Here is a 70,941-nt window from a genome sequence, read left to right as displayed (position 1 = left end):
CATGGAGGTGTCATAATCATAACAAGTCCACCAAGGAGGATTTTTGGTCAATCCCAGCTCAGTCAGTACTCAGCGAATATGGACTGATCCCTCAGGGGACTGTGTGATTCAGAATGTGGCACCCCAGCGATGGCATCCTAACATACTGATTACATTAAACACCTTTGGGGACCAGAAGATGCTGGAAGAGGCTTCTCTTTATCTACTTACAGACAATGCCACCGTGTCATTCAGCTTTTCATTGCTGTGACCAAAATACCTGACAAGAACAACTTAGAGGAGAAAAACTTACCTGGGGCTCACAGTTGCAGGGATTTGAGTCCACGGTCATCTGAATCTGCAGCTCTGGCTCTGAGATGACGCAGAACATTGTGGTAGAAAGGTGTGGTGCAGGACAGCTATCAGCTCATGGCAGCAGGACAGCAGGGAGGAAAAGAAAGAATCCCCAAGGACAGCACCACCCTCCAGTGAACTGCTTCCTCCAGCCACACCACTCAGTAGTCCATTCATATCATCAATCCATGAAATGGATTAGTGAAATGGATTAATCCACTGATGAGGTCGTAGCTCTCATAATCCAATCTTTCCACCTCTGAACATTGGTACATTACCTAACACATAAGCTCTTTGGAGGACACTTTTAAATCAAGCCATTATACCCACCAAAGGAGAACGGTGGGTGTTATGATCTTCAGCCTTCTTACTTAAATATTAACCAAGGAATGTCATTGAATTTATATTATAGAGGAAGAGATTGAAAAATGACAGTATTTCCAGATTCCAGAGAAGTTGGTCCAAGATCCTTTATGTTCTTCAGGGCCCATTCATCGCCCCTAAAATTCCTTTACTTACCTTTTAGTCACCTATATCCCCCATTTCTCTCTGTGCTGTGAGAAAGGGTAGCTAAGTTTCTGAATCTCGTGTGTTATTAGGGTGGAAGGTGAGTACCTCCCCTTAATGTGATGCTCTATGGAGATAAATAAATTTGTTTTTTATATTGTTAATCTATCTATTGCCAATTTATTTCAGCAAACTCAAATACTCAAAGGCTCAGGGGGTGGGGAATGGGAAACTCCCATTATCCCAGGAGTAACAATGAGGGAAATATGAGTTGACTGCACAGGAAGGTTACCTCCCAGCCGGGTGATAATGAGTGCAGAACTCACATCAGATGACTGGTTAAACCTAACTGTGAGATCAGGAAGGGCTCAAGGGAAGAGCCTGAGAAAACCTCACAGGCAAGTGAGCACTTGACTCACACCTTAAGCTGGGTCAGGATTCCAAAAGGCCACTCACTGCGGTAGTCAGCTATTTGTTGCTGTTACAAAATACCTGAGAGGGGCTATCTTTATAAAGGTTTGTTTAGCTCTCAGTTTGGGAAAGTTCAAGGGCAGGGCATGGCACTGGCTTGGTTCTGGTGAGACCCCTCTCAGCTGAGCACCTCTTGTCAGAGGAAATGATTAGAACACATGTGGGAGCAAGTGATCACATGGTCACATCTCACAGGAAGCCAGAGAGAGCCACTCAGGTCAGGCATGGGACTGTATAGCACCTCACTCTGAGGAGATCTCACTCCAGGAGGCCAGTGTTCCCTTCTGAGGGCAGCACCCCAATGTCCTAAGGCCCTCCCACAGTGGATACCACCTCAACACCACCACCTTAAGACCAAGTCTGCAATACATGGACCCTGGGGACAAACCACTATTAATTGTAAGAAATAACTGAAGACATCCTAGAGGACAGGGACTATGGGAAACAAAGAGGTAAGGAGACAATTTCTTTCTGCAAACATCTGCTTGGATTTCAGTCACTATGTTACATGATCTTTGCCACCAGGGTTTTCTGCCAGAGAGTACATGAGCACACGGCAGCCTTTTTCCTGATGCCACTAATTTTCTGAAAAGTAAAATAATAAATGTTGGATTAGGTTTTAAATGGACGCTATGTGTTGGACATTCCTGTTAGGCGCTGATCCTATATTGTTTTATTTTATTTAGTCCTCATAGAGCTTGATGAAGTCTCTGCCATTGGCTCATGAACAGTCAGTGGTACAATGAGGTTGTGTGAGTTGTCTGAGGTCACAGGGCAGGGGGAGGAACCCAGGCTTCCAATCCCAGCAGTCAGGTGCTTAGCTGTGAGTGTCAAAGGTGAGAGCCAAGCAGGAAGTGCCCTCCAGGGTCTAATCCCCTGCCCTGCAGCAGCTCAGGCTGTCTCCACACTGCCCCAGGGTGACCACCCTACTTTTCAGAACAGGAAACCAGCTCAGGAGGCTGAGTACGTGAGGGGGAAAGGAGATACAGACATAGCTGGGGGGAATGGGCTTGCTGTTGACTTGGGCCACTTCTCAGTCCTTTAAAGCAGGCTCCACAAAGTCGGCAACTGAAAATCCTCTCCAGGGACAGATGTTGTCTCTGGTCCCAGGAAGATGCCTGTCTCCCCTCTCAGCTCCCCTGGGCAATCCACCTCCACGTCTTAGAATCTGTCTGCAGGGCAGCAGGGGAGGAGGCTCTCCCTCTCTCCTCTGAGAACCATCAGCTTCAGTTTCAGAACATGGACACTCAGTCCTCAAGTGTCCCCATGTAACCGAAAGCTCGGTCCCTGTCCCCAATGCCAATCAATGCCAATTTAATAACGAGGACACAGTTTTGAGAAAAAGGAAAAAGAAGGTTTATTGCTTTGCTAGCAAAGGAGAGACACAGGGGACTCCTGTCCCAAAGTCTGCCACTCTCCAAATCAGAAGGAACAGGATTTTAAAGGAACTTCAAGGGTTACATTCCAGGTGTGCTCTGGTAGGGGACCCCAGGGTGCCCTGATGGCTGTTAGGATTCACTTTTTAATTTTTCAGCAGGCATCTCCTTCCAGTAGTGGGTGTGTTCAAGGGCAATTAACTAGGGGAAGAAAAGGTAACACTGTCTCCCAATCTTGTTAGGAAGGGGAGAAGGGAGAAGAGAGAGAAAAAAACTTTTTTAAAAAAAATAAGCCTTAGAGCAATGAGGAAGGTGAAGGCACATCCAGAAGGTGAAGGTACCACTGTTCCACCCAACTTCCCAGTGGCTCTGCTCCTAGGCTTGTATTACTTCTCAGGGGATCCAAATTTCAGACCCAAATAATTCTCTTTTTAATCAAGAACTTAGATCGCCTACACCGGGTTCCCAGCCTAAGCTTCTCCTCTGGGCTTATGTTGCCCTGGGGCTTGGGTCTCAATCACTGTGGGTACATCTGACCTGCCGCCCCAGTTATCCACCTGCCATCCTTCCCAGGTTCTCTGGCTTTACCCACTCTCATCATCCCCTATGGGCACACCTGGAGCCAGAGAAAGAGAATCCTGCGCTCCTGGGGTGCCACCTGCTGGCCGCTCCTGCCCACTATCGCCACCTCGTGGCTGAAGACCAAACTGTCGGTAGGGATTTCCTGACTGTCCTCCATCAGGGCCACCAACTCCAAACTGTCATGGGCCCAGACTGCTTGCCGATGCCTGTGCAGCACAGTGACAGAAGCAGAAATCCCATGGGTGCCTGGTGTGAGCGCTACTCTACAGGAGACAATTGCCTCCGGAGAGCAGCCCCCGTGAAACCTAAATAAGGCAGGAGGGAGTCCTGGAGGAGGAGGCAGGGGGCTGCAGAGGGCAGGAGCAGAACCATCAGGAGGTGAGGGGGCTGCAGGGAAGGGAAGGGAAGGGAGTAGCTGGGAGCCCTGAGGCCAGGTCTCTGCCCCTGACAGAGATTGTAGCAGAGGGGGCTAGAGGAGGCTGAGCCTCCCCTGACCCCCAGTATCCTGAGGAGGTGGAAGGCTGGCCAGGACAATGACCTTGAAATTGATAAAGAGAAAAAAGGCAAATATGAGCTCCTTCTTGCTTTAAAAAAATGCCAGCTGCATGCCCATCTGATGGGAAGGACAAAGAGGAAGTCACTGAGCCCGTGGCCTGCCTGGCACGTCATAGGTCCATCTTCACACAACCCCAGGGAGTCACACAAGGCTGGGGTCTCAGCACAGGAGATGGAAGCAAGCAGAGATGCTGAGGGACCAATCAACTCCCTCCACAGGCCCTCCCAGGTTTGCTTCAGCATCCACAGGGCTGATGGGAGCTGGGGGGACGGGCCTCCCCACCAGGAGCTGAGGGGACGGGGCTTGGCAGCAAGGCCTGATGGAAGCAGCAGTGTCCACCCAGGGCAGACCCAGCTAGGAGGAGGGTGAGCAAGAGGGAGGAGAGCCCAGGCCGCAGGGCACCGAGCTACAGCCAAGCAGCCCGCGGGGATGGCCAGCGGGGGCAGGATGGGACGGAGGCCCAGGTCACAGGCCAGGTCAGCACGATGAAGACAGAAGAGCCAGGACGAACCCCTTCCCCCTCCCCTCAAGGACTCGGGGTCCAGACCAGGCTGCAGGGGTCTGAGGCCTGTCCAGGGAACGAAACCCTGAGGCCAAGGCTTCCCACTGGCCCTTCAGGTGGTGGGGGCCAAACACACTCATGCAGAGTGTGGGGACGATTCAGCCCCCGAAAACCTGTGGGGGGGAAGAAGAGGACTGAGACGAGTGTCCTCTAGAGAAGAAGCTCCCGAGAGGGGACCAGCCCTGGGCAGGCAGGGGACTCCTGCAGCAGCGCTCACTGCAGATGGAAGGCCCAGGCTCTGGTAGCTCTTTTGAGGAGATTCCGGGCTGCAGTCCATGCGCAGAGCTCCGTCTGCTTAGAACATCTGCTCCTCTGTCTTCTAGCTGCTGCTCACAGAGGCCCACCTCTGCCCAGCCTGAGCCTTACAGAGGAGGCGCCCCACCAGCCCAGCCTGACCCCCCAGCACCTGACCCCTGCCCCATCACACTGAGACCAAGACACGAGTCCAGGCTCAGGTCTGGACAGGGGCCATGGGCCAGGGCCGTGGAGTCTCTCTCAAACCCGAGGCCACAGACTCACCCAAAACTCAGTGAACAGGCTCCCCATCTCCCAGGCCTCCAGGGGAGCCAGGAGCAGAACTGGGCACAGATGGCACTGGAGCTCAGTCTGGTTCCCCAGCACAGTCCAACTGGTGCTGGAGTCCTTCTTCCTCCTGGGAGAGTTTGCTCCCCTGGGGCCATCACCTCTATCCTCTGTGCCAGAAGACTGACAGGTGCCCCAAGGCCCCAGGTGCCTGGTGCTGGGCATTTGCCTCTCCCAGAGGCCTCATAAACTGCTGGCACCCAACCTGGACACTTGAGGCCAATGATCTGCCTGGTCCCTCATCGTCCAGCCTTGTCCTACAAGAAGGAGAAAGACCTGGGCAGAGGGTCCCTTCTCTGTCCACAGCCCACGCCATGAGTGTTCAGTGAACCATGCCAGCCCAGCCCTGCCTGTCCAGGGGTGATGAGGGCCTGATCACCGTCCTCTCCTCTTCCTGTCCATCTCTCCTGCTAAGCTTCCCTACTGAAGCCTGTTCCTGAGCCCTTAAGAATTTTTAGGACCATTCTTGTGACTTTGGACACAATGTGACTGTTACAAAAAGACCCACTTGCAAAATGGCACAAGACACTGCAACTAAGGACTGGGGACACAAAGGTGACTTTTGAAAGGACAGAGCATAGAAGAGAAGGGGGTTAAGTCACCCAGGCTGTTTCTCCAGGCCTCACCCTGTCCACCTCCTGGCCCCGGACAGCTCACCTGGCTCCACTTTCCAAATTTCATTCTCTCACCTCAACTTCTTCGAAAAAATGCTCAGAAAACCTTGAGTGTTCCTTTTTCTCTGAAATGCTGACTGAAGACGGCTGGGTATTTTAATGCAGGTCACAGACACCCCCTGACTGCTCTTCACAGCCAGGACCTCTTGAAGGCTGGGGAGGTAGGGGGGTGGCGGAGGGGGCTCAGCCTGGGACAGCTCAGGGCTCCTCCCAGGAGCAGGGCCACCGTGTGGACAGGAGACGTTGAAATGCCTACACTCTGTCCTCAGGACCCAGGGCACCCATGCTGTTGGCATGAAGCGCAGGGAGCAGGAAGGGAAGCTGGTGGGTGCTGGGACGGGAGTGGGGAGAATCCTCCAATCCCAGGAATGGAGCTGGGTCCACCCACAGAGGGAGGGCAAAGACGAGACCTGAGCTAGTGCCCGCCTCGGCTGCACCCAGTGCTGGGGCTTATACTCGTGTCTAGTGCAATCCTGTGACTCAGCCACTCTGCCCCACCTGCCTCAGCCACAGAGACGCACCTGGGCACGGCACCCCTGGACCAGGCTGCTGTAATGTTGAGTGAAAGAAGCCAGAGACAGCGACACCAATCTGGGACCAGGGATGCCGCTCAGGGGGAGAGCACTAGCCCAGCAAGCTCAAGGCCCTGGGTCCGATCCCCAGCCCCACAAAAAATAATAAATAACACACACCAATCGCACATGTGTGAGTCCCAGACTCTGACAAACCCACACCTTCATGCTTGTGGATGCCACGCTGAGGGGTCAAACTGTGGGAAAACGAGGAAGTGGTTATCTCAGAGGGGAGGGGGAGGCGCTTGTTTGCTGGGGACACAGATTCTCAGAGTGATGGTGCTGTTCCATCTTGTGTCATGTGGTACTTTGGTTGATTTTGCTTTATAATAATTCCTTTGGCCTGTACATTTATTTTAAAGTATTTTTCTGTTGTGTTATTTTCACAATTAAAAATGCTTTAAAAATACTGTTGAGGACTTTTATTTATTTATGTTTCAAGATGTGGTTTCTTTAAATTGCCCAGGTTGGCCTTGAACTTGCCATCCTCTGCCTCAGCCTCTCTTGTAGATGGGATTACAGGTGCATACCACCACAACCAGCTGTGTTGGTAACTTTTGAGCATAAGTGTTTCTAAGATTTTTGTTTTCTTCCTCAGGACTTATCACAGATGTGGGTAACTAGGCACACAGTATGAATATTTTACAGTTCTTGAGACACATTATACACAATATTGTATCTCACCATTCAGTTTGCATTTCAGTGACTGCTAGTAAGTTAGAACATTTTCCCAGGTGTCTGTTATTTTCTACTTTCTACCATTGGATAGCCAGTCATGTCAGTAAGGTGACTCCTCAGCATTTTGAAGGAGCAGAAAGATGCACGCAAAGGAAGATGTTAAAAATATCCAGGAAGGCCGGATGTGGTGGCACACACCTGTAATCCCAGAGACCAGGGAGGCTGAGGCAGGAGGATTGTAAATTCAAGGTCAGCCTTAGCAATTCAGCGAAGCCCTAAGCAACTCAGTGAGACCTTGTCTGTAAATAAAATATAAAAGGCTGGGATGTGTCTCAGTGGTTAAGCATCCTTGGGTTCAGTCCCCCATACCAATAAAACAAAACAAAATAAAAAAGAATATAAAACCCAACAAACCAAGGAGGGCCAGGGGTAAGAGAAGGAGGCCGCCAGGCCCGGCTTCTGGAACCTGGGATCTGACCAGCTGGCATCCCTTCCCCCTCTGCAGCCACAGGGCTGTGCCCGTCTTTTCTGCTGGGCTCCCTTCATCCTGGGTCAGCTGGAGCAGCAGGAGGGGCAGGCTGGAGAGGCAGAGTGAGCTGACTTCACCCCTGCTGCGGGGAGCTGGTCCAGGACCTGCAGACACAGGGAGCTGGTCCAGGACCTGCACTCAGGCCGGGCTGGGGAGGGGGCCTTCAGCTGGAGCAGAAAGGAGGTTGGGGAAGGGGGGCGAGGCGTGCAGAGTGAAGGAAACTGAGCAGAAGGGAATTGCAGGGGATGGAGGAAACACTGGGCAGGTCTGAAACTATCCTGGAGGGACTGGAAGAGACCAGAAGGGCCTTGAACAGCCAGGAGCTGAGCCTTATCTTCAAAGTCAGCGTTTCCCAAATCTGTGCTGATTCAGAACACTAATTTAGCAGGACCTCGGTGGAGCTTAGGGGTAAAAGGGAAAAGGGACATGGGGCCTCATGGTCATGTGTTGTGAAACACCAGAGCAGAATTCAAGCTGGTGTCCTGCTGCATGAGGGACTCTGAGAAACTCAGAAGGAATCTGGTCTGAAGCGTTTCCCAGATATATCTGACTTTTCCCCTGTCCTCCATTTTCTTCTTTTGGCACCAGGGACTGAACCCAGGGGTGCTTAACCCTGAAACACATCCTCAGCCCTTTTTATGTTTTATTTTGAAACAGGGTCTCACTAAATTGCTTAGGGCCTCCCTAAATTGCAGAGGGTGGCTTTGAACTTGCTGCCTCCCTGCTTCCGTCTCCAGAGCCCCGTCCTCCTTTTTTAAGAAGTATCTCCCAGAACTGATGATCTATGGATTTTGCTGGAAGTTTCTCATGTAGGTAAACTGGATGGCAGTTTGTTGACATGGTGGGTGACAGGAGCTGAGCTATGCCCTACTCTCCCTTGAGAGCCCTTGCCTTTTCATCTCTCTTCCCCTGTGATTTCGGATTAATAATGTGGTCTCATTCAATGAGACCTATTTCAGTCCCAAGCGCTCAGCCACATCTCCATGGGAAATGTGAGCTCCTAGGGTGAAACTCCCTGCCCCCAGCCCAGACCCTGGCCAGTGGTTCACACACACACACACACACACACACACACACACACACACACAGTTAATCAACTCCTGACTGGGTGCCAGCCAGGGGCAGGTGTTCCAGTGCTCCAGGTCCTGGGACACATCCACAAAGGCAGCCACCAACCTCCCTGTCCCCGTCGTTCTACAGTGATGAAGGCACCTCACAGTGACCACAGTGCAGAAGGAATGGTGTGGCATTTTAGGAGACAAGGGCTCTTGGAAAGGAGCAGGGAATGCAGTAGGAGGACCAGAATTGGGGGGCTTCAGTTTTATGCTGGGGGATCAGAACTGGCTCCGAGGAGAAGGAGAACTTGAAGAGAAGAAAGGGGGTGAATGAGTGGCCACGCAGACATCCAGGGAACAGCTTTTCAGGTGGAGGATCCCGCCTGGCTGATGGCCCTCAGTGGGGACGTACCCGGTATGTCCAGGAAGAGGAGGATAGTGTGATTGGAACAGATGTGAGCCCAGGAAGAGGGAAGGAAATTCTGAGGTCAGAGAGGAAATGGGAGCCAGATCAGCTCCATCGTGACCTAGAACCTGGGGTTGCCAGAGGAACAAAGTATATATGAAAATGGATTTTACGTTTGGGTGATTTTATGTAAACCACACGTTAGAGAGACCAGACAGGACTTTTTTTTTCTCTGTTGTCTTGTTAAAGTTATATACAAATAAAAGGCAAATCTCTAATCTTTAGAGGTTTAAATTTGACAGCGACTATCTATTTAGCTTTGACTTTGTCTCATTTCTTTAAACGTAATAACTGAGTCCCATCTCAATAAATATTTAAAAATTCTTAATTATTAAAGCAAGTTTCCTAGGTGCACTGACAGGCTATATAAAAACTTTACCCCACTAATATCATCAACACTAAGGTTACTGCAATCAAGTTCATTTTATAAGCATTGATTAAATTTGCCATCACAATACCACTTTATTACAATGACAGAGAATGAGTCGTTTCACTTCTAGATAGAAAAATGACACTGGAATTTTCTTTGGAAAATTTTAGTAGTGGGATGAAATTTCTAAACATTGAAAAATGTATCCTTAAACAGAACAAAATATCCAGGATGCAATATAAATAAAAATGATAAGAATGTATCAGTAAACAAGGTACCACCTTGGTGTATGAGTGATATTCTCCACATCAATTTTTAAGTTTCAAAATACCACTAAGAGGACACTGGTTGAAGTTTATCTCTGACCTATTTCTAAAAAGCCTGGCAGTACGCTTATTCTTAAAATTGATTTAAGGTACTTGTGTTTTCAGTAGCATTTAGAACAATTTAGCACTTGGTAGCAATACTCCGATTGGCACACTGCACTGAAACATAATTGTGTAACATTTTGTAAACTCGCTGCAATTTTTAGTAACTATGTTCACACACCATGCAACAGAATTATAATGTTCTCCTAATCCATAAGCATGTCTCATAAGCACAAGTATTAATGGTTGTTTGGAATATTCTTTGCCATCTACAATAGCAGGAGAATCTGCCTGCATTATCTCTATTGGTGTTTGTAAAATGTGAGACGGAGCTCTTAGCTCACATTGGTCTCCCCACGCAGCTGTGTTTACAATATCATCACAGTACTTTTCAAACTCTTCTGGAGTATGCGTATTTCCTGAATTAGGATTCGTTAAAAATGGCAAAAAGTCTCCCACGTGGCTTCCCATATATTCAGCCGTTTGACTTCTTAAGGCAGCCACAGTCCTGTTCTTTCAGTTGATCCTCTTACTCTGTGTTTCATTTCACTTGTCTTCCCAGAGTTTTCTGTAAATTCAACAACTCAGTTTGCAGAGTTTTAGTCATTCTTTAACAATGTTTAAAAATTTAGTTTGTACATTACATTTTGTAAGGGAATTGATGTCAGAAGGAATATTAAGACGTCATATTAGGAAAAGAGGTCCACAAGGAGAGCTTTGGTTATTAGGTTTGGGCTACTTTTATTCATGAAATAATCTTCTGTATTTGTGTAAGATTTGATGCATGACGTTAGCTGTATGAATGTTTAACAGACTGAAAACATTTTGCATTCTTTTTGTGACCTAACTTACAAATATTCAAAGTTGTTTTGAAATTCTACTTTGCTACTTAAAAACAGCTGCTATAGAAAGACAAATGAACAAGCGACTGATCATTTTGTCAAAAGACAAGTTGCAAAGTAGCACATAAAAAGTGCTTAATCCCATTAATCATTAGAGAAATGCCAAATTAAAATCATAGTGACATACCGTTATACCATCTCAGAATGACTAACATAAGGAGACTGAAAACATCAAATGTTGGGAGAGGACTTGGAGGAACAGGAATTTTTGTGCACTGCTGGAGATAATGTAAAATGAAACAGTTATTTTGGGAAGATGTTTGACAGTTTCTTGTAATTTTAAGCCTACATTTGCCACATGGTTTGGCAGTCCCAATCTTAGATATTGACTCAATAATCCCATTCCTAAAGAAATGAAAACCAGGGCTGGGCTTAGGTGAGGCAAGAGAACTACCCAGAGTGCAAAATTTAAGGAGGCATTCAGTCCAGGGCTGCACTTGCACAACCCTTAGAATAATCACTCATTTAAATTTCTATTCTAGATGCTGACCTGAGAAAACATGGCTACACAAAAACATGCATATTCATAGCTGTCTTTCTTTGCAGTTTCCAAAATGCCTATGAACTGGTAAAAGAATGATCCTATGATGGTACATCCATGCAACAGAATAGTACTCAGCCAACAAAAGAGAATGAACTGACAATATACTTATTAGCATGAAGGACTCAAAGGAATTATGCTAAGTAAAAAAAGTCAGAGAATACATAAGTCAAAAAAATACATACTTCGTGATTCACTTGTATGGATTTCTACAAAAGGCAAAACACTAGTGTCAGAAAGCAGATCAATATTGCCTGAATTCAGGGGGATTCAAAGGGAAAGGGATTAATTACAAAGGGATACAAGGGAATTTTTTTTTAGTGAAGGAAATGTATATATATCTAGATCATGTGGTTTTTGAATGATGTAGAAAAGAATATATCCTTCAAAGGCAAACAGAATTTGTCAAATTCCTGAGACAGACTAGAGACCCCAGTGGTTCAGAACAATATAGATTCTGATGGGAACAGACTCTGGATGCCAGGGTCTTCTTAGGGAGTCCCTCTGTTTTGTGAAATCTAAAGATTGGGTGGGGGGTAACAGTTTCTGTCCTGTGCTCAGCTAAGACAACCGTTTTCATGGAACATACTTTTAAAGAGAGAAGCACATGTAAAGAAACATGATCCTTAACTGCAAATAATAAATGCCTCAAAAGCAAGTCAATTGCTGGAGACCAGATCTAGAAGGAAGCAGCTGGGAGTCGGGAGGTGATGGACATGACAGTCCAGGCAGAAGGAGTGACCTGTGAAAAGCTCTGAGGGACGAGGGAACAAGAGCCAGGATTCAGGGACAGATTGTTTTTTAAATTGAGTTCTAATTTACATGGAGAACAACTCAACATTTTGAAGTATACAAGGATTTTCTTGCACTTTTCAGAGAATTTTTAAAATTTTTCTACAGCTCTGTATTAGATTCATGTTGTTTTGTTACTTCTTATGTTGAAATGGGGACAATCAATTCTGTCATTTATATTTATTTATGTATTTGTGGTGCTGGGGATCGAACCCAGGGCCTTGTGCATGTGAGGCAAGCACTCTACCAAGTGAGCTATATTCCCCATATTATGAGTAAAACCACGTTTTCCCTTTTCTGTTTGCATCTTCTGCTTAGCTACTCAGATGCTGAGACAAGTTTAGAGACTGGACTGTGGGTAGCTGCATTCTGGCAGAGTAGTCATTTGGTTTTCCTCTGGATTGTTGGAAACCTTTACGCCTCAGGCCCATGCCCTGTTTTTTTGCTCTGATCATGTTCCCCAGTGACAGCAGTGCCCCTTTTGACTTGGGGGGGGGCAGTGTGCATTTTTAGTTCTGCAAAGCCCAACGCATCCTGGGAACCATTATCACTGCTATTGTTATTTCTAGGAGCAGAGACTGGAGAACACCCCAGACTGGAAAATACCACTCACTTCAAACCTCCTGGGAGGAATTCCTGGGTGAGGATGAAGAGCTCTGAAGAGGTTACAAAGATCTGTTTAACTGGAACAAAAGGCAGAGCAGGGTATCCTGACTGTTGTGAGCCTGAGATTCGAGTTCACTAGGGATTAAGCAATTCTTGGCTCTTGAGACACACAATGCCTCCAACTGCTCTTGCAGAACATTGAAGGGAATATTGGGATTATGGCTGGATACTTTAAAAAAAAAAACTCAACAGATGCTTAACCACATCCTAGTGCTTCTTGTCACGTACAGCAGCACCACAGGAAAGGCCTGGTGGTAGCATGGGTGAGTTGACAGGACTCCTACACTTTAATTTTCAGAAGCAAAGGATGGGTGGAGCCCTGGAGTGGACATCCAAATTTCTAGTTGTATTCCCAGCATGTGTTGCTCCTTTGCTTAAGACCCCTTCTGGTCCTACATCCTGGGGTCCAGAGCTGAGCTGAGCTGAGCTGGGTTGAGCTGAGCTGGGAGGGGAACCTGAATATTTGGCCTCATAGATAAGATCAAGCCTCAGCAGCTCACGGGTCTGGGGTAAGTCTTTTCTGATGCAAGAGCTGGTGAAGGCAGCTATGTTGGGGCCTCAGGAGAGAGAGGAGGACCTCCAGGGCAGGGTTGAAGTAGCTGCACATCTTGGTGCAGTTTGTACCTGGGGGCAGGGGCAGGAAGAATGGAGCAGATCTGATAGCCCTGGATCTGACTGGCTTTCACTGGCTGAAGAGCACAGGATACCTATAATGTAATTCCTGTAATGGCTTGTACTTGTATATGACTCATTAGGGAAATATTTCAAAGGCAATCAACATTATAATAAGCATTATAATAAATTAATAATGCAAGTGGTTTTGAAAAATGTGATAAGAGTGAATTTATGGGGTTGAATTCTTCAGTTTATTGGCTCATCAAAAGGATGGGGGGATAGTTGAAAAATTATTGCTAAAACAGGAATTTTAAGATATGACTCAAAGGTCAGTCTGTTGTATATCTAGTAAATAGATTTAAGTCCTAAACCAGTGGGCCAAAAAATCTGAATGCACATTAGTCCTGCTAAATTCTAAATCACTAATTTAGCCCCAGAATAACTGTTCACATTAATGTTTATAACAACTTTTAATACTTTGTCTCTACTTTATGCCTTTTGATTTTATTGTTTTGAGATAAGCATAAGGCATATAGATTTTTGTGTTTGTATATCTTTGACTAATGTGATCATAAAGCAACTTAAATCATAATTGAAATTCAAAGTGTGCGCGTGATCTAAAAGGGAACTCATAGCTCTTAGGCAAATACCATCTGCTACGCATAGTGTCAGCACCACCTAGTGGCTAGATGCAGAACTGCAATACCACTGCATGGTGAATTTCCATGAAAAACACGACCTTAGTAAAATTACAATTATCTTATATTAGACAAAGGAGCCAAAAACATGCATTGAAGAAAAGATAGCCTCTTCAACAAATGGTGCTGGGAAAACTGGAAATCCATATGCAACAAAATGAAATTAACCCCTATCTCTCGCCATGCATAAAACTCACCTCAAAATGGATCAAGGAATAAGACCCCAACTTCCTTAATAAGACTCACAAGAATTCAAATCAAGCATCAATAAAACTAAAAAGTTTCTTCTCAGCAAAAGAAACAATCTGTAAGGTGAATAGAGAGCCTACATCTTGGGAGTAAATCTTTACCGTTCACACATCAGATAGAACACTAATCTCTATGGATTAAAAAATCTCAAAAAGCCAAGCACCAAAAATCCAAATACCCCAATCAATAAATGGGCCAGGGACCTGAACAGACACTTCTCATAAGTTGATATGCAATCAATCAACAAATACATGAAAAAATGTTCATCATTGCTAGCAAATAGATAAATCCAAATCAAAACCACTCTAAGATTTCATCTCACTCCAGTCAGAATGGCAGCTATTATAAAGACAGACAGCAATAAGTGTTGGTGAGGATGTGGGGAAAAAGGTACACTCATACACTGCTGGTGGGACTGCAAATTGGTGCAACCAATATGGAAAGGTGTATGGAGATTTCTTGGAAAATTGGGAATGGAACCACCATTTGACCTAGCTATCCCTCTCCTCAGTCTATAACCAAAGGACTTAAAAACAGCATACTACGGGGACATAGCCACATCAATGTTTATATTTATAGCAGGACAATTTACAATAGCTAAACTGTGGCACCAACCTAGATGCCCTTCAATAGATGAATGGATAAAAAAGTGGCATATATACACACTGGAATATTACTCAGCAATAAGAGAGTAAAAATCCTAGCATTTGCAGGTAAATGGATGGAGTTTGAGAAGATAATGCTAAGTGAAGTTAGCCAATCCCCAAAAAACAAATGTCAAATGTTTTCTCTGATATAAGGAAGCTGATTCATAATGGGATAGGGAGAGGGAGCATGGGAGGAATAGAAGAACTCTAGATAGAGCAGAGGAGTGGGAGGGAAAGAGGGGTATGGGATTAGAAATGAGGGTGGAATGTGATGACCATTATTATCCAAAGTACATGTATAAAGACATGAATTGGGTGTCAAAATATTTTATATACAAACAGCGATATGAAAATTGTGGTATATATGTGTAATAAGAATTGTAATGCATTCTGCTGTCATTTTTTTTAAATCAATAAAAAAATTACAAGAAAAAATAATTTAAAAATGGGTTTGAACAGATGGGAAGACATTTCTTCTTGATAGGGCAATTCTAATACCAGAAAGATGCCACTCTCCACACCCGCCCTCAAAAAAAATTTTTCCCACATCCTGGGGATTGGACCCAGGGCACTGTGCATGCTAAGCAAGTGCTCTTCCACTGAGCTATATTCCCAGCCCCTCAAAACAAAATCTTAGATAAGTGTCTGTCTTCTGGTGAGGTCTTGAAATGAGGGGCCACCATGTCCACATTCTCCATATTGACCTGTTCCACCCTGTGGCTCTTCAACTATTCTATGGAGGAGGGAATTAGTCTTCATGTGCTGGGAACAGGATGTGGAAAAAAACTGACCACTTTTAGCTGGAGAGTTTTCAAGAAGTCATTTCTACCAATTAGAGAATGCCAACAATGTCCTTGAAGGGGCCAGAATATCCATCTTTGGTTTTGCTTTTGTTTTTTGGTTTCTCAAACATTTCTTGACCCCAGGCCCTGTGGGCAATGAACTCCCTTCCATCAGAAGTGTTTAAATAGCAACTAATGCCCAGGGTCACAGATGCTATGGAAAGGCCTTCCGGGTTTAGTGGGAGGATGGACTAACAGACCTCCTGGTCTCATGATAGCCTGGTGACTCCATGAGCTCAGAATTCAGTACGAATTCTGAGGTTCCATGCAGGCAGAAGGAAGAGGAGGCTTCCCCAGAGCCAGTGTCCAGTCTTCTCTACAGCAGGATATTGGACGCAGACTCATTCAACTTCATCCCCTTCTTGAAAGTGTCCATTCAGTGGAGCTGAGACTATCATGCTAAGTGAAATAAGCCAATCCCCCAAACCACAGGCTGAACGTTCTCTCTGGTATGCGGATGCTGACTCACAATAAGCAGGGAGGAGGGAAGAACAGAAGTCCCCTGGATTAGACAAAGGGGGATGAAGGGAAAGGAGGGGAAATGGGGACAGGAAAGACCGTAGAATGAATGGGACATCACTTTCCTGTGTTCACATATGAACACATGACCAGTGCAACCCCACATCATGTTCAACCACAGAATGGGAAGTTACACTCCATGTACATACAATATGTGAAAATAAACTCTACTGTCATATGTATAGCTAAAAAAACCAACTAGAATACTTTTTAAAAAGCGTCTTCGCTGTCTCTATGTCACTGTGCTCTTATTTGGATCAGCCGATTACAACATTGCTACTGATTCATGGTGATCCCGAGATAGGAAGGAATTGAAGTCAAAGGAAATATTAGAAACAAAACAAAGAAACTGTCCTGTTTTCTACAGATCTGGAAAACAGAGGAGAACAGGAGAATTCTCATTAAATGAAGGAAGTGGTCTTATAAATGAAGAATACAGGGCCTCAAGCTTCCAGGATTTATAGAATTGGGAAGAGATCAGGGGAAAAGGTTTATATATAGCTCTTCTCAGCAATCTTCCAAAGCCTTTCCTAAGGGTCAGATCTCTGGCTGCAAGGTCTCCAAGTTCCAGGTCTTGAACCTGTGCTGTGTGTGGGAGGCGCTGCCCACCCTGGACTGTGCTGGGACACCTGACCACCCTCTCCACATTTGGTGTCTTGCCTACAAACAACCAGTTGGAGACTCTACGTGACTCTCTATAGACTACATGTGACTGTGGACTGTATGAGACTCCATACGTGAACTGCTTGGGCTCCACAGGAGTTTCCTCAGAATCAAGTGACATTGGGACCTTCTCCATGGAGCCCGCAGACTTCCTCAGGGATTTTGACCTTTGGGTTCATTGGGGAGACCCTATATATAGGCAGGTCTGATGTTCTAGAAGGATCGATGGGACTCTGTGCAGCCGGGGAACGGCACAAGCTGTGCTGCCTCTGGTGACTACGACCTGGAGAAGTTGTGAGAATAGAGTTTTAACACATGGCCTCTGCAGACAGCCACCCCATTCAGTCTCCTGGGTTGTACTGGGTGAATTTGGACAAGTAACTGAAGTTCCCAGAGTCTTAATCTCTCCTTTTCTTTCTTTCTTGAATTGAACCCAAGGCCGAACATGAGCTAGGTGACTGCTTTACTACTGAGTGACCTCCCAAGCCCAGCTGGACGACTTCAGAATAAAAGGAGGGGAGCAAGAAGAGAGAAGAGGGTAGGGAAAGGGAGGGGGGACAGGGGACTGAAATGGAGTAAGTTAAATTTCGTGTATTTGTGATAATGTCAAAAATGAACCCAACTATTATGTACAGCTGTAATGCACCAATTAAAGCAACAAAACAAGCCAGGAATATCAATATACTGATTTACCTACTCCTTTTTATGGGTAGATAGGACATGGCAGTGAGGTGCCAGGCTCAGGGCTGGCACATGGAGGAGCCTCACAGGTGTGAGCTACAGCAGCACCTGTGGATAAGAGAGCTGGGCCAGAGCACCCATCTGGTTGTACTGGGATTTCTTGAAAGGAGTTTATGGTAGAAAGTGCTCCATGTGTTGGATTATGAAGACTGCTTGGATTTATGGAATTTGGGAAACCAACAAAGGCCAATCATGTGGCAGCTGCCTCACTCCTCTTCCTTCCTGGTTGCAAGGAGACAATGACAAAAGGTAATTGCAGAGGTGTTTGCTGTCTCCTGATGCTTCAGACAGCTCTCTCTGTGTGGCCCGAGACTTGGGTAGGAAAAGTGTGCGGTGGCCAGACATCATCGTCAGAGGAGGGAGTGTTGTGAATACTGTGATGACCTTTTCAGAGAATGACTCTCAGGTGAGAACCTTGTTTTTTGCGCTGTGGTCAAAGACATAAAGGCTGTTGGCTTACAGTGTGAGGACATTCTCAGGAAACACCTGACTTCATGAATGTGTGGTTCTGGGGCCAGGAGGAAGCCGGCCCCACGGGTTTCCTATTTGTGAGTTTGTGGGTTTTCAAAGGTGTTCAGGTAGCTTTCAGCAAATCTCCAGGGTATCGAGGCTGGTTCTTGGCCTCTGGAATGAGTGAGGCCTTCTCTGCTTAGATTTTGAGGTGGCCGCATCATGGAGGGACAGGGGACAGCTACAGACTCCCAGCTACTTTTGGAAACCCGCCCTTCAGTGAACAGGGCTTGTGGTTTACCTAGTGGCGAATGACTTCCAGGGATGACCGGTGAGACAGCTCTTTTTTTTTCACATGTATAGTTTCGATTGACCTCTCCTGTAACGGGATCTTGACTTAGGTGTGGAAGTGATGGGTTGGTGGTAAAGAAATGGCTGTAAGGGAACCTTATGTGGTGTGACCACTTCCCTTCTTGGCCCGTCCAGTCAGCATGGCTGACAGAATAAGTGTGTTAATAAAGAGAAGGTCTCCCCTACTCTCCCCACTGCTTCCTGAGCTGGGAGAAACTGAACACCTGTCTTCTCTGAAGGGCACCCCCCCTCTCCCACAGGCCCTTCTCCCACCAGGTTGAACATCTCTCAGCTGCTGGTGGTGGGGGGAGTTCTAGGTTTTCACGTGCTCACAGATCTCAGCCCCAAACCAGGGAGATAAGGAAGCTGAGAAATGCTGACCATTGGGCCTCCCCTCCTGTCTCGCCCTACCCAGCAGTTTGCTTTCTGGAAACTTCTAGGCTTTAAGAGGGACACTTGTTCAATCTTCTTATACTTCTTTTCCTTTGAACACTGACCTGCTTACACAGTGTGGGCGAGTTGGTCACAGTCCCGCCTGGTACGGCTAGCGCTTGGCAGGGTGCTCAGGCAAGCGGATGCTCTCCGAGACATTGACACTGACACTGAAGTCCTCACCCGGCATCGTCCTGTGGTTTTACCAAGGGATCTTTTGCAGTCACTTGTGGCTGGCCAGGCTGGAGCCATGGCCTCGTTGTTGGGGAGGAAGGGTGTAAATTCTCTACAGAGAAGCCACAAGCCTGTTAGTGGCTCTGTGGATGTCCTCGGTCTTGAGGTCTGTCTGTCAGACTGAGGGCATTTCTCTCATTTGTCCTGAGTTTGTGGCATGTGTGTGTTTAGAAAGAACTCGTCACTTAGATTGGAAACTACCCACCCCCCAGTACTGTGGCGTAGGAGGATTGCAGGTTCAAGGCCAGTGTGGGCAACTTAGTGAAAATTTTTTCTTTCTTTCCTTCCTTCCTTCTTTTGCTCACCTGCCCACCTCTCTCTATCTCCTCCCCCCCCCGCCACTCTTTTTCTTTTTTAAACAAAACAAGGGGTAGGACACAGGTGTTACTCCAGAAAGTATATTGAAAAACCCTTTTATAGCCAAACTGGGAGTTCAAGAGGCGTCTTATATTTAGGTCCTCAATAATGAAAAAGTTGACATTTTCTTCTGGAAAATAGTTATTATCTCCACAATGATAGGGTAGGTGCTCCCCACAAGGGACCTTGGAGAATTGTGATGTGCATCTTTACCCAGCTGTACCGAGGGCTGCAGCATCAAGCCCACCTGACAGTATGACCATTTTTGAAGTTTTGGGTTTTAATTCTCGGTTTGTGTTTTTTTCCAAAATAGCTTCTGATGAGAGCAGGCAGGAGGGTTGGGGTGGGGAGGGCCTGGGGCAGCTGAAACCTCTGAGAAGGCTCAACATCTGTTGGGGGTCAGTACCAGGCGAGTTTTGGGATGATGATTGTGTGTCTCTCAGGCTTTCTTCCTTTCCTTTAGCAACGTCCTGACATGGAGAGTCCTCTCTGACGTGTACCATCTGTCATTTTAGAGGATGCTGCATGACGAGGCCTGCTTCCAGGGCCCTCTTGGCCCCACCTGGCTCACTGGCCTCCCTGCTGCCCTAAGTCCTGTATCACTTGAGTTCAGCACGTATTGTGCCTCTGTCCCCGTCTTGGTGGCCTGTGCCACTCCTACCCCACTACACAGGGCTACTAACTCTCAAGGGCCTTGGATGGGGGCCCATCCTGAGGACCCTTTCCTGTTGGTCAGGGCTAGTGACCTCATGAATCTGCTCCCAGTGCCCCTGCAGATCCTCTTATTGGCATTTGGGATTGAACACACGGAGGCTTTACCCCTGAGCTACATTACTAGACTTTTTTTTTTTTAATTTTTAATTGTAAGACAGGGTCATGGCTGGCCTTGAACTTGCCTGTTGGGTCACTGGGATCACAGGTCTGAGCCACTGGGCCACGCATGCTGCTGATCCTGAGGTCCCTCCACCGTCCCACAGGGAGGAGGCCCAGCCTCACTCACTCCTTCTCTTCCCTCCCACAGGGCCCAGCTGCTCAGTTTTCTTGCTCTTTACAGCTCTCACTGTCCATGTTAACTGAGTTTCCTTTCCCCTTGATCCTGATTTCAGACTCAGTTTCCTTATGCCTGCCTATTCCTGGCCCCTTTTCAGGATTTCACATGGTCTTTGCTTTGCAGATACAGACTAGGGATACAAAAATAGGCAGGTTTCCCACTTGTGAGAATTCAAGATGTAATCTGAGGCTCGATCGCTGCTAAGTGTATTTTTTGCATGTGTGAAAAGGTATCATGGGCTGCTAGGCCAGGGTTAGCTACCCCACAGGAGCCTGTGGGGGCAGGGTGAGAGGTCATGACCAGGTCATGGGGTACCTGTCCAATGTGGCTCAATGGTTAGGCACTGCTGAGTTCAATCTCTGGTTTAAAAAACAGAAAGAAAAAAAAAGAGGGAGGAGAGTGAAGAAGGATGGGGAGAGGACATTTTGGGCAGGGGGACTTTAAGTGAGAAAGAAAAGCTGGAGACGCTGGGAAAGGGAATATGAGAGGAAGATAGGCCAGAAGCCAGGTTGGCAAATGCAGTGTTTGTAATCATTGTCAGCGGGTTATCTGCTGAAAAGGTGCCGGTTATCTCATTACATGAGCCATAAGGTTCTTGTTTCACCTCAAAATATTTGTGGTAAGAGGCAGTATTTTCTTTTAGGCCTCCTTAGAGTTATGACCATTTCCTTTGCATTATTTCTCAGAACATGACTTCATTTAATCAGTTGACCTTAGCGTGAGCCACAGACGGTAAAACAGAACATTAAAAAAATATCCAACACTGGAGGTGTTGCTTGGTATGGGTGCAGGCTCTTTCTACCTTTTGAGATTAGATCTCTTACCTGCCATGCATTGATATGTGGTGTGCACGTGTGTGGGTGAGAGGTGTGTAGAAGTTGAGGATAGACAGAAAGATCTCTGGGGCTCTGAGGCTGGAGTCAGGGCAAGAGATGGGAGCAAAGAATCAGGAGATCTAATTGCCCCGTTAGGACCCTGTCCCCTCTTGGCATGGCTGAACTCCCAGTACCCAAGCAATGTCCCTCTTCACGGGAGAGGTAGGAGTTGCCCAGGACAGCGTGATGGTTTTTATAGCAACTTCTCTTGCCCTGGCTGACTAGAAAAATATGACCCATCTTTGGCTGAGCCTTTGCGAACTGTGTGGTCCTTCAGTTGGTGAAGAAAAGTCCACTGACATCATCACCTCTGTTTTGGGAAAATCTGCTGTACAAGAACAGGCCACCAGAGGAGGATGGTGCTGAAAGACCAAAGGACAATGGGGAAAATCCAGGATTGCAAAAAAGGGCAATTAGGGGCTTACTGACAGAGCATGTCTTGGGTGGCAACAAGAGGAGGATTCTTGCACCCCAAGGCAGAAAGAAGGTGTTTTCACGCCTTTGATCAGTTTTGGTCCGCAGAATTCTTCATTTCCCTCCCTTCCTCCTCCCCCTACTACCTTTCCTCTACTTTATTAATTTACCATCTGTTTTCAGAAGATCCTTTTTTACCCTCTTTTATTTCTCCCTACCTTCCACTTACGAGAGTAAGCACAGGACCCCTGACTTTCTGAATCTTGTTTTATTTAACACGATGCTCCCCAGTCCCATTCATTTTCCTGCAAATGACATATTTTTTTTTCTTTCCTGTGGTGGAGTAAAACTCTGTTGTGTTTATATACCATATTTTAAATACATTTATCTGTGGATGGACACCTTGGCTGGTTCTCTAACTTGGCTATGGTGATTGTGCTGCTATGAACATGGATATGCATGTTGCTCTGCAGTATGATGACTTTAATTCTTTTGTATAAATATGAAGGAGTAGCATAGATGGACCCATATATGGTGATTCTATTCCTAGTCTTTTGAGGAACCCCACACTGATCTCCACAGTGGATGTGCTAATTCACATTTCTACAACAGCATATAAGAGTTCCTTTTCTTCCGCAGCTTCTCGACCGTTATTAGTGTTTGCATTCTCAACAGCTGCTATTCTAACTGGGGTGAGATGAAATCTCAGTGTAGTTTTTATTTGCATTTCCCTGATTGCTAAGGATGTGGACCATTTTTTCATGTATTTATTGGCCATTTGAATGTCTCCTTATGAGAAGTGTCTTCTTATTTCATTTGAATGGGTTATTATTCTTATTATTTTTTTGTTATTGTTTCAAATTCTGTGTATATTCTGGCTATTAGTCACCTGTTGGAAGAGTAGCTGGCAAAGATTTTCTTCCATTCTGTAGATTCTCTCTTTGCACTCTAGTTTCCTTTGCTGTGCCGAAGAAGTTGTCCCACTTATAAGTTTTTGGTATTATTTTCTGAGTTTTGGGGAAGCTTTGAGTCCTACTGAGGAAATGGTTGCTTGCTTGACTGTTGTGACTGTTGTGTCTTAGAAGATTTCAACGTGTGCCTGTGTTCCCTGGTGGGCACGATGGTGGACTCAGATCAACCTGGATCCCTTCAGACCCCAGTGCCCTTTGTCATTTTAACAAAGCATGTACTGTAACTATAACTCCTACCATAGTGATACATGCATGTACTGGTGACATAGAATGACAGCAGTAGCAGTGACTGTGGTTAAATGAGTTCCTTTCTTGTGTTGGCATTGGTCTAAGCATTTTATTCATTCACCATCTAGAAAATACTTTATGATAACTGACTGTGTTAGTCCAAGAGTGGGCGGTGCAGAGAAGGAGACAGACTCAGCCCCACCTGGCGTGGGTCGACAGCAGATAAACAAGAAGCAAATCTTCATGGGGTGAGGCATGCAGTGTCAGTTCCATGAGGAAACTAAAGGCACAATAAAGGGACAGTGAGTGGAGTGCTGGCCAGTGTGTGACTGTGGGGCTGTGAGGGAACACGGCCCCTCCCTCCCTCCCTTCTCTCTCTTTCTCTGTCTCTCTGTCTCTCTCTCTGTCTCTCTCTCTGTCTCTCTCTCTCTCTCTCTCTCTCTCTCTCTCTCTCTCTGAGCCACCTCTCTCGGAGGAGAAAATTGAGTATAGCCCAGAAATCAGTTTGCAAAGCCCCAGGGAAGGAATGTTGCAGCCAAGGTCACAGCAAGGGCATAGGCCCTCAGCCAGTAATAAACTTGGCTGCAGACAGCTCTCTCCCTATTTACAAATTTGCATTCTTTTTAGTACAGGGTCAGTGAACTCTGACAAATATACACATTCATATAACCAGCTGCATATAGGACATCCCTCACCCCCAAGCATTCTTCTGTGTTCCTTGGTTGTGAATCTCTTCTCCCACCATAGTCTCTGGTGGCCTCTGATGTATGGCTGTTCCTGCAGTTTTGTCTTGTAAAAAAAAAATCATAAAAATGGAACCATGCAAAGGGAAGGTACTAGAGAATGAGATTGATAAATTATGCTATGTACATGTAAAAATACGGCATAATGAAACTTACTATTATGTATAATCATAATGGACCAATAAAATCCCAGAATCATGCAGTTTGTAGTATTTTGAGAATGAACTCTTTCACGTAGCATAATGCACTTGAAATTCATTCATGTTGTGTGTTTCCAAATAGGACTGTTGAATAGGATTCCATTTATAGAATTTGTCCATTTTGTTCATTCATTTCCCAGTGAAGGGATATTTGGGTTGTTCCCAGTTTGGGAAACAAAAAACTGCTAAAACCATACAGATATAGGTTTTTATATAAATCCAGGTTTTCGTTTCACTTGGGTAAATAACTTGGGTGGTGTTGCTGGCTGGTATAGTAAGTGTGTGCTTAACTTTACAGGAAACTGCCAACCTAGGAAAGCTACTCTTAACATTTCACCTTCCAGGGGAGGGTACTGAGCTCTCTTGGGCTAAGCAGCTTGCCCAAGGTCATAACGCTGCTAAATGTAGATCATTTTAAATTTTCTTTTTCCTGTAGTAATGGGAATTTGAACCTAGGGCTGCCTTACCACTGAGCTACATGATCCTGCTGCTTCAGCCTCCAGGTCCCGGGATGAGAGACTGGCGCCACCACCAGGGCGAGCAGGCACAGATCTAAAGAACTTGAGCTTCCTGAGTCTCGCTTCGTGCAATGGCTTTTCTAGGACCTCGGTTTCCGGTTGTTCCCTGCGCTTACCGACTCCATCAGACAGTTTCTTGCATGGTGATGCCATCTGGTGTTGCCCAGGCAGTTTTGCCACCGGTGCCAGCTGAATGTGCTTCTGCCTCCTGCACTTTCCGCTGTTTACCCCGAGATGACACAGGTCTGGGTGTGTGCAGAAAGCCAGCTCCTGCTGCCAGCAAGCCACCCAGGAGCCCCTGTTCCCAGATTGTCAAGGCTCTGATGAGTCAGCTCTGCTCTCACGCTTGGCCCCAGGACGATGAGACAGTGACATCTCGTGGCCATTACTTAGAACTTCAGCTTTAACTTGAAGGGTTTTTGGTTTTAGTTTTTGTATTCAAAATTGAACCCCAGGGCGCTTAACCACTAAGCCACATCCCCGGAGCTCTTTATTTTGAGTCAGGATGTCACTGAATTGTTTAGGGTCTTGCTAAATGGCTGAGGCTGGCTTTGAACCTGAGATCCTCCTGCCTCCAGCACCTGCTGGGCTTGGGTTTTTCCAAGTGCAGTAGTTGTATGGATTCACCTACATACTAAATCCTGTAGGCACATGTGTGTATAAAGGATACACGCTCATGTTTAAAAATTCAAACAGCAGATAAATACATACACTAGAAGTAAAGTTTCTCCTCCATATCTCTCCCTAAAATTCCACTTTTTATCATCCAGCCGTTAGCACAGTTATAACATGATAATGTAGGTAAACTTTCAATTTATTCACTTTTTATGGTATTATTATCTACATGTGGGAAAGATAAATGACTTAGAACTTTTCTACCTTCCTGGTTTTAATCTGTAATATTACTAGGTTTTCCTAGTGGTTAGACTTATGTTTAAAAGTAATGTACTTCTGGGAATTACAATGGAGCAAATTATGTTCTATGCTTTTATAAATAGGTCAAAATGCCTGCTACGATTACATATAACTATAATGCACTATTACTAATAAAAAATTTAAAAGTAATGTACTTAAATCTCCTTCTTGATTACCATTGTTAGACAAGATCTATTGATTCTCCACTACACAAAACAAGGAAATTATTATATATAGACTTCTTTCCACTTTCTGCCTCAAGATTTCTGTCAGTCATATTATCACTTTCATATGAGCATGTTTATGGTAATTAAGTGTTTTGTGCTTGGGGTTGATTTGAACCCTTAAATGGTATTTAAGACATTATGATTAAGTAAACATGATTCACTGAAGAACCAAGTACTGTGATTAGGCTACAGAAAAGGAAATAAGATGCTGTGCAATTAAACCTTGGGCACTCGAAGGAGAATGTTCTATGAATGAAGGTCTCTTTTCTCCACTCCATCAATTATTCACAATTACCTCATACTTTAGTTTGCATCCAATCTGAACCACCTCTTTCTTACACTGTCTTGTTTTTCCCAGGGTCTCTAATTAATATCTTTCTTCTCATTAAAGTCTCTATTAAAATTCATATATCTTCATCTGATCACTTAGAATTGATCAGCAATGGCTTAGGAACTTTACTTTGAGTGCCTGTTTGTATAGTTCCTGTAGTAGCAGTGGTTCACCTGAACACAACCTTTAGAGTCCCCTGACTTTCTGGGGACAACTTGCTGTCTAGGACTGCTGTGTGGCTGTCACCTTGGAAGGTTTTTCACCCACATTTTTAGGGGTCTTGTGTATTTTCCTCTTAGGAATGTTATTTTATTTTGCTAAAGTTTAGATTCGCTAGAATGCATGCTCTCTCTGTATAACAGTGTGGCTAAGAGCCGGCCTCCTGGGGCTGAGGTTGTAGCTCAGTGGTAGAGCGCTTGCCTAGCACAGGTGAGGCACTAGGCTTGATCCTCAGCACCACATAAAGATAAATAAATAAATAAAGTTATAAAAAATATTTTTAAAAAAGAGGCTGACCTCTTGAGTTTGAAACCTGACTTCATCCTTGATCTTTGACAAAAGTTTGAACTTAGCACCATGCCATTTGAAACATGGGCATAATATCACTCCCTCAGGGATAATTTCAGGGATCTATTGAGATAATGCATACAGTATTGTAGGACAGAGACCAGTAAATGATCAAATAATATTGTGGTGGCTTTTGAGAGGAGTCAATTGGAGTGCTCCTTTGATCCTGTTGAATTGGCAACCAACGCATGTTTCTGAAGTGGTCATAAAGGCTACCTCGGCCACTGTACCCACCATGCCTCCCTTGATGATCTCATGCTGTCTTTATGCCAGTGACTGACAGATGCATCCCCAGGCCTTTCTCCTGGACCCGGACTTAAGTGATGGACTGTCTGCTTGACAGCTCCACCTGCATGTCCCCTGTGCCTCTCCAGTGGAACTTGTTGAAAATGAACTCTGATCCTCTCTCCCGGATTTGTTCCACTCAGGCTGTTTAGCACGTTAGGATAGAATTTCCATCCTTCTAGGGGCCCAGGTTAAATATTTTGGAGTCATGTTGATTCTTTTCTTTCTCATGTACTTGTCATCTCATCCACCAGGAAAGTCCGGTTAAAATATGGCTGGTATCCCGCCATTGCTGACCACCATCACCATTTTCATCTCATCTCAGCCATCATTATCTCTTGCTTGGATCTCATGGTGGTTTCCTGGCTGGTCTGTCTGCTTCCACTCTGTTGCTCTCTGCTGTCTGTCCTCAAACGCGTCAGGTGTGATCCTGTCTTATGGCTTGTGCCCTCTTCCCTGGGCATCCTCCCTCCGAGGCCGCTGGCCATCTGCAATTATAAATAAGGTAGTCAGGGAAGTGCTCACGGGGAAGTCGGCCAAGGCAAAGGTCTGAAGGGCTCAGCTGTATACACTGAGCACACAACCAGAGAACAGGCCAGCAGTGACCCTGAGGACAGAGGAGGTTCTCCCCCATACTCCATTGCTCCCCTGGTCCAGTTGTTGGAAGAGGCCTTTTGATGATAAGTCCAGGGAGCAGGATCTTCTTAATGCAGATAGACTTCAGGGTGCAAAGAGGGCAACAGGAAGTGTAAAGATGTCCCCCTCCAGCATGCACTAAAGCTGCGCCAGGGGTGTCCTCCAACTCTCACTTCCTGTGATTCCAGGCTTTTGGGGTGCTCCGGGGCTGAGGATTCCAGCACAGGCTGAGTGCTGTCTCAAGGTCTCCTCTGATCATGAGCCATGAGAATTAAGTAGCTGGCCTCTGCCTGCCCATTCCGCCTCTCAAAGCCGGAGTCTCAGTCCTGGGACCCCTGACCCTGCAGGGGGGATGCAGCTGGGCTTCTCTCAGCACCTCCCCCCACCCAGTCCTGTATCCTGTTTTTGGTCAGGCAGGTGACAGCTCCTTCACTGGGAGAGGGCACCCTGGGCACATGGAAAGAGGGAGAGGCACCTGCTCTCAGCCTTGTTCTCTCATTTCTCCCAACTCTCCCCCTCACTCGTCAATAGCCACAGAACCAACCGTGCACAGAACTTTCTATGGGGTTTGCACTGTGGTTCAGAGCCCTGGATGTGGTATTCAGGCTGTGGAGAAGGTGTGAATGAGAGCAGCCAGGGAGACTCGGGAGGGGGCTGGGTGTGGAGCAGACAGCCCTGAGAAGCCCAGGAGCCTGAGCTCTCTGGCTTGATCTCTTTCCATCCCTGCCCTTCATCTCTTGAACCGCCTGGTGCCAGGTAACCAGAGCTGCAGGACACGCCAGGGACCCCACCCAAGGAACTGGCATTTATGGGAATGCTCTCAGGAGCAAACAACACGTTCTTTTGTCAACAAAACACCCGGGAGAGTGCTCTAGGGAAGTCACCCATCTTGTCTTTAATTCCCTGGAAGGGTGAATGGAAAAGATCTTTTTAACATTAGTCTGAATAGAAGGACATTGATCTGGAGTCTGTGCCCCATAACTTTAACCCGAGTGGTAGAAATCTTCCAGCAAGTTTGTTTTGCCCTGTGCACTTATCATTTTGGAGACAGGGAGTCAAAATCCACAGAGGAGGTACCTTTCTTTCCTAATGAGGGATTTTTAAATTTCCTCTCTGGAGCCTGGTGCAAGTCTTCTCAGCACTGTTTTGGGTGTGAGTTATTTGGTGACAAGATCTCTAGAAGAGATGGTGAGCAGATATGTTTTTAGTCTTGAACTGCCCTTACGCTGTCCTCTCTGGGTTTTCATTTAGACCTAAGAACCCTGCCCTTTTGGAAAAAATTTCTCGTGCTCCACCTTTATGGCAAACTACATTTCTGCAATCAAGACAATCATCTCTGCTTTGTGCTCTACAAGGCGCAGGCCTGTGACATGATGTTGCCTCCTTTGGAAGGGCTCAGCTTGGGTTGGGTTGGCAGAGCTGGCCCTGCTGATCCAGTACAGGCCCTTGCACCAGAAAGCTTGAACACCATGTGGCACACATGGAACTCATCTGTATTACATTGAAAGCAGGAACTACTGCTCTGAATTCCAACAGGTCAAAGACTTTAATGACAAAATTTTTTTAAATAGTTGAACCTTTGCAACAGCCTTGACTGTTTAGGAAAGCAACATCTGTTTAAGAAGTGGGCATCTTTTCAAGACTCTTGGCTCTGCCAAGGCGTTTTCCATCTGCTCCCACTTTCTGTGGCTGCATACCTGGTTGTGACTGCTGGGCTCCATGTGACTGCAGCCTGGCGGTAACTCTGTGGCTCGAAGCTGCTGTTTTAGCTCCTGATCCCTAGAAAATAGCATGAAGCAGAAGTTCATGTGTTAACCACATGATGGATGAGCCTAATCTTAGGGAGCAGGAATGAGAGAATGGGAGAGGCTAGGAAGTAAGGAGAACACATCTAAAGGTGTGTCTTCCCAACTTGGTCACAGCTATGCCACAAGTTGATTGCCTGGTCTCAGAATGTTTCTATATCAAGTTTTTCCATCTTTGAGCAGTGCACTCAGTGGTGGTAAAGGAGAGAAATCCATCCAATGGCTCTACTATCCCATTGTCAAGATCAACCTCCAGCAGGTGGCCCAGAGTGGAGGTGGGGGCACATGGTATACATGACCATTGGGTCATGCTGCACATGCCAAGAGAAACCGGGATCCTTGCCTGGCAGATGCAGCAGCTTGAATACACAGTAGCAGAACTAGTGAGACCTGTGGCTACAGTGACTCCAGCCTGAGCAGTCCAGCACCCCTGCCCAGCATTGCTTAATGGTCAGTGTGTGCATTCTCAGCACCAAAGCCCTAGGACAAAGTCTTAGTGACCTGCCAAAAAACAGTGCAGCCAGAGCCTTAGAGGTCTTCAGTAGCCAAAATCAAATTCAGCTCCAGATGACAGTTCCAAATAAATTATTGCAAATAACCATGGTAAAAACCCCATGTGGCCTATGCCAGGTAAATACCACTGATGCATAAAGCATCCACCGTGGCCGTAGCAGAAACTTCTATCCTTCCTGTGCATTTGCTCTTCTGAAGTCTCCCCTGTTTCTTAAGGTTTGAAGCCTTGCAGGCACCTATCTGTGGAGGTGGGTCCTTTCAACATTTTTTTTGGGGGGGGGGGTCCAGGGATCTGACCCAGGGCCTCACTTATGCTAGGCAAGCACTCTACCACTGAGCTACATCTGCAGCCAGAAGTGGGTCCTTTGGAACTTAGGACAGAGGACAACACAAACTCCCGTGAGATGCCCTTGGCCATGACACAGGGGGAGACAGACTGACCGGTCCACACATGCCCACACTCTCTTTCCATCCTCTTCAGGGAGCTAAGTAGCTTATCCGGGGAGTAAGGCAGAGAGGGACCAGGGGTGTGGTGTAATGGGCTCCCTCCCCACGGCAGGGTGGGGACATCAGGAGTGTGAGAAATGCTTCTCCCCCAGACACCCAAACTCCAGGGCACTCGTGTCCAGATCTCCTGAAAGCTCAGTGGGCAGGGCTCGGGGGCACAGGAGGGGCCTGTGGACTCCTGAGCTGAGTGCTGAAGGACCCTCTTCATTTCTCTGAGCAGTTATCCAGGAGTCTTGTCTTCCCTGGCTGGGTCAGGAGGGCAGGTGCCCAGCACCCTCACTGGGTCACCATCTCCTTAATGAACCCCACACATCACTGATGAGGAGGCCTGAGGAACTGGAAGTGCTGAGGGTGGGTGTGCCCTCTGTTGGTCCCGTGGGTGTGTCTAGAAGCTCCTCTTCAGAACATGGTGGGTAACTGTCAACTGCGGACCTCAGCCTTGGGGCCACGGGAGTTATTGTGAGAAAACAGGCAAAGTCCCATTCTATACATTTATCCACTAAGAGCTGAGCATCTGACTGACCAAGTCCTGTACTGTGGGCTGCGGTGATGTGAGAATTGGGGAGGGTCTCTCTCTGTCTGTCTCTCTGTCTCTGTCTCTGTGCCCATCCATCTGTCTGTCTCTCTCTCTTGTAAGGATGATAAGAAACATAGATGCAAAAGGTATAGAGACCCAGAGGAAGAACGTGAAGCTTCCCTGAGAGGGGAATTAGGTCTTGCAGGACAAGTGACTTCCACAGATAAGTCAAAGAGGGAACAGTTACTGGAATAGATTTGGAAAGGTATGGCCACTTGAAATCAGTTGTGTGTGTGTGTGTGTGTGTGTGTGTGTGTGTGTGTGTGTGTGTGTGGAGCATGGGGTGCCTGTTCCTGTGGTGGTGGGGAAGGATTGGAGATGAAGCTGGAAGTTTGGGTTGGAATTAAACTGCAAAGAGCCTTGTGCCCACAGGAAAGAGTGAGCTCTCTGTAAAACAAGGGAATCCCAGCAGAGGGATCAACAGGCTGGACAGTTCATCCTGCTGATCCTACTGGGAATGAATGGGGGTGGAAGAGTCTGGAGTAGGGACACCAGTCTCAGGTGACTACAATAGTCCTCATGGTTGACAAGAGCCAGTACCAGGGCAGGGGCAGAGGGAACACGATTTATGAGATACGTAAGACAGACAGCAGAATGGATTGGACTTGGTGACCAATTCAGTGTAGAGAGCCAGAGACAGCTGTGTGTCTCCTGGCTGGGGTGACTGGGACAGAGGTGTGGCTTCAGCTAAAAAGAAGGAGATGAAAGGGGAAAAGGAAGGGAGGAGGAGGTAAGGAGTAAGGAGAGAGAGAAAAAAATTTGTGGTTCATCTGATTTATTTTTTTTTCTTGAGTTTCAGGCAACCTGCAGGCAATGCTGGTTTTGTTAAAAACAGTTAAAAAGTCCACTCCAGACTGACAGGTTGGTCTGATGGGAATTATTTTATTGGTATCCCCAAACATTCTGAGATCTGAGAACATGAATTGCATTCTCCTGGAATAAGAGTTAATCAGTAAAGATATGGATAAATTTGTGGAGATGATGCAGATTCATTGGGACACTTACCCAACATTCAATTTGACAATGATTTATTGAAAGCCAGCTGTATGCCAGGCACCATGCTGGGCTCTGTGTGTACATCAACTGGAGTTATGCTTTGCTTTTATGGCCTCTCGAAGTTGTTGGAGAACCAGAAATGCCCCCAGCCCCATGTTTCTGCAACAGAAGAGAGATGTGGAGGAAAGAATGTGGTCTTGCCCTGGGTTACTTTAGTTTGGGCTTTGCTACTACCTGGCTATGTGATCATCATCATCTGGTTTCCTCCCAGTTCTCTGGTTCTCAATTTCTAGCAGCAAATTTAGGGTTGTCCTAATAAACTTTAAGTTCTCTCCCCACATTGACAATGGAGATTATAAATCTGTCAAAGTGCCATAGGTGCCCAAAGGAGAGGCGGTGGGGTGGATACTGGTGGGGCTTAGGGAAAGGGCAGAATTCAGTAGATGGAGATGATGGGAAAGGCCTTTCAGGAGAAGGAATTGCAGAAAGGCTGAGCTAGGAAATGGAGAAGAGCACCTCCCAACTAGGGGCAGGGTCTGGAGGGCATGTTGATGCATAGGGTGTTCATTCACCCTTCACGGGAAAGTGTGGGGAAACACAGATGGCGGCAGCCACCTTCCCCCACCCAGGGTGGCTGATAAAACACAATATGCTGCAGGGAATTTCTGTAAGCCACAGCAGCTGGCGTTGCTCTGGCTGAAGGACAGCTTCAGGAACAGTGTGAAAGCCCCCTGTGGAGTTACATGGAGGGCAGCCAGGCCTCCTGCACCTCAGCTCTCACTACGGTTTCTGGACCTGTGGCATCAGCGTCACCTGGAAGTTTGTTACAGAGAATCCCAGGCTCCACCCAGCCTCACAGAGCCAGGGTCTGCAATTTCATAAGATCCTCAGGTATTCCGGAGGCACATTAAAGTCTGAGAAATCCTCTTTCTTGATAAGTCAAATTCCTCACCCCAGCTGCTTCTCTTTTATTTCTTGCTCAGAGGAAACAGAAGTACCTCCTGAATTTTTCTCTGGAGCATGCTGGAGCTGGATCAGATGCCAGTTTGATTACCCAAAGTTTCTTCTTGACTCATTCAGTCAAATGGTAATTTGCATATATTCCAATATGCATTCTAGCCCTGTCCTTGGGCATCCTGGGCTTGATTTTATGGCATTACTTCTGGAAGGTTGGGGAAGACCTGGGAACCGGAGTGCAAAGTCCACTCACTTGGATGAATAGATATTCCCACAGGCGCAGGAGAGGAGTTAGTCTCAAGGCAGGTGACCTTGGAGATTCAGACAGGTTGAAAAGCATGAAGTGCAGTCCACTAGAAGGATATCCATATGGCGTCCATCATCCTTGGGGCGTGTGCTTCCCATCTGGCAGGCTCCTGCAGTCGTCCCAGGAGGCTGATAGCAATTGAGAAGTGTACCCACGCGGGCAGGACCTCCCTGCTGGAATTGAGGACTGTCAGGACCCACCGAGCTGACACTCTCTAAGGAAGCCTGGAGATGCAATGGGCCCCGAGTTGGGAGCAACTTATCACTAGATTAAAAAAGGAGCCACGAGGGCAACGCTGTAACCTAGGAAATAAGTGGGAGTCCAGCAGGGCTCTGGGCTCGATGCAGACAGAGCATTTGACACAAAAGCTGCTGGATGTGGCCTGGGGTGGCTTCAATCTTCCCATTTCAATGCTCCTTCTTCCCCACGGAGAGCACTGGGAGTCAGAGGCTGAGACAGCAGTTGGGGAGATGCGTGGACTCATCTGTGAGGAGCTGGGGAGGCCAGCTGGTGGGGCCCGGAGGCTGGGGTGCGTGCCTTCTTCACCTTGGCGTAGATGACAGAGGACTCCTAGGAGGAAGGAACACTTAGGCGGGGGCCAGAGCTGTTGGGCCCCCGGGCGAGGCAACACAGGTCAGGAGACTCACCGTCTGATGGCTGAGGCTGTGTGCAGAGGCCGCTGTGGAAAGAAGGGGAGCGCTCAGCTGTGGAGGCCCACTCAGAGCTGTCCCTGTGCCCCGTGCTCTAAGGCCAGTCCTTTCCGCCCTAGGACCTCTCCTGCCCAGCAAGTGCCCATTCTGTCCTCAGCCTTGGAGCACTGACCAGCCCCCTCCTCAGCACCACCTCACACTTTGCTCCCCACTCTGAGCTTCCAGAAGCTCTCAAAAGAAGGGCTTCACCTTTGACCTTGGTAGTCCCTTGACCCTAGAGTCACGTCACATATTATGGAGCATTGTCTGAAGCAGGCTTTAGAGAGAAGATTCCGAGTCCTGTCTCCCTGGGACGGAGCCCTGGGTCTGCCTTGCCACCCGGTGGTCTGGGGCTAGTCACTCAACCTCTGCTGCCTCACTTGTCACGTCTCTATGATGGGAATCGGCATGTCATCTGCCTCTGGGCTTATTGCAGAGATGTATGCATCTATATGATACAGGCACATACTGTGCACCTGGTTTTAGATGGATAATTCCTATCCTCTGTCATGTGCTGAGCAGTTTCTGTGTGCCAGGTACAGTTCTGAGTGCTCTAAAGAAAATAAACTCAGGGCTGGGGTTGTGGCTCAGCGGTAGAGTGCTCTCCTAGCATGCGTGAGGCACTGGAGTCGATCCTCAGCACCACGTAAAAAGGAATTAAAGATGCTGTATCCACCTACAACTTAAAAAAATAAATAAATATTGAAAAAAAAGAAAAACTATCATATGCAAGTATACTACAGTTATATCTTTCTATATCTATATACGCTACAGGTACAGTTCTAAGGGATATCTAAGATATTTATACATATTTATTTATATCCTAGTTCTAAGGAAATATATAGCTGAGATCTTAGATATAAATATATATCTTAGATCATATATATGTATCTCTCTCTAAGATCTCTTTCTATATATACATAATTTGTATTTATACCCCTTTATAGCCCTGTTCTAAGGGATTTATCTGTCTACCGACCAATCTATCAATCATCAATCTATATCTTAAATATATGTTAGATCATTTGTATATACACACACACACATATATATATATATATATATATATATATATATATATATATCTCTTAGATGTATCTTAGATCTACAATGATGGGATTGGCATGCTTAGAAAATGAGGCACAAGAAAGATGATCTCTCTGTCATGAGAGGATATAGCAAGAAAGCTCTTGTTTGCAAACCAGGCAGAGGAAGAGGGGAACCTGACCATGTTGGGAACTGTGAGCAATAAATGCTTATTTTGTAAGCCAACCAGTCTATAGTATTCTGTATAGGAGCCCAAAATACGACAGCAGAGAATAATAGTCCTGCTCCATTTTATAAACAAATGGCTTTTCAGAGGGGTTCAGTGACATCCCAAGGTGATGGTTCTATGCTGAGTTAGACTGTACTGAGGTCATCAGTTGAGGACAGAGAGAGCAGTACCATATGATGGGCTTGGGCTAACCCCAAACAGTGTAGGCACAAGTTGAGAAGCCCCAGTGAACTAGGCTGGGGGCAGCTGGCTCTGTGTCTGGCTGGCCCAGACCTTCTGGGGAGGAGGAGATGGAGCAGTAGGCTGTCGACGTTGAAGGCTGGCCAGAACCGGTGCTCCCTCTGCTCTTACCTGAATTTCTGCTTTCCTTCTGGAGGCAGGACACTTGGGAGTAAACCACGTCTTCTCCTCTAGAATTTACTTAGAGAGAAGTTGACGTGTCAGAGGACAGGAAGGAGCTTGCCTCTTAGCTGAGCCCTGTCCTCCTCCCCAGCCTGTTTATTGTCCAAAAGGACAAAACCTTCTGGGTCTGTGGGCTGTCGCCCCTCACCTCCGGTCCCAGCTCTTTCCCACACCGACCCTGTGGCCCAGCCCAACGGCGTGTCCCTGGTCCTCACCGTTCATGTACACCGGCTGCAGCTCTATCCATCCTGGCACATTGTGGTAGGTGGGGTCCTGGGGGTTGGAGTCTGAAGAGCGCCTGTGAGACACAGCAACACTGGTGTTTCCCAGGGGCCTGACACAGTGGCTATGGTGATCCCTCTCAGTGAGTTTTTACCCCAGACGGGCAGTCAAGCCTGGAATCATATTCATGACTACGAATCATGAGGAATTCATACTATGTGTTAGACTTTACGGCCACCTGGTATGTAACAGGCACTGTACTTGGAGCAATAGAAAGTTAGTTCTATTTTATCTCCATTCTACAGGTAAAAAAATAATGGAGGTTTTACAAGGTGAAGTGACTGACCATGACCATGTGACCAGAAAGGGGAAAAACCAAAATTCAAACCAGGCTCCAGAACCTCTACTTTCACAGAGATCAGAATCAGAAAAGGTCTTGGGAACTCTGGATGGTTTAGATACTACTCCCACTGCTACCAGGGGCTTGCCCGGGGATAGTGTTGAGCCACGGTGTGGCTACTGAAGTCAGCCTCAAGGATCCAAGACAGTGGCCCTTCTTCAGCTGGCAGAGTGACTTCACTGGGTGACCAACTTATGTGGCTCTGTCTTCTTGGCTGTCATCACAACAGGTCTTGATTAGGTTAGCCAAGTCCAGAGCTTTCCAGGTTAATTAAGCTAAGTCATCTCAAGACATGGATGGACTCAGGGGTCACAGTGGTCACTCAGACAAACAAGCCAAGAGCTAGGGGTGGTTGTATAAGGATGTGAGCTGAGAAATAAAAAGTAATGGATACTTGATGTGAGAAGAAGGCCTCTACAGTTGAAGTGGTGGATGGGAAGGTCCTGGGAATTGCCTTGAGGTATCCCAACAGAAGTGGCGACGTGAAGTGGGTACCACCCATCTCAGCATCATACAGCAGAAACTGGGCTCTTGGTGATAATCAGGTTCAATTCCATTTATACCCCATGGGAAATTCATTAACTACATGGAAACACAGCCCAGGTCTTACCTGGAGGGGTCAGAGGCGGTCCGTCCCCCTGTAAAAGAAAGCACAGAGGTATTTGATTTAGGAAAAGAGGACCTTCTTAGGGGGCCCAGCCGCAGGAGACTTACATAGAAATCACCAGGCATTGCTGTCGATAAAGTCGGAATCCTTCCCAAGGGAGGTGATATATGGGGCCCAAACTACTAAACAACTGACCCTGGCCTCCAAAGGAGTGTGGTTATAATGTGAAATAGGAGTCCACAAGTCATAGACCTTTAACTTGGAGTTTTCAAAGAGTGATCTTTAAAAATGGCAGGCAGTTTATTAGCTGCAAGGCAGGAAAAGAGACTTTATCATCTACAAACATAGTGTGCATTTAAAAAAAAATCAACAAGTTACCAACTCCCATTTGGCTTCTGTTTTTCACTTCTGTTTCTCAGAGTTGATGTCCTCCTCTTCCCATCGCTTAGGGGTCTTTGTAGATACCCGGGGAGGCATGTTGCAATTTGGGGGGTTGGATAAGCTGCATGTCACCCAGGCTTGCTCCACTAACACGGCTCTTTCAGCAGTTTCAGATTTGGTAAAGAGGACTTTGGGGGACCCAGTGGGAAAGGTGAAGAGGGATTGTGGGGTGGAAGGAGAGGAGCTTTTGAAAGCCCGGGGTACGGTCACACAGTCGGCATGAGGTTGAAGGAAGGCAGAGGAGGGATGGGCTCAGGCGGAGGTGAGCCAGGAGCTTCTTACCTGCTTTCCTCGAAAGCCAATGGTAGAAGAGCAGAGCGCCAGCAGCCAGGACCACCGTCCCCAGCAGCCCCCCAGTGACTCCTGGGGCCACAGGACCACTTTGGCTCTCCATTAGCCCTGAGGGGGAGACCCCATGCGTGAGCCCAAGACAGAGGCTTGTGGCCTTCAGCTGCTCTGATCCCTGAAGCTGGTGCCTGGCCTGGGAGACAGGACGAGCCTAGAGGCCCAGAATCCCTGAGGCCAAGCGGGTGTTGGTGTGGCACAGGACATGGCTCCTGGCTTTGTGAGGCAGGGCGTTGCCATGATTGAGACAGGGCTGAGGGTCAGGATGGACAGTGGCCAGTGAGAGAAGAGCCAGCAGGTAAACCCTGAATTCGATGATGCTCTTTGTCCCTGCCCCCAACACAAGTGGGAAGCACCCTCTTGGTAAAGCCCGTGAGAATGACCAGAGAGTCCCTGGAGGAAATTTTTGGCTCACACCCGTGCCCTGGGAGTAAGAAACTTACCTGGGATGAAAAGTGCCACCACCTCACTGCGCTGGGCACCCTGGCCATTGTCGGCCTCGCAGGAGTAGTTTCCAGAATGTTCTGCAGTCAGGGAGAGGTTGAAGGATGCCCCTCCCCCAGAGGGCACCGAGCTGTTCCCCAGGGTGACGTCCTCCAGGTAAAACTGGTACAGGATCGGGGGAGAGCCCCCCAGGGCCTCGCAGTGAAGCTCCACCATGTCCCCCACCTCAGCCTGGGCCCTGGGAGCCCTGAGGGTGAGCACAGGGCGGGACACTGGAACTGAGACAAAACAAAATGTCCATGGCAGTTTCCGCTTCTAACATATTTGCAAGAAAAAGAAAAGTGTTATAAATAATAATACTCTCTGAAAATGGATTAAAACAAACCATAGTTAATGACTTTGATGCATAAATACCTTTTCATGTACAGTAATATTCCATAGAAAATGTAGAAAGTGATGAAAACTTCAAATAGTCAGTAAATATAAAAAGACTTTTATCTTCATTATGAATACATTACATGTATGCAAGTAAAAACAACCTGAATACAATACAATTCCTTTTTCTTCTCACCCGATTGGCACAGCCCAAATGGATGGATAATGCCTACAAGGTAAACAGGCACCTTGTTATTGACTAGGTGAGAAAGCAAATTTAAGACACTTCTTTGACAATTTGAAAATATCTACCAAATTTAAAACACTTTGAAAGTTTGGCCCAGCAAAACTACTTCTAGGACCATCTCCTTTAGGGATACTGACATAATGTAGGTCAAAATTGTTTGTATACGAATTTCTACAATAGCTAAATATCCGAAATGACCCAGTAGACTAAGTAATGTAATAATGAAAGATAGCTAAGATGCATGGGTGTACTTTTAAGTGAAAAATGGAAGTTGGGTAACTATATGTGTAATATGATCCTACTTGGGTAAACAAATTCTGTGCCTCAATGTTCATAGAATATTTATGGAAAATACTCATGAAACAGTTAACAGGTAGTTATATCTAGGAGAAGAGAAGTTTGAAAGAGACCTTTGTGTTCACTTATACATTGCTGTTGGAACTGCAAATTGGTACCACCACTCTGGAAAAAGTATGAAGATTCCTTAGGAAACTTGGGATGGAACCACTATTTGACCCAGTTATCCCACTCTTGTGTTTATATCCAAAGGACTGAAAATCAGCATACTTTAGTGATGCTGCCACATCAATGTTTACAGCAGCTCAATTCACAATAGCCAGGCTATGGGACCAACCTAGGTTCCCTATAACAGATGAATGGATTAAAAAAACAAGTGGTATATATACACAATGAAATACTACTCAGTCATATAGAAGAATGAAATTATGGCATATGGTAAATAGATGGAACTGAAGAATATTATGCTAAGTGAAATAAGCTGGTCCCCCCTCCCCCCCAAAAAGAATGTTTTCTCTGATATATGGATGCTAAGTCACAACAAGGAAGGGGAAGATGAGAAGTTCCTTGGACAGACAAAGGGGAATGAAGGGAAGGGAGGCGAGATGGGAATGGAAAAGACAGTAGGATGAACCAGACCTATGTGACTAAGTTATGCTAATTCTATGTATGTCTAATATGCCAAAATACACTCTATTGCCATGTATATCTAGAAAGAACAAATAAATTAAAGAAAGAAAGAAGTAGACCTTTACAACGTTGGTCCTTTGGTAATACTGGATTTTTAACATTCAGATAACATTTCATGATATGGATCTTGAAACTAGGACACACGTCATAGAGAGGAGAACCTGCCTCCCAATCTGCTCTTCTGGGTGGTTGCTGTTCTCCGTGACTTGGGTCCTAGCTCTGGAACTCACACACAGTATATCCAGGATGTTCAGGAAACTCTTTAGCTAGGTTGATAATAGCAGCAGAATAACAGGTGTTTGTGCCGGGGAATCATAGGAACAACAAGGGGAGAAGGATGATCAACAGTCCCAGTTCAGAGGAAAACTGTCTGAGGCAGGTGCTACTGGGACAGGAGGTCATAGAGCAGGAGCAAATGAACTGGCTGAATGGGAGAAACCACACCTCAAATCAGCTCACCTCCCGGGGACTTGGAGATCACTGCACTGGCTACCTCGAGTAGAGACTGGATCCTGAGCTAGCAGTCCCAAATTATCCTGTTTCTTTAACTTTGTCTCTACTCCTCAAGATACTTAGGGATTCAGCCAAGAAAGACCAAGAGTGTAGACCTAGGTTTGGCTTTACCTGACTCAGGGGGTAATCGTACACCATAGCATAGTCTCCCGTTCCTGGGACGAATCCCGGAGGTAGGGACAACCCTCTTCTCCTTTTGCACGAATCCTTCTAGGAAACTTTGTGTCTGTATGTTCTATATTCCCTGTCCAGGAAATTATGGGAAATTATGGCACAATTTCCATCTAGGACAGGGAAATTATGACACAATTTCCATCTAGCTGGATTTCCCACTTTACGGGTGAGGAAACTGAGGTCAGTATAGGAAAGGTGCTTGGTGAAGGTCATATAGGAAGTTGATCTTTAAAGCCAAGTCTTCAACATTCATCGTAACAGCCCTAAGAGACTTTTTCTTTACCCTGGGTCTCCCTAAACAAGGTTTAAAGGTCATCGCCAAACAGATTAAAAGCTCAAAAGAAGCACTTTTCCTTTGGTTATTACACTTAATGGCAAGCAGTGAAAGGACAGCTTAGAGAAGACAAATTTAATTGATGGGGGCGATTTTTATCCCATGTCACCCTGCTGTCCCCTCCTCTGCCCCTGTCACCTGTGCCCTTCCTTTAAGGACCCAAAGGCTGGGAGGCTGTGCGGATGTTGGCATAGGATTTTAATATGGAATATGGATAAAACTTCTATTCCTGGGAATGAAGTGAACTCAGGAGTAGAAGCTTCTTGGAAGTCAAGGAGAGAAGAACCCAGGCAAGGGAGGGTCTGATATTTGGGGGAGCAGAGAAACCCATCCTCAGAATCCTTGGGCTTCCCCAAACCACCTCAGGAGGGAGCTCAGATGTCAACGGGGCTCTGCAGGCGGGGAGAGGCTGCGAAGGCAACCAGACAGGAGCCCGGGGAGCGCTGCACCTTCCTCTGGTGCTGTTGGAAGGGAAGGCAGTGGCAGGTCTCGCCTGTGCTGCTGGTGGGCACAGCTGGCTCACCTGTGACAATGACAGTCACCAGTTCACTGTGCTGCATCCTCAGGTCATTCTCAGCCTCACAGGAGTAGTTTCCAGAATGTTTCTCCATCAGGGAGAGGTTGAAGGAGGCTCCTCCGCCAGAGGGGGCCACTGTGCTGCCCAGGGTGACGTCCTCATGGTAAAACTTGTACAGGATCGGAGGAGAGCCGCTCAGGGCCTCGCAGTGAAGCTCCACCATGTCCCCCACCACAGCCTGGGCCCTGGGAGCCCTGAGGGTGAGGACAGGGCGGGACACTGGAACTGGGGGAGGAAAAACTGCCATCAGCTCTTTGTGATTGAATATATTCTTCCACACTACAGACATTTCAAACAGGACAGTGATTTTCTTGTTTTTTAATGACCTTGAGACACAAATGAGAGCTCATCCTTTACACATTCTCAGGACCTTCTTCAGACCTCAGGAAACACTGACATGTGTGCAGTTCTCACACACATGTGGTTTGGAGCACTGAGATGTACAAACCCAAGCATATGTGAGGAATCTGAAAACAGAAGAAATTGAAACCTGTGCATCTGATAAGGATGAAGGGGGGAAGGAGAAACCAGCTCAACAGAAAGTGAAGGAGAGGAGAGAGCTGTTGCATTTATAACCAGGCATGGAATTGAGTCTGGGCTACACTAGAAACAGGACTCACAAGAGGATGGGCATTGCAGTGTATTTGCTTATTTTTATATTTAATTATTCACAAATTACTGAATACAAGGTATCCATAAGTTCCACAATGGTTGTATCTAATGGATATTCAGTGGTGAGAAAGACATAGACCCTGCTCTCAGAGCTTTCAATGCAGGGGAAATGGTAGGCAGAAACTGAACAAAACAGAAATCTAGAGTCAAAGCATTGATAATTGAGACCAAAGATTAGGTGCTAAGAAAGATTGAATACTAGGACTGGATCTAGCACAGATGAGTCAGGGGAAGCTTCTCATGGCATTAGAAATTAACCATGGGAAGAGGGAGAAAACAGGGCATGAGGCTGGTAGACAGTATGTGCAAAGGTCCTGGGTTGGGAAGAAGGTGGGCATAGGTGGGGGTAGCACTGAGGGAAGGCTGGAGAGCCAGGCAGGGCTTCCCACGCCATGCTGAGGATTTTGATCCTTCTTCACTAAGCAATGGTATCAGAATTCTGACCTTGTTAGGCACAAAGGACTGTAGTGGGGGCAGAAGTGAAACTGAGGGGTAGTTAAAAGTCACTGAATGACGAAGGCTCTGACTAGGGTGGTGGCAATAGAGATAGAGAGGATTCAAGAAACACCCCTCAGCTTCTGCCTTGTGGATTTGGGTGGAGCAAGTGTGATGAGCAGTGGATGGAGCAGGATCAAGCAATGGTGTTTCTAGCTGTGAGAGAAATGGAGCAAGTCAAATGCCCACGGAAGGAGCCTATGAGGAGGGATGCTGAGAGTCGTAAGTGAGAAAGGGATAGTTGGTTTCCTGAAGGTTCTGAGGATGCATGAGAGGATGGAATGTAGAGATCAAATGAAAATGTTCACTGACACCGGGAGAAGAGTCCCCTGCTCCACACCTGGGGGAAAGGGGGCATAGTTACTGACTGGGTGGAGAGAGAGACAAACACTCAATTTGATGGTAGGAGTCAGAGGTTTTCTTGTCAGATGGATGAGGGAGGGAGAAGGAGAGTGATTGAACTGGGAGTTCTGTTGAGGTCTGAGGACAGAAGTGACAGAAGGAGTTGCTGGAAGGGCAGGAGGTCATGGTGAGTAGTAAGTGCTTCAAATGGTCTTTTAGGGTTGGATGCCTGTGTTTATGTGGGGTGGATGATGGACGTGGGAAAAGGACAGGCCATGGTGTTGGTCACGGACATAGACATAGACATGTGGTCATTAGAGTCATGGAATGAGGGCCAAGGGATCAAAATACATGGAGGTCTTTGGTGATCTTTGTGATACAACCTGGTAGCTGAGTCTTTTCTCAAATTTGGCGATGGTGAAGCAATGGGTGGAGGTGGATTAGTGAGATGTGACCAGATGCTCAGCTCATGACAGTGGGACTTGGTGATATTGCTGAATGGAAAAGGGCATGTAAAAAACCAAGAGTGAGAAAGTTGGGAAATTTTCTAGCAGGGGTCTTGGATAGGAGCCGAAGTTTTTCTGGCAGAAAACAGGAGAAGCTAGGGAGAAATATGTGAGGTTTTATAACAATGACTGCAGAGCATTGCTAGTAAGAAAAGTACAGCTAGAGAAAGGAAGGTACAGCTGGAGAAAGGAAAGTACAGCTAGAGAAAGGAAAGTACAGCTAGAGACAGTAAAGTACAGCTGGAGAAAGGAAAGTACAGCTGGAGAAAGGAAAGTACAGCTAGAGAAAGGAAGGTACAGCTGGAGAAAGGAAAGTACAGCTAGAGAAAGGAAAGTACAGTGAGAGAAAGGAAAGTACAGCTAGAGAAAGGAAGGTCCAGCTGGAGAAAGGAAAGTACAGCTAGAGAAAGGAAAGTACAGTGAGAGAAAGGAAAGTACAGCTAGAGAAAGTAAAGTACAGCTGGAGAAAGGATAGTAGAGCTAGAGAAAGGAAAGGACAGCAGGAGAAAGGAAAGAACAATTAGACAAAGGAAGGTACAGTGAGAAAGGAAGGCGCACTCCTCCACCTGTGGAATCCAGGCACACCTGCTCTCCATGTGGCTGTGAGGCAGCAGGCCTGCCATGACAGCCCCCAGGGGGTGCTTCTGTGGAAACTGAGCTCCAGTCTCGCCTACTGGGGCTGGTGGGGCAATGGTCTGTCCCTTCTGCTGCTGTTAGTGGGAAAAGCCAACTTACTTTTGACAGTGAGTGTCATTGTGTCACTGCGTTGTGTCTGAGCACTGTTGGTGGCTTCACAGAAGTAGTTTCCAGAATGTTCTGGAGTCACAGAGAGACTGAGGGATGCTCCTCCTCTATAATGGGCCTCTCTGCTCCCCAGGGTGACATCCTCATGATAAAACGTGTATGTGATGGGGAGGGAGCCTCCCAGGGCCTCGCAATGAAGCTCCATCACATCCCCCACCACAGGCTGGATACTGGGATTCTTGAGGGTGAAGACAGGGCGGGACACTGGAACTGAGGGAGGAAAAACAGTCATTAGCCTTTCTGATTGAATATATTCTTCCACACTAAAGACATTTGAAACGGGAATTTTTAATGACCTTGTGACACAAATGAGAGCTCATCCTTTACACATTCTCAGAACCTTATTCAGACCTCAGGAAACACTGACATGTGTGCAGTTCTTACCTGTGGTTTGGAGAACTGAGATGTACAAACTCAAGCATATTTGAGGAATCTGAAAACAGATGAAATTGAAACCTGTGCATCTGATAAGGATGAAGGGGGGAAGGAGAAACGAGTCCAAAAGAAAACGAAGGAGAGGAGAGAGCTGTTGCATATATAACCAGGGATGGAATTGAGTCAGGGCTACATTAGAAACAGGACTCACAAAAGGATGAGCATTTCAGTGTATTTGCTCATTTTTATATTTATTTATTCACAAATTACTGAATACAAGGTATCCATAAGTTCCACAATGGCTGTATCTAATGGATATTCAATGGTGAGAAAGACATAGACCCTGCTCTCCGAGTTTCAAAAGCAGAAGAAACGGTAGGTAGGAATCGAACAAAAACAGAAATTTAGACTCAAAGCATTGATAATTGACACCAAAGATCAGGTGCTAAGAAAGATTGAATACTGGGAATGGATCTAGCACAGATGAGTCAGGGAAGCTTCTCATGGCATTAGAAATTAACCATGGGAAGAGGGAGGAAAGAGGAAAGAGGAAAGATGAAGCAGGTAGACAGTATGTGCAAAGGTCCTGGGCTGGCAAGAAGGTGGGCATAGGTGGGGGTAGCACTGAGGGAAGGCTGGAGAGCCAGGCAGGGCTTCCCACGCCATGCTGAGGATTTTGATCCTTCTTCACTAAGCAATGGTATCAGAATTCTGACCTTGTTAGGCACAAAGGACTGTAGTGGGGGCAGAAGTGAAACTGAGGGGTAGTTAAAAGTCACTGAATGACGAAGGCTCTGACTAGGGTGGTGGCAATAGAGATAGAGAGGATTCAAGAAACACCCCTCAGCTTCTGCCTTGTGGATTTGGGTGGAGCAAGTGTGATGAGCAGTGGATGGAGCAGGATCAAGCAATGGTGTTTCTAGCTGTGAGAGAAATGGAGCAAGTCAAATGCCCACGGAAGGAGCCTATGAGGAGGGATGCTTAGAGTCGTGAGTGAGAAAGGGATAGTTGGTTTCCTGAAGGTTCTGAGGATGCATGAGAGGATGGAATGTAGAGATCAAATGGAAATGTTCACTGACACCAGGAGAAGAGTCCCCTGCTCCACACCTGGGGGAAAGGGGGCGTAGTTACTGACTGGGTGGAGAGAGAGACAAACACTCAATTTGATGGTAGGAGTCAGAGGTGTTCTTGGCAGATGGATGAGGGAGGGAGAAGGAGAGTGATTGAACTGGGAGTTCTGTTGAGGTCTGAGGACAGTAGTGACAGAAGGAGTTGCTGGAAGGGCAGGAGGTCATGGTGAGTAGTAAGGGCTTGAAATGGTCTTTTAGGGTTGGATGCCTGTGTTTATGTGGGGTGGATGATGGACGTGGGAAAAGGACAGGCCATGGTGTTGGTCACGGACATAGACATGTGATCATTAGAGTCATGGAAGGATGGCGGGATGTAAATGGCCAAGGGACTTAAATACATGGAGGTCTTTGGTGATCTCTGTGAGACAACCTGGTAGTTGAGTCTTTTCTCAAATTTAGCGATGGTGAAGCAATGGGTGGAGGTGGATCAGTGAGATGTGACCAGATCTCAGCTCATGACAGTGGGACTTGGTGATATTGCTGAATGGAAAAGGGCATGTAAAAAAGCAAGAGTGAGAAAGTTGGGAAATTTCCTAGCAGGGTTCTTCGATGGGAGCCGAAGTTTTTCTGGCAGAAAACAGGAGAAGCTAGGGAGAAATATGTGAGGTTTCATAACAATGGCTGCAGAGCATTGCTAGTAAGAAAAGTACAGCTAGAGAAAGGAAGGTACAGCTGGAGAAAGGAAACTACAGCTAGAGAAAGGAAAGTACAGCTGGAGAAAGGAAAGTACAGATACAGAAAGGAAAGTACACCTGGAGAAAGGAAAGTGCAGCTAGAGACAGGAAAGTACAGCTAGAGACAGGAAAGTACAGTGAGAGAAAGGGAAGTAAAGTGAGAGAAAGGAAAGTAAAGTGAGAGAAAGGAAAAAACTGCTAGGCGAAAAAAAAGTACAGCTGATAAAAGGAAAGTACAGCAGTTGAAAAAAGTACAGCTGGAGAAAGGAAAGTACAGATAGAGAAAGGAGAGTACAGCTAGAGAAAGAAAAGAACAGCTGGAGTAAGGAAAATACAGCTGGAGAAAGGAAAGCACAATTAGAGAAAGGAACAAACAGGTAGAGAAAGTAAAGTACAGCTCGAGAAAGGATAGTAGAGCTAGAGAAAGGAAAGGACAGCAGGAGAAAGGAAAGAACAACTAGACAAAGGAAGGTACAGTGAGAAAGGAAGGTGCACGCTCCTCCACCTGTGGAATCCAGGCACACCTGCTCTCCATGTGGCTGTGAGGCAGCAGGCCTGCCATGACAGCCCCCAGGGGGTGCTTCTGTGGAAACTGAGCTCCAGTCTCGCCTACTGGGGCTGGTGGGGCAATGGTCTGTCCCTTCTGCTGCTGTTAGTGGGAAAGACCAACTTACTTTTGACAGTGACTGTCATTGTGTCACTGCGTTGTGTCTGAGCACTGTTGGTGGCTTCACAGAAGTAGTTTCCAGAATGTTCTGCAGTCACAGAGAGACTGAGGGATGCTCCTCCTCTATAATGGGCCTCTCTGCTCCCCAGGGTGACATCCTCATGATAAAACGTGTATGTGATGGGGAGGGAGCCTCCCAGGGCTTCGCAATGAAGCTCCATCACGTCCCCCACCACAGGCTGTGACATGGGAGCCCTGCATGTGAGGACAGGACGGGACACTGGAACTGGGGGAGGAAAAACAGCCATTAGCCTTTCTGATTGAATATATTCTTCCACACTAAAGACATTTCAAACAGGACAGTGATTTTCTTGTTTTCTAATGACCTGGAGACACAAATGAGAGCTCATCCTTTACACATTCTGAGAACCTTATTCAGACCTCAGGAAACACTGACATGTGTGCAGTTCTTACCTGTGGTTTGGAGCACTGAGATGTACAAACCCAAGCATATTTGAGGAGTCTGAAGGGATGAAATTGAAACCTGTGCATCTGATAAGTCAAAGGATGAAGGGGGGAGGAGAAACCAGCTCAACAGAAAGTGAAGGAGAGGAGAGAGCTGTTGCATATATAACCAGGGATGGATTTGAGTATGAGCTACATTAGAAACAGGACTCACAAAAGGATGGGCATTGCAGTGTATTTGCTCATTTTTATATTTAATTATTCACAAATTACTGAATACAGGATATCCATAAGTTCCACAATGGCTGTATCTAATGGATATTCAATGGTAAGAAAGACACAGACCCTGCTCTCAGAGCTTCCAATGCAGGGGAAATGGTAGGCAGAAACTGAACAAAACAGAAATTTAGAGTCAAAGCATTGATAATTGAGACCAAAGATCAGGTGCTAAGAAAGGTTGAATACTGGGACTGGATCTAGCACAGATGAGTCAGGGAAGCTTTTCATGGCATTAGAAATTAACCATGGGAAGAGGGAGGAAAGAGGAAAGAGGAAAGATGAAGCAGGTAGACAGTATGTGCAAAGGTCCTGGGCTGGCAAGAAGGTGGGCATAGGTGGGGTAGCACTGAGGGAAGGCTGGAGAGCCAGGCAGGGCTTCCCACGCCATGCTGAGGAATTAGATCCTTCTTCACTAAGCAATGGTATCAGAATTCTGACCTTGTTTGGCACAAAGGATTGTAGTGGGGGCAGAAGTGAAACTGAGGGGTAGTTAAAAGTCACTGAATGACGAAGGCTCTGACTAGGGTGGTGGCAATAGAGATAGAGAGGATTCAAGGAATACCCCTCAGTTTCTGCCTTGTGGATTTGGGTGGAGCAAGTGTGATGAGCAGTGGATGGAGCAGGATCAAGCAATGGTGTTTCTAGCTGTGAGAGAAATGGAGCAAGTCAAATGCCCACGGAAGGAGCCTATGAGGAGGGATGCTGAGAGTCGTGAGTGAGAAAGGGATAGTTGGTTTCCTGAAGGTTCTGAGGATGCATGAGAGGATGGAATGTAGAGATCAAATGGAAATGTTCACTGACACCGGGAGGAGAATCCCCTGCTCCATACCTGGGGGAAAGGGGGCGTAGTTACTGCCTGGGTGGAGAGATAGACAAACACTCAATTTGATGGTAGGAGTCAGAGGTGTTCTTGGCAGATGGATGAGGGAGGGAGAAGGAGAGTGATTGAACTGGGAGTTCTGAGGACAGTAGTGACAGAAGGAGTTGCTGGAAGGGCAGGAGGTCATGGTGAGTAGTAAGTGCTTCAAATGGTCTTTTAGGGTTGGATGCCTGTGTTTATGTGGGGTGGATGATGGATGTGGGAAAAGGATAGGCCATGGTGTTGATCATGGACATAGACATGTGATCCTTAGAGTCATAAAATGATGGTGGGATGGAAATGTTTAAGGGATCTAAGTACATGGATGTCTTTAGTGATCTTTGTGATACAGCCCGGTAGCTGAGTCTTTTCTCAGATTTAGCGATGGTGAAGCAATGGGTGGAGGTGGATCAGTGAGATGTGACCAGATGCTCAGCTCATGAGAGTGGGACTTGGTGATATTGCTGAATGGAAAGGGGCATGTAAAAAAGCAAGAGTAGGGGTCTCGGATGGGACCCAGGTTGCTCTGGCAGAGGTGCAGGAGAAGCTAGGGAGAAATTTGTGGGTTTTCATAACAATGGCTGCAGAGCACTGCTATAAGAGAAAGTACAGCTAGATTAAGAAAAGTATAGCTGGAGAAAGTAAAGTACCAATAGAGAAAGGAAAGTACAGCTAGACAAAGGAAAGTACAGTGAGAGAAAGGAAAGTACAGCTCGAGAAAGGGAAGAACACCTATAGCAAGTATAGTACAGCTTCAGAAATAATTCTTCAACTAGAAAAAGGAAAGAACAGCTCGAGTAAGGAAAGTACAGCTAGAGAAAGGGAAGTACAGGTGGAGAAGGGAAAATACAGCTGGGAAAAAAAGGTACAGCTCGGAAAGGAAGGTGCACGCTCCTCCACCTGTGGAATCCAGGCACACCTGCTCTCCATGTGGCTGTGAGGCAGCAGGCCTGCCATGACAGCCCCCAGGGGGTGCTTCTGTGGAAACTGAGCTCCAGTCTCGCCTACTGGGGCTGGTGGGGCAATGGTCTGTCCCTTCTGCTGCTGTTAGTGGGAAAGGCCAACTTACTTTTGACAGTGAGTGTCATTGTGTCACTGCGTTGTGTCTGAGCACTATTTCTGGCTTCACAGAAGTAGTTTCCAGAATGTTCTGGAGTCACAGAGAGACTGAGGGATGCTCCTCCTCTATAATGGGCCTTTCTGCTCCCCAGGGTGACATCCTCATGATAAAACGTGTATGTGATGGGGAGGGAGCCTCCCAGGGCCTCGCAATGAAGCTCCATCACGTCCCCCACCACAGGCTGGACGCTGGGATTCTTGAGGGTGAGGACAGGACGGGACAATGGAACTGAGGAGAGAAAACATGTTAGCTGACGTTAGTGTCTTCTTAAAAAAATTTCAAACAGTTCCCCATTAAAATAATGTTAAATTTACAGAATTATATAAAATAAATAAGAAACATTCTATCATTTATCTTATTTTTATTTTTCAGAGATTTCCTCAGTTGCATATGTGTTAATAACTTTCTAAGCCGTTTCTATGTACAAATATACTTACATCAACACATAAATACAGTGAAAACCACAGGCAGTGGATCACAATACACACTCTTCCGCAACCTGCTTTCTGCCTTAGCAACCTACCCTGAGCCTCTTTCTGTGGTATTTATGAATGATCTGCACCATTCACTTAAAAGAACAAAGTTTATATATATGTATATATTTTTTTAAGAATTTTTTTAAAGGTGGACACAATATCTTTACTTATTTTATTTATTTATTTTTATGTGGTGCTGAGAATCAAACCTAGTACCTCACAAGTGCAAGGCAAGTACTCTACCGCTGAGCTGTAACCCCAGCCTCAAAGTATATTTCTTTATATACAATAAAGTGCAACTCTTATGTATGTAAAATTTTGTACAGATATTACCTACTTTACAAACCTTGGAATATTCCATTGTGTTTATTTACTATAATATACTTAAGCAATTCTTTCTGAATGAATGTTTAGGTCATAATTTAAAAATATTTGTGTAGTACTGCATTAAATGATCCTGTAGATATATCATTATATATTTGTGCATGCATTAGGATAAATTCTTAGAAGTAGAATTTCTTGGAGGAGGTGTTTGAACAGTTTAAATAATGATAAATTACTCTTTAAAACGTTGGACCAGTTAACACCTGCACTAGGGGAAAATAAGTATCTGTTTCCTCATACCTTTTTCAGTTAGGTTTATATTTATTATTTATTCTCTTTTTCTAGTCACTTCACTTGAATAATTCACTCATTCTCTCCTGTGTGACTCTACAGGCTGCCAGTTGGTTTTCCATGTAACTTTACTAACCCATTAATGAATTTCTAAAAATACTCAGAAATGATTTATAAAGTGGAAACTTTGAAATTTGTTATTAATTTTATAAAACATTTTCCATTTTAATTACTGACATACAGTAATTGTGCATATTTATGGGTACAGTGTGACATTTTGATATTGTATACAATGTGTAATGATCAGATCAGGGCAATTGGTGTGTTCGTCGCCTTAGATGATTATTTGTTTGGAAGCAACATTAATTTAAAAAAATTGTCAAGTCAAATTCTTTTTTGTTGCTCATTATGAAATAATAGTGATCACAAGAAAATAATTGTTATTTTACTTCCTCTCCTGCTTCTGACCAGATGATTTTTCTTCATTACACATATATTTTCTAAATTTTCAGTGTTTGTAATGGTTTTCTTTCTTTTAACGGATTTTTTAGTTGTAGATGAACACAATACCTTTATCTTATTTATTTATTTTTATGTGGTGCTGAGTTTTGCCCAGTGCCTCACACGTGCTAGGCGAGCGCTCTACCACCGAGTTACAGCCCCAACCCTGGTTTTCTATTCATAACCATAGTTTTCACAATTGGTTGGCCACTGTTTCTGCATCGAAATATGTGGTTTTTCAACCTTGTGGTACAATATTCTCACCTGAATATGTGTTAAAAAATATTGTTTCTCAAGTCTTACTTGAGAAATTCTGAATTTAATATTTTTGGAGAGGAGCTTAATGAGAGGATTTTTGCCAAGTTCGCAGGTGATTCTCATGTGCAGCCAGGGTTGGGAAACCCTGATCTACTAGGTTCAGTCTGTATTTTCATATCACGTTTCCCTCGTTATATGTCCTTTATGTTGATTCACATCTTGAGGGGCTGGATTTTCTCAAGAAGTAATTTTTTTTTTCAAGAATGGTTAAAGGGCACTAAATTCCCTGAGTTTCTGCATTTTTTGACAGTGACTTTTCAATTTGATATAAAATTCTCCGTTCTCATGCCTCTCCTCGAGGTCCAAGTCTGGACACCACACTTCTCTCTTTGGCATCCACTACTGTGCAAAGTCAAGGACCAACTGGATATTTTTCTTTCTGAGATGACTGCTCATTTTTTCCAAAAACCCTCTCTCTCACTCCACCCGCTTCCTTTCCCCTCTGCTTCTCTTCTCTCTCTTTCTTTCACACACACGCGCGCGTGTGCACACACACACACTTTAATTCTGAAGTTCAAAAACTTAATTGAAGATAGTCTTATGTACATGCTAATGTTTTCTTCATTTTAGGAAATTTTCAAATTACATCTTTGAGTTTAGTTTTTCTCTTCAGTGTGGTTTTCTAATCTGTTTTTGAAATCTGTTATTTATTTTTAAAAATGTTTTTCCACTAGAAGCATTTAATTATCCAAACATGGGGTATCTATTGTCTGCTTTCCATATTATATTTTTGCCTCTTTTTCTGTTTTGCATTCTGTATTGTTTTCTCATAATGATTCTTCATTCAATTAACATTTTTTAGGGGTATCTCTTCTATTCTTATTGCCTTACATTGGATTTTATTTCTAAAACATCTTTGTAATTTTCTTTGTTTCTCCCAAGTTCTGCTGAATGGTTTTCTTATCTCTTCTTATTATTTTATCGTCTTATCATCTCTTCTTTGACCTCTTTAATTTATTTTTGAACTTTTTTTGAGTCCATATTTTCTCTAATTGTATTGAGACTATCTAGAAGAATTTGAGAGTTTTTTTCCTGTTTTCTGTAGCAATTCTTCTTCATAAAAGTACTATGTCATCTTCTTTTCTCCTTATAATTTTAAAAATTTTAATTGACATAGTAATCATATCTATATTTGGGGCATAGTGTGCTATTTTGATACATGTATACGGTCAGGATCATTAGTTAATCCATTACCTCAAACATTCATTATTTCTTTGTGTTGGGAACGTCAAAATCTTCTCTGCTAATTATTTTGAAGTAGACAGTTAGTTGTTGTCAATCATAGGTACCCTCCCAATGTGCTATAGAACATTAGAAATATCCCCCCTTTCCAAGTGCACCCTCATTAACCATCTTCTCCCCCGACCACTTCCCAGCCTCTGATAAACACTATTCTATTCTTGCACAAGAATAGAAGAGTTCCAAATGCCCAGTGTCACACACTGTTAGGCTCAGGGAGGTAGGGAAGACCTATACCACGAGGTCCTGTACTCTTAGAGCTTATATCCCACTGACATTGAGGGAGACAGACAAGGAACAGGAAGTAGAGAGGATTTAGATATTGCTAAGTGTGAGGACATAATAAAACATTATAATGGGTTAGTGGATGCATTAAGGCTGGGGGCTCTGGTTTTGGAATCGTCATATTCTTTCCTTTCACATCCAGTCCTCTGCAGACCTACTGTGAGAGCTGTAACTGCTTGAGACTTCTTTGGAGAAATTATGGTGTGGCCCAATATTTGCCCGCATGGCGGTGCTTGCAGCTGAACTACGAGTGTTAGGGAGAAACAGGTGAAGCATCTGTGCATCAAGTGAAGAAAAATTGGCTCAGAAGACGGAGGGCACAAAGTGATGATTTGTGAAAAGAAATGTGTTGGGTAAAAGCTGGGGGGGTCTCTGAGCTGTCATAGGGTCAGGTTGAGCCAGGGATGGATAAGCCCTGAGGCCTGGGTTTGCTGAGTGTCGAGAAGGGTGTTAGGCTGACCGTGATAGGAAGCAGGAAGGTTCCCGCAGACTTGTGAAGGGGCCTGGGAGAGAGGGCTCTGACCGGGGATGGGCTTAACAGGAACTCAGGGCTTACCCAAGACGGAGAGCCTCACAGCTGCACTGCGCTGGGGACCATATCCGTTATCAGCAGTGCAGTAGTAGTTCCCAGAATGCTTTGTGGTCAGAGAGATGCCCAAGGATGCTCTTCCTGTAGAGGGGGTTGAGCTGCTGCCCAGGGAGACAGACTCATGATAGAACTTGTACAGGATCGGGGGAGAACCTCTCTGGACTTCACAGTGAAGTGTCACCCGGGTTCCTTCCAGGAGCCAGTTCTCAGCAGGGCTGAGGGTGAGGACAGGCCGAGACACAGCGGCTGAGGGAGAGAAAATGAGTCAACCGTCACTTCTGCCTCTTCCCTGTAATTGCCATCTGTGGCCAGAGCAAACGGCCAGACTCTAGTCTCTCCTGGCCCTCAGGGTGGTCCAGCAACCTCCCAGGCTTTCCTCCCATCCCTCCCCATCCTCCATCTGGTCTGCTCCTGTCTATTCCTTCTGTGTCAGACCCCTGCCTCTTCCCTCCTGCCCCCCTTGACAGGTGACCTGCCCCCCTTTTGCAGAGATGAAGCCCTTGGGGAAGAAGTCGCTTATCTTGGTGCCACCAGACCCCCATCCTTACCCTCATCAGCTCTTGGCTCCTCCCCTCTGCTCTGTGACCTTGGAAGAGTTATTCCTTGGGTCAATCCAAATAACAGAGACAGATTCTCTAGAGATGAAGTGTATGGGAGACCAGCAGAGCACAGCAAGGGGATACACAGGCATGAAAACTAGGAACCTATCCAAGGAGGCTGAGGCAAAGGGGAGTTTTTAGGGGTGAAAGGAGGAGAATTACATAAGGTGGTTCTGAAACAGTAACCCTTGACTATACAAATGAATAATAAGGGTGGTGTCTGTCCAAGATAAAATAGTTGTTGGGCAAATGCTCATAAAAAATATTTTTTTTGTGCAAGGGTACAATGATCTTTATGCAAGGCTGTGGTTCTGGAGTCATTTTATGAATAGTTGTTGTTATCAGGCGTGCATGCATGAGTTCCCCCTCCTCATAACTTCCTGGCTTAGTTTGTTTTGCCTAGGACTTGACGAAAGTGACTCCATTTTGATTCTGACTGCCCAAGGTGGGTTCTCCTGTTTCTTGACCCTGTGCATACCTGTCTCTATCCTGGATATAAATTCTCTGCCTGCATCGGCTTTCTCCAAACCTCATTTGGAGTTGTTTGATCTTGTTGGACCCTCTTCATGTTAGAAAAGCAACAAAACAATATAATAGCAACCTTGCTTGCGCTTAGTGTTTTCTCTCTCCTCTTTCCTGTGGACAGGCTTCTAGAAGAGATGACCTACATTTACTGACTCTCTGCTGTACCTCAAACTCATTTCTTGCTTATTACCACTGGTGTTTATGCCAAATCTACTAAAGTTGAGGTTTCCTGTTTATGAATATAACAATAATGATGCTATTCATAATAACAAAAGATACTTGCTATTATGACAGTAGAGTTCTTTTAACTATAGGTCTGGCATATATGTGTCTCTTGTCATGTGTAATATGTAGATATTTACATGTGTGAAGACATTAACCATCAAAACCATTCCCTGAGGTAAGCACTGTAGCTGTTCCTATTTTACAGATGAGGAAACTGAGGCTCAACGAGGTTGTCATACAGGTAATAAGTGGTGAGGCAACAGTCAAACCCTGGTACTCCGGTTATAGCCTCTGTTCTACCAAATAGGACTCTGTGGCTAAATGCAGAGCCTGAGGCTGGATTCTTGTCTTCCATCACCTCCAGCTTGGCCTCCTCTGAATTGGCCCACTATCCTTTGCTTAAAGCAGGATCTTGGTTTAGTGTCTGTGTGAACCCTCTCCTAGCATCTCGTCCCTCAGCTGGGGCCCTTTTGGTGTCCTTTCTCCTCAGCTGAGACCGGCCTGGGGATTCTGCTCAACAGTACCTTCCCTTTTTGGGTTCTTACATCTGCTCCCCGTTGGTCCCCAAACTGGCTGTTCTACCATCCATTCTTCATCCTACAGCTGCGGTGATTTTCCCCAGCACTAAAACTCCTCCTGCATCCCAGGTTACCCTTTTGCATAAAGCCCACAGGCTTTCCTAGTGTGGAGGGCCAGGCAGGCCCAGCCGCCCTCCCTTCCTCATCCTCACTCCCAGTCTTCACTCCATCCTGCGGCCAGTGGGTCTGACCTCCTGCTGGCCCCCCGAGTATTGGTTCTTTAGCACATGCCTTTGCCTGGAACCCAGCCTCTCACTTCTCCTCCCGCCCTCCCTTTCTTTTCCTGAAATGTTCTCTTTCATCTTAGGGTCTCAACTCACACAGAAGGGGTTTTCAAGTTGCCTTAGTTCTCCTAAGAAAATGCCTCTCGTCTCCCAAGTCAGATTGGTGGGCCTTGCAGGTTTGCTTCTGCCACCTCCAGGTATTTCTGTCCCTCAGGTTGACGTTTGTCCTAGGACTCATCTGCATCTGCTATTAGACCCCAAGATGGGTCCACGTGGCGCAGCCTGATGTATCCTTAGATGTCAGTGCAACGCACCCACAGGCAATATGAGGTACATGGGCCACCACAGAGCACTTCGAATGTCTCTAAACACCTTTGATAATGGTATCCCTGTCTCCAGTTTCCTGGTCTCTGAATGTTAGGGACACAGACTCTTTATCTCTGCCATGTGAGATCTCTCTGCAGGGTTCCCTGGTCCTTTCTTTCATAACTTGCACATCTATTGTGAGAGGGACTGGGTTCTGCCTTCTCTTCCAGAATGGGTCTGTTGTATTAGAGGAGGTCAAATCGAGGCTGATTCCAGACTTCACCAAAAGTGGACTCTCTGCTATCAGTACAGTCCCAAAATCAAACTGTCTCCCTAAAAATGGGGCCTGGAATTTTGTCATGTGGATGGCCCAAAACTGACATTCAAGTCTTAATAGAGTCCATTTGAATTATAGGAGAACTACCTTCAAGAGCCTTCAGGTCATTAGACCAAAAAAACCAAGGTCACGCTGTCTCCTGACCTGTGTCCAGCCCCTCCCTTGACTCTGCCTCCTCATACCACTGCCTAATCAACTCTTAAAAATGCTCCAACAAGAGGGACATTTTAGATAACAGGGATCCCGTCTATATCTTATGCTGCTTGATACACTGATTGAACAAATGTCTGATAGTAAACTAACAAGCAATACCTCTGGGCTCTGGAAACTGATTTTAGAGCAACTGTCTGATTTTCCTCCCGGAGGATCCACAGGACAAGTAGAGAGAAAGGGAGAATTGGGGGTTCTTCCTGGTGAGGGGCCAGGAGAGAGAAAGCTGTGTGACATCCAAAGGTGTGATGTCACCCAGGCTGCACAGGCAGCAGGGGGGATGGCTGGTTTGGAGAGGGGAGTGGAGAGTACATCGGCTTTTCCCAAGGAAAAAGCACAGGACACTGGGAAGTGGGAGCACATTTGTGGAGGGGTCAGAGAGAGGGTGGGGTGAATGGAGGAAACCACGGCTTACTGGCGACCGACAGGCTCACAGCCTCACTGCGCTGGGGACCATATCCGTTATCAGCAGTGCAGTAGTAGTTCCCAGAGTGCTTTGTGGTCAGAGAGATGCCCAAGGATGCTCTTCCTGTAGAGCGGGTTGAGCTTCTCCCCAGAGAGACAGACTCATGATAGAACTTGAACAGGATCGGGGGAGAACCTCTCTGGACTTCACAGTGAAGTGTCACCCAGGTTCCCTCACGAACTCGGTTGTTAGGAGGACTGAGGGTGAGGACAGGCCGAGACACAGCAGCTGAGGAGAGAAAATGAGTCAACCGTCACTTCTGCCTCTTCCCTGTAATTGCCATCTGTGGCCAGAGCAAACGGCCAGACTCTAGTCTCTCCTGGCCCTCAGGGTGGTCCAGCAACCTCCCAGGCTTCTCTCCCCATCCCTCCCCATCCTCCATCTGGTCTGCTCCTGTCTATTCCTTCTCCGTCAGACCCCTGCCTCTTCCCTCCTGCCCCCCTTATCAGGTGACCTGCCCCCCTTTTGCAGAGGAGATGATGTCCTTGGGGGCACTTCATTAGGGTAGGGCTCCGGGCTTTGCCCGTGGCCATTCTCTGACCATCTCTGTTTACATGTGTGCAGGGAGGGTCCCTGAAGATCCGTAAGTCAAGGGCCTGGTCAAGAGACGTGGCCCTAGATCAGTCCTGACTCTAACATCCTAATTGTTCTGCTTTTTCATTCTTAAGAGGCACTGAACGTTGCTTAAACTGCAAAGGGATTGGTGAATATGAAGGGCGCAGACATATTCCTCACCACTGAACGTTTTCTTTAATCTCTATGTCTGAGAGTTTCCAAAACCTCCCACGGCCCACAGCCCTTTCTGTCCTGAGCTCTTTCCTGCTAGACTCTGACTAACTCCTGGAAGGCTTCTCAGAGCATTGGATGCCAATGTCCACTCCCACCCGACTGCCTGTGGTCTGCACAGAGGACCCCTGTGTGCAGTTGGTAATCCATTCCTTGGATGACACTCAGCAGCACTCGCCTTTCCGTGGCTTGATGGTCACCGTCCTGCTGGTAAAACTTTTGTGACTACTGTTGACGTTACAGTAATAGTCCCCAGCATCTCTGTCTGTCACCATGGAGATCTTGAATTCTGCTTCTGAGGATGTGTGAATCTTCGTTTCCTTCCCCAGCTTGACTTTATACCAGGAGAACGTGATGGGCCCCGGAAGCCTGTCTACTAAGCAGATGAGCGTCAGCTTCTTCCCTTCAAACACTGGTCCTAAGGCTGGGTCAGTGTGAATTTGGACCTTGACAGTAATTCCTAAGTAAATTAAAAAAATGTATAGACGTGAGCCTCGTGGCAGTGGGGTGCTCGTGGACAGAGGAGAGTCACAGGCTGGAAATGGCAGAATCCGCTGATTCCCTGTATGAGGTTAGCCTGGACTGGAGTTACCTTGTCCTTGGGAACAGGGAGACGGTTGGAGAGGCTGTGGTCCCTGCTTGCTAGGGAGGTCCTCTACTTCCTGATGTTCTTGTGGAGAGTCCAGCCTAGGAATAGAGTTAGCCCCGTCCTCTATCCTGCTCTCATGCCCACCCACACCTTGATAGAACATGGTCAGTCATCCCAGAGGTGATATCTGGTGCCCAAACAGCTGAGTAAAATGACCAGGGTGTGCAGGGGGCAGGGAGACTTGGCATCAAAGGAGACTGTCCTGGGGATTCAGTGACAGCAACAGCTAATTGGAAAGGAACACTGTTGACGTGCTTAGTAGGCTTGCCCTTGAGCACACCCTTCTTAACCTGTCTAGCACGTGACACAGGAGGTCAAAGGACTGGGGGCCAGGACGGTCCCATCTAGGAGGCTCATCTGTGATGGGCTTTCGATCGTGATGTTGGCTCAGGGCAGTGCTTTTTGAGTTATCCTCAGGGCTTTAAGAACAAAGGAAGATCATTAAACCGAGGGGGAGAAGAACCTGAGGCTGGGGGAAAACTTTGTCAGGAATTATTGCGTTTTAACTATTGGACCATAAATCCCCTCTCCACCTTTGCTGGACTGTTTCTCCTTAAACTAGTGACCCTAAAAAATTCTGCTTCCTGGAACTGCAAGATTAATAGGATTTAGTCAGTTTAAAAGAAAGTATCATTGAACTTTTGTTTTTCTTAGGCATAGGGATGAATTTACAAGAAATGCTATCACTTTGGTTCCCGGCTCACTCAGGAAATTGGGCACCACAGACCACGTGTCCCTTCCTAATGCTTAAATATATTTTCCATGAGACAGACCAAATTTCATAAAGGGAACCATTGGGCCATTGGATGAGAGTCATGCTTGAAAATGTCTACAATTTTAGAAACTTGGGGAAAATGAAAATGGCACACCACCATTCCTAGGGACATGAAATTGGAACCGTTTATTCCCCAACCTTTTGTCCTTGGGTTTCCCTGTCTTTCCGCACTCTGCTCCAGGCACCTAGTGTTCCAAGTCTGTCCATTGGCTGAGCAGAGTCCAGGCAGCCCAGCCATGGCTCATGACTATAGACCGAGCAGGAAACACAGGGCATCAGGGAAGAGAGCTTTCAGAGAAGAAAAGAGTCGTATCTAAAGGCAGCGAAAGAAAACTGAGCCCTGTCTCTCTTCCTGGACTTTTTTTTTTCTCTAAACTCTTCTAAGATGTCCACAAGAGTTGAGGTCTCTTCTGTCACACAGCTCCCATTCTCACACGTGGAAGAAGCACGTTCCACACGAACCAAACTGATGTGCGATTGCACACAACTCTCCCAGTCCCGTCCCCTGTCCATCCCAGGACCCACTGAGACTCACCCCTCACAGGGATGGAGATCTTCCAACTCTCTTTCAGAACGTGCGAATTCACTCTCTTTGCCTGGCACCAGTAGGACCCTGAGTCCTCTGTCCCCAGGGCGGGAATCCGGAGCTCTGGGGAGCTGCTCCAGCCTGACCCCAGAACCTGACCATCTCTGAAGAAGCAGAACTGGAGCTGGACATGTGACCTCTCTGGAGGGAGCTGAGTCTGACAGGCCAGGGTCACTGGACTTCCCTCCGTGGGCTCAGAGGAGCTGCTGCTCAGCTCGGGACGTGGAAACAGCACTAGAAAGAAAGATCACAGCAGTCCCCAGAAGAGTGAGGCTTGGAAAGGCACCGGAGGGAACAGTGCCTCTGTGGCACCAGCACTTCTGAGTTCTGCCGTCCATCAGCACAAACAGCACAGTCGCACTTTCTCTCACGGGCACCCCAGCCCACCCTCTTCTTCCTAGTCTACCTCTGCAACCTCAGGTGCCCTCCTTCTCACCAGCCCACTCACAAAACAATGAAAGCCTTACTTCGGACTTGGATGCTGACTCTATTGGAAGAAGCTGTACAGCACGTGTGCATATAGCCACCACAGTGATAGTGACCATTGTGCGCCAGATCGGCATCATCAATGTGCAGATCAGAGCTATTATTAGGTAACATCAGGCTTTCACCGTTCTTAAAAAATGCTACAGTATTCAGTTCCGTTTTTGCTTGTGTCCGACACCTTAGAAGCACGGAGTCTCCTTCGAACACATAAGGTGGACCCTGTAGGATCAGTGGAGCTGGAGGAAAAATAAGAGCAGTTATTTGGTTCATCCCACTGTTTCCTCTTTCTCTTCATTATTATTCCAAGGATTCTTAAAATACTTATCACTTCCCCCCTGGGAAATAAAATGAACATATGCAATTGAGAAAAGCTGGAAAGTAGAAATGTAAGTAAAAAGTATCTACCATCTCACTGCCCGGAGATGCTTCCAATTGTTTTTCTTCCGTGTTCAAATATGTGAGCGTCTCTGTGTATTTTTTTCTCCTTTATCGAATTGGAATAATATTTATATATTTGATAAATTGCCCTTTATTTACTATATCAGAATATTTTCCCTCATTACTGAGCTTGATTTTCAATGGGGGACAGTTTTCTTTTAGGGGCAGCATTGTAATTCATTTAATGAATCTTCGTCTCTTGGTCACTTAGGGTCTTTCATTTTGGGGGATGTATATTTATGATCCCTTTAATAGGTAAATGTTTAAGAGGGAAATTGTTATGTTACTACACTGTTTCCTTTTTCACTAAATTAAAGGGCATTGTAACTGGGATGATATGACTTCAACTTTATAGCAGGTGGTCTTAGGACAAACAGGAAATTCTTCATCTATAGCTATAAATGTGACAAATCATTATGCCACTTGTTATTTCAAATAAGTAATATGGCTTAAAACTACACACCTTAGTGTATAGGAACTGTTCAAATGAATTTCAACCCAAATTTTCTTTCACCTGAGCAGCTTATAAAACATACTCATTCTTGGACTGCACTCCCATAAGTTGTTTCTTTTGAAATACTGAGGAATAAACCCAGACCCCTGTACATTCTAGATAAGCACTCTACCACTGAGCAACATCCTCAGCACTTTTAAATTTTATTTTGAGACAGGATCTTGCTAAGTTTCCCAGACTGGCCTTGAATTTATGACCTTCCTGCCTCATTCTTCCAAGTAGCTGTGATTGCAGGCATGGGCCCCTGTGCCCTGCAAGTCTACACATATTGATTCAGTAAATATAAGGTAGGGCCTGAGTATGATTAAAGACCTTCCCAGACCCCAGCATCATGGTGCATGCCTATAATCCCAGTGGCTCTGGAGGCTGAGGCTGGAGGACTGAGGGTTCAAAGCAGTCCTGGCAATGGTGAGGTGCTAAGCCACTCAGTGAGGCCCTGTCTCTAAATAAAATACAAAATAGAGCTGAGGATGTGGCTCAGTGGTCTAATGCCCCTGAATTCAATTCTCAGTACCGACTTCCTACGAAAACAAAGCAAAACAACACCAAAAAAAAACCCCAAACCCAAAACCTTCCCAGGCTTTCTGACTGAGGTCAATTTTGAAAACCACAGGGTTAGCTGGGCATGGTGGTGTATGTCTGTAATCTCGGTGAATCAAGAGACCAAGGCAGGGGGAATGCAAGTTCAAGGCCAGCCAGAGCAATTCAGCAAGACACTGTCTCCAAACTAAAAATAAAAAAAAGGGATGGGGATGTGGCTCAATAGTAGAGGGCCCTGGATTCCATTCCCTCATACCCCAAACAAACACCCCCCCACACAAAACCATGAAACTACAACACCCCCTTTCCACACCCTGCCTGGGAGTGAAGACCTTAATTCACTCTGAAGAAATGGTAGTGTCAGGGTCATCCATAACCTTTAGCTGTTATGTGGCAATGATATCCTTCTGGATACACTACTCGGAGTCTCGGCCCATTGGGCTACATGAATTTTATCTGGATAGTATCAATTTTCTTAATTTTTAGGTTCAAACTTAAGAAGCTAATTCTGTTCCCTGTCTGGTTACACACAGAGCCTGTGAACACCCTCCTTGTTTTACTATAATGTGGATCAAAAATGTCCATTCAGGAGCCGACCCAAGTGAATAGTGTCAGCAGCCTGAGAGAAAATGGTCTGAAATAATTTCTAAGGTTTTTATTTCTTTCACTTCTGTCTCACCTGTAGAGAATTCCAAGTGCACAGGGTCGCTCACAGGCAAGTCATCAGCCTGGCATCTGTAGTCTCCAGATTCACGAGCCCTTAGGGTGCTTTTTGGGGTTCTTCTTAATACTTTTTCCTTAAAGTACCATTTTGTTGTCCATGGGGAGTGGGAACTAGATCCTTTGCAGGTCAGATCTATGCTCTCTCCTTGGAATAAAACGGTCCATGGAAATTCAAGGGAAATTATGGATTTGGATGGAGTTACTGAGGAGGAAGAGAGAGTAGCAAAGAACAATGTGAATTCAAGAGGATTCACTGCGATGTCTGTGGTTAGTTACCTGTGGTGGAAGTGGGTCATGGGAAAATGACCCTCACCCCTGTCATCACATTCCTGAATGTGTGTGTGTGTGCAAACACACACACACACACACACATACACACACCACCCCACAGGTTTAGAGACATTAATTCACTTTGAAGAAATTGTAGTGTTTGTGTCGTCTGTAGCCTTTAGCTGCTATGTGACAATTACATCCTCTGGATATGCTACTTGGAGTCACTGCCCGCTGGGCTGAATGAGTTTTATGTAGATAATTTCATTTGTCTTAATCTTAAATTCAAAACTCAGCTAATTCCCGTTCCCTATCTGATTACAGACAGAGCTTACACAGGCATTGTTAAAATTACAATTTTGCACTTTTCCTAAAAGAATAGATAATTCTATTGAGGGATTTTTTGCTACCAAGAAAAGCTTAAGAGATCAAGTTGCCTAACAGCTTCGTTTTATAAATGATAACTCAAATGTCCAGAAAACCCCAGCATAGCTAATTATGGAAGGACAAGAAATGGATAAATTATCTATTGGAATCCAGAGGTGACCTAGGGTACAGTTGAAGCAGCTGATTTGGGAGGAGGAGAGGAAACGTGGGGAGTTCTTGCTATTCATGGATTCTCAGATAGCCAAGACACCCCCTGGCCCCAAGAGGGATGAGTCACAACTAGAGTAAACGTTGATACAGGCGGTCTGTCTTCAGCCCTGGCCTGGTCCCCACACATTTCCTGGAGGACTGACTTCCAGAGCTGTGGAGGTTAGGGTGTTCCTGCTGGCATCTCACAGTGGGATGTTTTCAGAGGATCTCTCCTGGCTGGCTGACTAGAGAAGAGCCTATCCCCAGCCCTGCACGGTGACCACGGAGTGGAAGGAGTGCCTCGTGGATAAGTGGGGTCCAGCTCTAGTAGGAATAAATTCAGGGCCCAGCCGAGGTCAGTGACTGGATCTAACACTTCACCCCGGGAGGGGCAGAGGGTGGCCATGAAGATATGCTAACCCTTGCGCAATGCCAAGAGACCGGGTGTCATTTTCACATCTTTGCCGGCCTTGGCAAAGAAATGGAAAATAGGAGGGGTTTTTAGGCAAATGTTTTATGTTAGAGAGACACGCTTATCCAGACACACTGAGGAGCAAAAGAGAGAACTCACCAAGTTGTTCACTGACAGGAGCTGCAATAAATGAATAAACACATAAGTAAGTAAATAAATAAATAAACAATAAAAATAAAGAGCCAGAGATGAGCACAGAGCATGGATTCTTCAGTTTTTCAAGGATAATACCTTTCCCCAATCCATTTATTATTTCTTCCATTAAAAGAAAATTATGTCTAAAATATTGTTATCTTTCAAACGTCTTCACATACAACATAGTGCTTAGACGTCTAACATAAATTTAAAAACGGTATCTGAGACTATCACGCTAGTGACGTAAGCCAATCCCCCAAACCAAAGGCCAGGTGTTCCCTGTGATATGAGGGTGCACATGAAGGGAGGAGGGTAGGGAAGAATAGAAATACTTTGGACTAGACAAGGGGGAATGAAGGGAAGGGAAGGGGTCGGAATAGGAAAGACAGGACAATGAATCAACCGGGTGTCACTTTCCTATGTGCGTATATGATTTCACAACCGATGTAATTCTAAGTCACGCACAACCCGAAGAATGAGAAGTTATACTCCATATATGCATAATATGTCAAAATAACATTCTACTGTCATGCATAACTAATAAGAGCAAATAAAAATGGTATCTTCTAGCAAAACGTTGAGCAGTGGGAGAAACAGCATCGTGATGCCCGGTGATATAACCCAGGGTCTAAGTATAACAACAGAATTACACGGGAAGTATTGGAGGATGGAAGGCTACCCAGCCCGTTGCGGAGAGTGTGTGTGTGTGTGTGTGTGTGTGTGTGTGTTTGTGTGTGTGTGTGTGTGTGTGTTGAAGAGGGTGAGTGGATCATGGAAGCGCCTGGAGGAGGAGAAAACTATGAATGAGAATCAGCCAGGGGAGGGTTAGTGTTTGTGTGTGGCAACAGATGGTGGGAAGAGTAATCAAAACAGGAAGGGCACAGGAGTGAAGAGCAACACTGGTCCAGGAGTTTCGGGGTAGTTGGGGAGGGACGGGGTGGTGGTGTCTGGAAGGCACCATGGGGAAAATGAGATTAAAAAGGGATGCAGGGCCTGAGAAGGCAGGTCCATTTTTATGATAGAAGCCACGGGGAGCCATGGAAAGTTTTCAAGGAGGATTGTGACAAGGTTAGAATTGGACACTTAGATGGAGCACTCTGACAGAGAGTACCCTTTGATGGGACAAGATGTGCAGCACCTTAGAAGGCAGGGCGAGAGTGCTGATGTTTAATGTTGCCAGATTGCTTATCCAGTAAGGGACCTTTCTCTTGATTATTCAAGATTTTACAGGCCAGAAAGCTTAGCAGCTAATAGGCGACAGTATGGCCTTTTGAACCCAAAGTGCATGCCCCTCGCCATTCTCCTGTCCTATCCCTCCGTGTGGTGCCACACCAGGAAGTGCTTCTGTCTCTGGAACATTCCAGCATCCCAAGCACCTTCTGGCTGTAGGGTCCTCTTTTCCTCCATCATATCCACTCTGTCCCTCCTGCCTCCGCCTCCTCGTCCTGCTGTCCCTCTGAGTCTCATGAAGTCTTTATCAGCATTTGTTGTGTAGTTTATTATCTGCCTGCACCATCAGTTGGAAACTCTGCCTCCACAATGATTTCACTGGGATCCTGTTCCAGAGCTTTTTCTTGCACACTGGTTACGCTGGGAGCCCGTCTAAAGCTGAGCTTCCTGAGCTCAGAAATGGTACCTCCCATGTCCTCTCATCATTCCCCAGTACCTGGGATAGTGCTATCCATAGACAATAACTGAAATTTAGTTTTGCCAAACAAATTTATAAACATTTAATTCTGACCTTTAAACCTTGGCAAAAAAAAAACCCAAAAACTAGCCACTTTGTAGCTATGACTTCACAGAGACTTATGCACACGCACAATGAGAATGTCATGTGTCTGAAGTTTTGTCTACCCCTGTCCCTATTGTGTTCTTAATCTGTCAATCACTGCTGTGACTTGCCCTCTCATGCCTAGCACCACAATCTGACCTTGTCATACAAGGAACAAATGCATCTCCTTTGCAGAAAGAGGGTAGATTGTTCCCAGAATCAAACACTAAGAACAAGCAGACACAACATATCTTTCTAAGGCTTCATGAAGTGTCTGTTAAAGAGAAATGTAAGTGAAACCTTCATAGAGCGCTATGGGCTTCTTCTTTGTAAGATTGAAGGAATTTTTTTTCCATCCATGACCACTGTCTTTGAATTCACTAGAGGAAACCCTGAGCTGTACAGTAAAACATTAAAATACAGTATCTTTATGTGGGAAAGACTGAGCAGGTGCTGGGCCCTAAGAAAGGGCCAGGGCCAGGTGGAGAGAGGAGCTCCCCAGACCCCAACCCAGGCTCATGTTGAGTCATCTACTCACCCAGGACCAGTAGAGTCACCCACAGCAGCATGAAGACCGGAACCACCAAGACCTGAGACCCAAAGACAAGTCTTCTCATAAAAGCAGGTTTGGTCTTGATCTTACAGTCAGCACACTGTTCACATCGGCCTCAAGTAGCACATCTGAGAACATGCTTTTTTGAAAAGAGCAAAATGCATTAGTAAATTAGAAACAAGGAAGTGGGAGTACCCATGGTTAACTACCAATCAGGATTTCCTGTCCTCTGATCAAATGGAGAAAATAAAGATTAGGGTTCTTAAAAAAAACCACATGCCATTGACCCCATATTTCTCTTGTTGGGAAATTACCTTAAGGAAAGTATGTGAAGATAGTTCTATAAAAAAATGTTTATTGTAACATCATTCATTATTACCTGCACACTGGAAGGAAGCATGGGGATGTTTAATAATATTCCAATCCATCTATACAATGACAAACTATTAAGAATGAGGCAAACCTAGCTGGTGTGGTGGCTCACCTCTATAATCCCAGCAGCTTGGGAGGCTGAGGCAGGAGGATCTCAAGTTCAAAGCCAGCCTCAGCAAAAGTGAGAAGCTAAGCAACTCAGTGAGACCCTGTCTCTAAGTAAAATAATAACAAAATAGAGCCGTCCCTGCAACATGGCTTTCGTAACCAGGCAGTTCCTGCGCTCCTTGTCTTCTTCGTCCAGCGCTTCGGCCTTGGCGAAGAAAATTATTGTCAAGCATGTGACGGTCATCGGCAGTGGGCTGATGGGTGCCGGCATAGCCCAGGTTGCTGCAGCAAGTGGCCACACAGTAGTGTTGGTGGACCAAACAGAGGACATCCTGGCAAAATCCAAAAAAGTATTGAGGAAAACCTTAGGAAAATGTCCAAGAAGAAGTTTGCAGAAAATCCTAAGGCTGGTGACGAGTTTGTGGAAAAGACCCTGAGCAGCATATCAACCTGCACAGATGCAGCATCTGTCGCCCACAGCACAGACCTGGTGGTGGAGGCCATCGTGGAGAACCTGAAGGTGAAGAACGAGCTCTTCCAAAGGCTGGACAAGTTTGCTGCTGAGCATACAATTTTTGCCAGCAACACTTCCTCTTTGCAGATCACAAGCATAGCCAATGCCACCACCAGACAAGACCGATTTGCCAGCCTTCATTTCTTCAACCCAGTGCCCCTGATGAAACTCGTAGAGGTCATTAAAACACCAATGACAAGCCAGAAGACATTTGAATCTCTGGTGAACTTTAGCAAAGCCTTGGGAAAACATGCTGTTTCTTGCAAGGACACTCCTGGGTTTATTGTGAACCATCTCCTGGTGCCATAGCTTATAGAAGCGATCAGGATGCATAAACGAGGAGATGCATCCAAGGAAGACATTGACACTGCAGTGAAGTCGGGAGCTGGATACCCTATGGGTCCATTTGAGCTTCTTGATTATGTTGGACTGGATACTACAAAGTTCATTCTGAATGGGTGGCATGAAATGGATGCCAAGAACCCACTGTTTCTGCCCAGCACATCACTAAATAAGCTGGTAGCAGAGAAGAAGCTGGGCAAGAAGACTGGAGAAGGATATTACAAATACAAACGATGCACAGCTTCTCTGGCTTCAGGAAGAAGTTTTGTGAGTGTGCTCTAACCAGCCCCGAGAGCCATGGGGATGCGCTTTGGTCAGGCAATCCCTCTCTGTGCAGTCTGTTCAATGTGCATTTCAATTATAATCTATCTGAGGCAATTATTTCACTAGTCACAGTAATGATAGATTCTTCCATTGATAATTAACTTCTTTTTTTAGTCTGTTCTTTTTTATGTATTTTCTAAAAAAACTTCACACCCTCAGTGCCTTGGAGCAAATGTTTCTTTCGAACCTTGTCTTTTATGTAATGCATTGTTTGAGTCACTGAGAAAGGAGAGGCCCTTCCTCCCAGAGTGAGCTGCTGGCTTCATGTTGCTGTGCACTCCTATGAGGAGCCAGCAACGCACACTGGGCATCTGTGAGGGACAGCAGTCCGTGATGCCTGCATCTTGCCTTTCTGAGAATATTTTGCTGCCTGCAGCTTTGAGCCTTATCCTGCATCTGGGTGTGACCTAAGATGTTATGTCTTTATTTAGCTCATCATCAAGACACTGTTGCTGGATGGGTGGGAATATCTGTGTATGTTTGGTTTCCAGGAAGACATGTTTTCATGATCATTCATATCTACAAATCCTAATCATCAAATCCTAATCATTACTCTCTCTTTTTTTTTTAATAAGAAATCAGAGCTGCAAACTCCTGTAAATTGTCTTCTAAGAAAATGCAATCTATTAATCTGTGAAAATTTGGAAATAAACATGTAACTTAAAATTTTAAAAAAAATACAAAATAGGGCAGGGATGTGGCTCAGTGGTTAAGTGTCCTGAGTTCAGTCCCTGGTTAACACCTCTCCCCTAAATGAGGCAAACCTCTACATGCTAAGATTAGACCACTCTGATTAATGGGAGAGGACAAAACATGAGGTGCTGATTGGCATTTGCAGTATTATTTCTTTGTTATAGATGGAAAAAATTGAACACGTGTATAAATGTATTTTTGTAAGTATAAATATACCTTTTCATGGAAAGCACTAATAAATGGTTATATTTGATGTATTATTGGTGGGAAAGAGCCACTTCATTGTGTGTATCTATCCTGTTTTATATGCATCATGTGTATGAATTGCTTCTATAATTTTTTAAAAGTCAGGTTTCTGTGCTGGTGCACAGGTCAACCAGGCCCCTAAGACATTAGCTGCCATAAGGAATGTCAGTTTCTCTCTTTGAAATATTTTTTCCCCACCTTTTCTCTCTGGACTCACACCTTGGTCCTCCTAAAGGGACATTTAACTTTGTATCTACTAATGCACATTGCCTTTGGCATATGATGTCACATTTAGAACTACTGTGCCCTGAGGAAAACATTCAGGGTAAACAGAGACTGAATCCATCTCAGTTCAGTAGGGGACCCTCAAGGGGAACAGAGTCTCTGCCTGCATTTGGAGCTAAAACAAATAGAACAGCTGTGAATATTCTTCTATAGATTTCAGTACATGTGCATGGATTTCTATGGGGTAAATACCTGGAAGTGGAATTACTGGCTCATCAGGCATGCCTAGAGAGTATCCAGGTTAGAAAATGTGGCCATGCTATTTTCCAAAGCGATTGTGCCAATTCACACTCCACCAAGCAACACGAGCGTTCTCAATGCTCTAGTCCTCGCTAATGCAAGTATTGCCATCGTGTGAATTTTAGCAATTTTGTTGGATTCATCTTAATAAGATTTTAATTTTCATGTCCCTGGTGATTTAGATATCTGTTCTCTATGTGAAATGTTTGCTCAAATATCGACCTATTTTTGGTCTTTATGTTTTATAGTTCTTTTAAACTCTAGATATGGATCCTTTGTTGGATATTGCAAATGTCTTTCTTCGGTCTGGGCTTTTATTCTTGCTCATTGATAGATCCTTCTGATTAATGATCATTCTAAACTTTGATGGAGTCTAATTCATCAATCTTTTCCTTTATGGTTAGATATTTGTATAATCCCTTCTGATTTTGTCTACTCTAAGACCATGAAGATATTTTTGTAGATTATCATCTAGAAATATATATATATATATATATATATATATATATATATATATATATATAACTTTTTAGTATTTAATAATTTTTCCTCTGAATTACTACACTGGCTAGAATATTCAACATAATCCTGAATGAAGTGGTGATAACAGGTGTCCTTCCAGTCACACAGGGAAAGTTCTCAATATTTCACCATTAAATTGTATATTTTTTTAGGTGATTTTGGTAGAAAGTCTTCATTAGATTAAGTAAGTTTACTTCCATTTTTAGTTTGTTAAGAATTTTTCTTTTTTCCTATATGTTGGACATTGAGTCACAGTAAATACCTATTTTGCATTTATTGAAATGATCGTGTTTTTCTTTTTTTTTTTATGGTCAATCACATTGACGATGATGTATGTAAAATCATCTCTGCATTCAACTGGGCCATGATGAGTTGTTCTTTTTTTACGAATTACTGGATTTGACTTTTAATTTGGTTTTGGATTTTAGTATTTGTGTTCATCATGAGAAAGGTGGACCTATACTTTTTCTTTCTTGACAAATTTTAATATCAAAATTATGTTGGTTTCATAAAACAAGTTCCTCCATTCTCTATTGTCCTAAAGAATTTGTGTTAAGATTATTGTTATTTTTTTCCTTACCCATTTGAAGGTTTTAGTGGTAAAGCTGATTGGGCCTGAATTTTCTCTGGGGAATGTTTGTGTGTGTGAATGTGTGTTTAATGACAGATTTGACTTTGAAATCCAAACAGGTTTATTCAGATACTTTCTGTTTGTGCTAGTTTACATAGGTTATATATTTCCAGGAATGTGTGCAATTACATTTCCAAACATAATGACATTATTTATAATGTCTTCATGTTATTTTTTAATAGTTCTGAGATCTGTAGTGACATTCCCTTTTTCATTCCTAATATTGATAACTGTGCTTTTTCTTTCCTCTTTTTTAAAAATTATTATTCTTGATCAGTCTTTGAAGGGATTTATCAGGGGGACTAGCCTTTTCAAAGAATTGTTGGTCTTACAGACTTTTTTTATGCTGTAGGTTTATTTTTCTTTTTCAATAATTTCTGCTCTTTTCTATCTTCTCCATTCTACCATTTTGGATTTAATTTGTCTTTAAAAAACTTATTACAGGGATATTTACTATTTGATTTTTATAGTTT

General features: G+C 45.5%; 2 protein-coding genes and 1 pseudogene across 3 annotated transcripts; 1 reads left to right on the top strand and 2 right to left on the bottom strand.

Moving 5' to 3' along the window:
• Positions 1 to 31,606: 31,606 nt before the first annotated feature.
• LOC144368426 (Fc receptor-like protein 5) lies at positions 31,607 to 37,486 on the bottom strand. 2 transcript variants are annotated; one of them, XM_078027286.1, is made up of 6 exons: positions 37,323 to 37,486; positions 36,603 to 36,630; positions 35,586 to 35,668; positions 35,320 to 35,388; positions 33,651 to 33,682; positions 31,607 to 33,573 (listed from the first exon to the last, which is right to left on the bottom strand). In XM_078027286.1, exons 1-6 carry the CDS (start codon positions 37,432 to 37,434, stop codon positions 33,484 to 33,486), a joined length of 414 nt encoding a protein of 137 aa, XP_077883412.1. In that variant the 5' UTR covers positions 37,435 to 37,486; the 3' UTR covers positions 31,607 to 33,483. The 2 variants fall into 2 exon arrangements, with proteins under 2 accessions (XP_077883412.1, XP_077883411.1); XM_078027285.1 differs by lacking the exons at positions 31,607 to 33,573; positions 33,651 to 33,682 and having other exon boundaries at positions 34,812 to 35,388.
• A 15-nt stretch (positions 37,487 to 37,501) lies between these two features.
• LOC144368740 (Fc receptor-like protein 5) lies at positions 37,502 to 66,316 on the bottom strand. The gene is made up of 11 exons (XM_078027854.1): positions 66,177 to 66,316; positions 63,832 to 63,852; positions 62,371 to 62,616; positions 60,181 to 60,435; positions 59,547 to 59,947; positions 58,534 to 58,642; positions 57,882 to 58,115; positions 56,867 to 57,145; positions 53,415 to 53,693; positions 44,013 to 44,065; positions 37,502 to 38,054 (listed from the first exon to the last, which is right to left on the bottom strand). The coding sequence occupies exons 1-11, from the start codon at positions 66,253 to 66,255 to the stop codon at positions 37,797 to 37,799; spliced, it is 2,214 nt and encodes a 737-aa protein (XP_077883980.1). The 5' UTR covers positions 66,256 to 66,316; the 3' UTR covers positions 37,502 to 37,796.
• A 501-nt stretch (positions 66,317 to 66,817) lies between these two features.
• On the top strand, positions 66,818 to 67,824 carry LOC144368423 (hydroxyacyl-coenzyme A dehydrogenase, mitochondrial pseudogene; annotated as a pseudogene).
• The last annotated feature ends 3,117 nt before the right edge of the window (positions 67,825 to 70,941 follow it).

Source organism: Ictidomys tridecemlineatus, chromosome 11 (assembly GCF_052094955.1).
Source record: "Ictidomys tridecemlineatus isolate mIctTri1 chromosome 11, mIctTri1.hap1, whole genome shotgun sequence".
In the NCBI taxonomy this organism is placed as follows: Eukaryota; Metazoa; Chordata; class Mammalia; order Rodentia; family Sciuridae; genus Ictidomys; species Ictidomys tridecemlineatus.
The sequence above is the reverse complement of the archived record's forward strand: the minus strand, read 5'-3'. Positions and strand labels throughout refer to the sequence as shown.

Excerpts from the sequence above, each read along its gene's own strand:
- LOC144368426 (XM_078027285.1), bottom strand. The coding sequence starts at position 37,434 with ATGGAGAGCCAAAGTGGTCCTGTGGCCCCAGGAGTCACTGGGGGGCTG. Across the intron at positions 35,669-36,602 it reads ACCGCCTCTGACCCCTCCAG|GCGCTCTTCAGACTCCAACC; the intron begins GTAAGACCTGGG and ends TGTGTCTCACAG. Across the intron at positions 35,389-35,585 it reads GCAGCCGGTGTACATGAACG|TAAATTCTAGAGGAGAAGAC; the intron begins GTGAGGACCAGG and ends CTTCTCTCTAAG.
- LOC144368740 (XM_078027854.1), bottom strand. The coding sequence starts at position 66,255 with ATGAGAAGACTTGTCTTTGGGTCTCAGGTCTTGGTGGTTCCGGTCTTC. Across the intron at positions 60,436-62,370 it reads GCACTTGGAATTCTCTACAG|CTCCACTGATCCTACAGGGT; the intron begins GTGAGACAGAAG and ends TTTTTCCTCCAG. Across the intron at positions 53,694-56,866 it reads TGTGAGCCTGTCGGTCGCCA|CCGCTGTGTCTCGGCCTGTC; the intron begins GTAAGCCGTGGT and ends TCTCTCCCTCAG.